This window comes from Lepidochelys kempii, chromosome 2 (assembly GCF_965140285.1).
Source record: "Lepidochelys kempii isolate rLepKem1 chromosome 2, rLepKem1.hap1, whole genome shotgun sequence".
NCBI classification, from domain to species: Eukaryota; Metazoa; Chordata; order Testudines; family Cheloniidae; genus Lepidochelys; species Lepidochelys kempii.
The window spans coordinates 139360608-139432696 of NC_136381.1; the positions used below are offsets into that span (position 1 = coordinate 139360608).

A 72089-nucleotide genomic window follows, 5' to 3' on the forward strand; every position below is an offset into this window, starting at 1 on the left:
TTCAGTCATAAATTTAGGTCACTTGCAAATTACATTATTTGCCTGAAAATTGTAGTTTTAAGAAGTTTCTCAGCCTGTTCCTTAAGTGTACATTTTACTAATAAATCTCCACCCTGTATTCTTTTAGCTCTTAATATCTCTGATTTTTGCCGAGTCCATTCTGCTATTTTTCAAGGGATTAACATCTATCTTTACATCTCCAGCTAGTGATTTAGCAATTATAAGATATCAGTCCTTTTCCTTATTCTTTTTTCCATCCTTGTGTGCTCCCTCTCCTTCAGATACAGATATTTCTGTTCTTTTTTTATTCTTTTTAATCTGAAGCCATTCCTCATTCCTTGCTGCTTCTTCCTTACTTTCAAACATAACTTCCAACCTCTTCCTCTATTTCCCACTCTATTCAGCCCGCCAAGCCACCGCTGAGTTCCGAGACCCAGCTTCAGCCTCTCCGAGCCTGCATAGCCTGGCCTGCTCAGCCAGTCCCCTTTTGCTTTAAATGTTCTGTCTTCCTAATCACCACCCTGCCCCTCCCCATCTGGACTTTATCTGTAATTAACGTGCAGCCAGATAGCATAACTGACCTCTCAGGCCCATAGTAACCCCTTCACCATCTGTTTAGGGGGTACTCCCCAACATCTTTGTGCTATCGATGAGTAGCCATTAATGCACTTTGCATGAAGGTAAACTTATTTTCTCTCTAACTATTTTTATTCAAAGTTTAATGCTTTGGTTCTAGCCAGCCTACCTCCTGGAAGTTTTGGAAGACATTAAAAACTGAAAAGTTTGCACTCAGCAATAATCATATCTTGGAATGTCTTGAGATGTAGCTTTGTTTGCTATGGAACTGAAAATGCCATTTTTCTGCTCCCGCATATCATTATATTTCAGCTGATATCACTTGAATCAAAGCCACATGCAGCTGATAAAGGTATATATGTCTCTTGTGAGAGATGGCAGGCACTATTGCCATTGTCTCTGATTCTGCTGCTTTCAGCTGGCTAAAGTTGGCTGCAGATCATAAGCTTATGACAAACAGTAAATGAAAAATAAATTAATATCATGAGTTATACTTTGGTGTCACTGATGAAGCATAGCAGAAGCATTCAAAGTGCTCATATTTCTTTTCTATTTTCCCCTTATGATTGAATATTTATGACCACAAAGGTCAAGAGATTAGCAATACTGGAAGGTAAAATCTTGTATTTGTTCACAAAACTCTGTGGGTATATGTGTGGTGCATTCAACAGCAAGTGATTTCAACCCATTGTGCAGATAATTTCAGCTTTTATCTGAAGAGACTTCTAGTAATAGCTGATCTCAGCAAAGTGTGTTTCTATATATTTGGGAGTAAGGGGAGTGGGTTTTTCTTCTGTGTTGTAGAGGACTGTACTAGATAGCTTGGCTTTAGAAGTCCAAATGAGTTTGATCTGTAGTAAATAACATGGAACTTTTTTACATACATGGCCTCACTGCACAGGTGAAAGGCCGGTGTTTGAAGTTCAGAAATAGCCAGTCATTTAAAGTCTATTGCTTTGTATTGAAAAGTTTCATCTTTTAAAGGTCAAAACCAACACCTTGAATTGTGTCCTGAAACAAATTGGAAGCCTTTGGAGACTAGCATGCATGTGTAATAAGTAGATCCATGGGGACAGCACTAACTGAAGTGATCATATGATCTTCAAATATAGTCCCCAGCAAAGTGGATTGCAGTGATCTAATTTGGAGTCTAAAAGGCACTGGTGACTAGGGAGTGGTCTGTATCTTTAAGGAATGCCACAAACTTCCAGCCACATGATGGGGGAGGGGAGGAAAACATTTTGGCTAATGCTACTTTCTTGACCATCCAGAAGCAGTTAAGGCTCTAACATGATTTCCAATGTTAACCTTAGTAACAAGAGGCAGCCAAACATTATACTGTTACTTCTGTTGTCTCCTCTAGTGCTTCCTCCAACTTGCAAGATATCACCTTATGTGTTTTATGGATTGAGCTTCACCCGGCTAACTATCTTCTCATCTGAAGTCTGGCAGACACTGAAGAAACTGACAGGTTATTTTATTTGAATGTATGTCTACAATGCAATCACAGGGTGTGACTGCAGCCTGTGTAGACCTACCAGAGGAGTGAAGCTGCAGCAGTGTGGCTACCTGAATGAAGTAATTACCCAGGATTCTGGCCAAGCTTGTATGGCCTATGCTGAAGCATGTGTTGCCATATCTTCACTGCTACCAGCAGTGAGCTAGCTAGATAAAAGCTAGCTGAATTACATCTCCACAAACTGCACAATTATACCCTCTGATTTACCGCATAGACATACCCTTAGTCTGAGATGCAGACAAAGCTCTGGTCCTGATTATTATATTTCACATGGACCCCAACACCTGTTACTAGCTCCCTTAATTGACTCACTATACATTGAACAGGAGGGGAGGAAGGACAATTTACTACAGTAAACCACAGAGCTCTTACAGCAGAAGCGAGATTGCCTAATAATACTGGTTATAGTGCCTAGAGACAGTCCATTGTAACTCCATCTGTCCTTGCTACAGTTTGCAGTCATGACAGAAAAACCCTGTGACCACCAGTATCAAGGGCAACTGAATAATCTAAAATAAGTTTTATCTTTGTCCGTTGCCAGAAAATCATATTCTTCTTGATCCCTAATAGTCTTGAGGAACTGAGAAGATTCTAGCTATTGCTACAGCTTCTCCCAGAAAAGAAAGTTCAGGGAGTGGATGCTGAAGTCTGTCAAGGGCAAGACTTGATTTTTTTTTTTAACAGGGGCTTAACAGCCAAAGCTGGGAGGCACCAACATTCTTAACCAATAACGGACTGAATGTTTCACTGTAAGCTTTTGTATATCAACAAAGTAATAGGTTCAAATAAAATGTTAAAGCCTGAAAATCCTTGAGCATCTATAGAGAGCCTCAATGAGCCCAATGTGTTGATTTTCAATCAGAGAAAACTCCATACTTATGTTCTCCCACCACAGCTTGGCTTACATTGAATGCATAGTAGAGAAAGAGAGCCTGGAGCACTAGGCCTGGTGCAAAATTTGAGGCCTGAACCAGAGGCTGTAAATTACAGTTAGGCCATGTATTAAAGTAAATGTTTACACGTTTTCTGTTTGGTATATGAACTTGGCAAAGTTGTTGCTCGTGTACTAGGCATTAAATATGTATGTAAAATGTTGGGGTCCTTTGCCTTAATATTTGGTGTGGCCTAAGGGATAGCAAAGACTTTTGCTGCAGACTGAGTCATTGGCAGCAGTAATAGCATTCTTCAGCACTTAACTACAGAATGGATCAGCCAAGTGTGAATCCAAGACATTTTCTCTACATTAGGAGTTGACCTTACTGGTAATATTGCATGCAGGATAAACTGTTGAGCATGCTATTTGAATTACCCCTTTAACAATCAGCAAAATCTAGGATAATAGTACTTTTCATTTAACTAGGTATTATATCTGGGTCAGTGGAACTGGAATCAGGGGGCCCATGTGCCTGGTGGGACTGTTGTTGATGGGTCATCAGTGGATCAGAAAATATGGGAAGTTAGGTTGGAAGAAATTCAGACACTTGGACCGAGCAGTCCTGTGAATTAAACAGATATCACTTTTCTTGTGGCAGATGCAAAGCCCTGTATACATTTTAACTTAATACTTGCAACATTCCAATAGGAAAGAGAACTATTATATCAATTGCATAAATAAGGCATAGACAGACAGGTTAATGGATAAAAGCTATAAAGTGAGTGAATGGAAGAAATAAACTTCAGGGGGTTAAACTTCAAGTGGCCTGTTTTAACTGATAAAGAACTTTGTGCAATGTCTTCCTTCCCTCTAGATGAGAATTCTGGATTTTCCAGTTTTCTTGGATAGTGGAATGAATCCTAATAGCTAATTTTTACCCTCAGCTACCTGTTGAAGCCAATCCTATAGCATTGGTGAGCTGAGGGCAAAATTGGAAGAGAAAGCAACAAACTATGTAGGATTATTTGACATAGATGACCATTATCTTCATCTGACTATGCCAAATGCTTAGGGATAACTGTGGAGTATTTTCCATATGACTCAGCTGTACTTTTTATTTCTTCTCATTTCCTGTTGAGCTGTTCTGTTAGGCATTTACAAGGCACCATAAAGCCAGTGTTCTATTATAAAGATTTCCCAGTAGATGCATCCATATGTTTTAAACTACTTTCTGCTTCCCTTACATCCCTTCTGATTTATCAGCTTCTATTGATGTAGAGCTCTCCTGTTGGCTTTCCTGACTTGTCACTTCTAGATTCAGTTCCTCAGAGTGCACTATGTGCTCCCAGAAATAACAGAGAAAAACTTTTCTTTTCAGTTGGTTTGAGTAACATGAACTACACCATCTGCTCTTACAGATATTAAGATCTCATTCAGTACTAACATGAAAACCAGCACGTACCGGCAGCAAACATTGTATCTTGCAGTTTTATACTTCAAAAGAGCAGATTATTACCGTGTTTTTAGAATGAAATTTGCAAACTTGCCTGAGGGATTTGGACACTCAATTCCAGTTAACATGAATGAGAACGTGACTTCCAGATCCCCCAAGGCTGAGATTTTCAAAGCTACCTAATGCTTTCAGCAGTGTTGGATGGATCTAGGCAAAAACATGCAAGAAAATATGGTTCAACTACTTAATTTTAAATTCAGTTTATTTAATGAGCTCTATAATATGCAGAAGTAATGGAGGGAAACTCTTGGTAGTTGTTTACCGTTTGTCTGGAACCTGTGTCAGGAAGACTGTGGGGAGTCAAACATTGGAGGCAACAAGACATAACTAAATCCTCCATGTGGCCCAGATCCTCCTCTTACTAGTATATATGCCATGTGCCTCAAGTGTCACATGTCCAGGATTCATCACTGAATTTGGTCCACTGGTTGGATCATTAGCTTTCCCAGCCTGGGCCAGGTACTGACGGGGAGTGTGACATGAATGCAGATCCTCAAAGTATTTAGATGCCTAACTTCCATTGAAAATAGGCACCTAAAAATGTTTTAAGATCTGGACCAAAGTGATCTGAAGAGGGTAGTGTTTAGATGAAGATCTAGAGTAGGACAGAGTTTGGGATTTGTATCTGGGGATGCGTCACAGCAAGGTCCACTTGAGTTGAAGTCTATTGAAGCTATCAGTGTCTTAGTCTTGCTTTTCAGATATTGCTGAGATGGGATCTTCAGCTGAAGCCACCTTTGGAAATATCCCAGCTGCTTGTTCATCCCACCTCTATTTGGTGAATTTCATATCACACAGCAAGGCTTTTTTGTTCAATTAGTTGTTTAAACTTTCTTGCTTTTTATTTCTGTTTTATGTTTTGGTTGCTTATCCTTGGATAAGTGAGCTTTTATCAAGGGCTGGGACTGTTTGAGTTTTAAACTCTGCATGTGTTTAATTATTGTACAGTATCTAGTTACAATGGTTCTGAGCAACATATAAGATAGTGAGCATAACTGTTGCAACCCAAGAATTTTTTTTTCTTTGACTCACTTTGAGCTAGTGAATATGGATGGTGAGGTTACTAGCCCATATAGGGAAGCCAAGGAGGATAGACAGATCTTATAATGAAATGTTACATGGGGAAGGAGCTCTTTCTCTGGATTGTGTACAGAAGGTATGAAGTGGTATGTTGACAATAACAGGAAGTTGGAAAAGGATGAAGGGTCAACTCTCTGGTCTGTGTATGCAAGTAAGAGGCAAGGTGTACATGTCTCTCACCTATAATTGGATGATGAACTGGAAGATGGTCTGTGCTCAGGTATGCATGCCATATATGGTGAGCGTTGTTCCTCAGGGTTATGACTAATATTGGATACGTTTATTTGGCAGGGTGCATTGGTGTAAGCAAGTTTCTGGTCTATGTATTGAGTACAGCTGGAGAATTATTGCAAAACGAGTGTTCACAAATATTTTAGTTCATTATGAATGAAGATCCAGATCAATTTTATCTTGTTCATGCCACTTTGTGTGTGTGTGTATGGTTATTGTGAGTTTGGGGGCTTTTTAGTTTTTTGCAGGGAAAAGTGTTTAGTTACCTAAATATTTGGCGAGTGGCTGTTTTTCATAGGATCACCATGTGAAAAAGAATACTTTTGGATGAATAAGAGTCTTTTATTTCTCTATTAGTTGTTTGCTCTTTGCCATTTGTTTGTCATTCTCCTGTTTTAATTTAAGAGTTTCACTCCAATCAGGAAACAAACAATATGAAATCTGCAAATAATGAGGCACATGTGGTCAACATTAGTGAACATCTCCCAGACTGAAACTTACTCCCAATAATTATTCAGTGAATAATTACACATATCAAGTACCTTGCAGAAATTGTGATTAGACTGTGAACTGCAAGCAGAATAAAGGTCTCTAATTCATAATTAATGGTTTGACCATGTCTAACATTGAGATTGAGCTGTGATAAAGGGTAGAAATGACTTTTTTTTAACTTAACTACAAATTCCTTCCAATGTCTGATCTTTTTTATAACTACACTATTCTCATCATGTTTCGATTTTTATGGCTGTTCATTTACTGACTTGCTTCTATCTTAAAGTTTTCTCTAAGAATTTATTTTTAAATATTGCTGAAACACTAGGGGGCTTGGGACTCTGTCAGAGGAAAACTTTCATTTTACTTTCAGTTTGAGTCAGAGCAGCTGTCACTCTGTCAGAATCAGCACCTCCCTTTGAAACTGCCACAGCTCAGGAGGAAACCAAGCTGCTTGAAGGAGAGAATTTCAAACATTAATTTTTTTCCTCCTGATTGGAACCAGCTTTTAAAGTCTTCAAAACTTTACTCCAAGCAGGGGGAAAAAATGTTGTCTGTTTGAAATTTTCTTTTATATTTATTTCTTCTCTAGCTATGCAACAACTTCAAAAGGGCACTGTTGCTGTGACTGACATCCAATGGAATTCAGATTAGAAATAAAATGGATGCTCCTATTGACTGGAGTCACTACAAGTTCTTTTACAGGATGATTCACAATTTAATGAGAGGGTGGAGGAAACAGCAAAAAATAAAAGCCTTAAGATTTTTCTTTTTACATAAGAACATAAGAACGGCCATATTGGGTCAGACCAAAGGTCCATCTAGCCCAGTATCCTGTCTTCCGACAATGGCCAATGCCAGGTAGTTCAGAGGGAATGAACTCAAGTGATCCATTCCCTGTTGCTCATTCCCAGCTTCTGGCAAACAGAGGCTCAGGACACCATCCCTGACCATCCTGGCTAATAGCCATTGGTGGACCTATCCTCCATGAATTTATCTAGTTCTTTTTTGAACCCTGTTATAGTCTTGGCCTTCACAATATACTCTGGCAAAGAGTTCCACAGGTTGACTGTGTGTTGTGTGAAGAAATACTTCCCTTTGTTTGTTTTAAACTTGCTGTCAATTAATTTCATTTGGTGACCCCAAGTTCTTGTGTTATGAGAAAGAGTGAATAATAACTATTTACTTTTTCCACTCCAGTAATTATTTTAAAGACCTCAATCATACCCCCACTTTGTCGTCTCTTTTCCAAGCTAAAAAGTCCCAGTCATATTAATCTCTCCTCATTTGGAAGCTGTTCCATACCCCTAATAATTTTTGTTGCCCTCTTCTGTACCTTTTCCAATTTCAGTATATGTATTTGTGATGGGATGACCAAATCTACACACAGTATTCAAGATGTGGGTGTACCATGGATTTAAATAGAGGCAATATGATATTTTCTCCCGTATTATCTATTCCTTTCCTAATGATTCCCAACATTCTGTTCGCTTTTTTGACTGCTGCTGCACATTGAGTGGATGTTTTCAGAGAACTAGCCACAATGACTTCAAGATCTCTTTCTTGAATGGTAACAGCTAATTTAGATCACATAATTTTACATGTTTAATTGGGATTATGTTTTCCAAGGGGCATTACTTTGCATTTATCAACACTAAATTTCATCTGCCATTTTGTTGCCCAGTCACCTGCTTTTGTGAGATCCCTTTGTAACTCTTTGATTTCTGCTTTGGACTTAACTATCTCAAGTAGTTTTGTATCATCTGCAAATTTTGCCACCTCACTATTCACCCCTTTCCCAGATCATTTATGAATATGTTGAACAGTACTGGTTCCAGTACAGACCCCTGGGGGACAGCACAATTTACTTCTCTTCATTCTGAAAATTGACCATTTATTCCTATCCATTGTTTCCTTTCTTTTAACCAGCTACTGATCCATGAGATGACCTTCCCTCTTATCCCATTACAGTTTACTTTGCTTAAGAGCCTTTGGTGAGGGACCTTGTCAAAGGCTTTCTGAAAATCTAAGTACAATATATCCACTGTATCACCTTTGTCCACATGCTTGTTGACACCCTCAAAGAATTCTAGTGGATTGGTGAGTCATGGTTTTCTTTTACAAAGGGATTTGTTGTAACTTTTCTTGAACCTCTTAGTTGAAAGAGTTAGATATAGCTAATGAGAACTGACAAATGAACTATTATGTATTAACTGCTTGATTTCTGTATGATCTAACTGGAATATGGGGGGAAATAGATGTTACTTCCCTGCTTACTAGCTAAGTCACTCCAAAGCAAAGCCATTCCAGTGGATCACCAACAGGTTCCCATTTAGCACAGCAGTTGCAGCCACAAAGATCAGTTCACTGGTTACTCCTGTGGGAATTCTGAGCTACTGTCCATGTGCAGAATTCATGTCCCCCAGAAATTTTCCCACCCCCACAGAATAATAGATTATGATGCAGAAGAAGAGGGAAGCCATGAAAGGTGTCACGTGCCCTTCCCCGACAGTGGTTCCAAATGGGCATGTCGGTTCCGCTGACAGAAGCAGTCTGATTAGACATAAATCACCATCCAAGGCTGTGGGGACAGAGCTGGGCATGTGTGCGAGACTCTGTCCCTTTTGTTCACTATTACAGTGTGCCTGGCCCTGGGGTGTTTCTGGAGTAGTTGTGAGGGAAGACCCGGCCCTTGCGTTGCGTCAGTTTTGGGTGCAGCCTCACCACCAAGACTGTGTCTGAGGTGGGAGGGCTGCAGGGTGATTCCTCATCTCTGTGCAGTCAGTGACCTGTGCTCCCCACTGTGCTAGGGTTTTTGGGGAGTGGGGCAGGCAAGGAAAGGGTAACTTGGCATAGGAGGGGGGCCAGGAGCCTGAAGGGGGAAGAGCTGAAGAAGGGTTGAGGGGTAGGAGCAGCTAAGTCAGTCTTGGGGTCCATTTGCCCTCAGAGAAGCAGGGCGCGCCCTCACCTTACCCTGGGAAGAGACTCAGGACAGACCCCAATAAGCTAATGCATTCTCTTCAACTGACTAATCTGCTCTCTGCCTTCTCCCCATCTCTCCTACGTTTGGGTAACATAGGCCTTAGTCCTGCAGTGAGGATCCATGTGGGTGCCGAGGTTTTTTTTAACTCTCTACTCCTGGGGGAATTTTTGTTGTTGTCTGTATTGTTACAGACATACTTGCTGATAGGTATTTTGAAATAAATTACCAAAATAATTGACACAGGCATGCTTATATTGTGTTATTTGATAAATAAAGTATGCAGAATTTTAAAATATTGCATGCAGAATTTTTAATTTTTTGGCACAGAATTCCCCCAGGTGTAACAGTTAGAAAATATGTACTTGGTTATAAGAATATTCAGGGTTTTCCTGTTTTATTGTATGTAGAGGAGAGCAAACATGGTGTGGAATTTTCCATGAATGTTAGTTTGAAATTTTAAATAACTTTGCCCTTACAGTTTGCTTTCCACAAATATTTTAGAGAATGAACTTATTGGTATCACTGTTTGGTAGAAAAGCAAATTTGAAGGATATTTGTGGAAAGTACATTTTTAGGCCTTAATCCTGCAATCAGATGTGTGTAGAGTAATCCTTGTGCACATGTAACGCCTCTTGGAGTTTCACTGGGTTGAGCACAGGTGCTAGAATCTCTCCACATAGATTCAGTTACAGGAGTAGAACCCTAACTTGTAATCAGGACTATTAACTTCAGAAATATGATTCTAGGGATTATGCTCATCTGAGGCTCATTCATGCAAGGTGCTGAGCACTCTGCCCCTGCTCCAACAAAGCATTTAAAACAAGTAATTAATTCCATTGAAATCAAGGGGGCTGGACAGGGGCCAGAATGCTCAGTAACTTGCAGGATTGACTCCAATGAGAACATGAACAGACAAGCTAGTTTAACAGATTCCCAGAAACATCGGGGAAGTTGTCAATTAAAAGTAAATGACTCAGAAAGCTTTTGATTATTATGGGAAAGGCATACATGGGTTTTGTTGATTTGGAGAAAGGCAATGCACTATCTTCCTCATCTTCCTCTGCAATCACTTGTAATTTTTTGTGTGGCGGTCCTTCCAACATTGCTCTTCCATTCTGGTTTGTGTCTCAGTGGGGTGGTGACATCTGGGTCTTCAGATCACCTGCATCAATCATCAATTTTGTTTCTACCCTTGACTCCACAGTTTGGTTTTTCATAAATGTATTTATTTTCCTATATTATGGCAGTAGTCATCCAGCATGCACAGCATCTGTCTGCAAACCAATGAGATTCAGAAGTCAACTCTCTTAACTTCCCTCAATATATTTACTACTCAGGTTTGAAACAGCTGCTTTTACAGCTAACAACTCATGCACAACTTCTAAAGCCTGTTACATGTAATTTCACTCTCTGTATTTGATTAAATTTCTCTTGCAGTTGACATTTCTAACTTACTGTTGCACAGTCATACATTTACTAAAAAAATGTACTCACTCCTAGAAAGGACAAATTTACACCAGGTTAGTTTATCTTTAAATTAGCCTGAAAAGCCTTAATACTTTGTTCTATGAACCACAAACTTAGGGTTGCCATCTCTCAAGCAAAGATAAGGACAGATTTGAAAAATTGAAGTGCAGAACATTACATTTGGTTAGATGTTTCTTATTGCTAGCAAACTTCAAGAAGTATATCCACTAATGTGATTAAACTGTTTCAAAGAACTGAACATTATGTATGCTCTGTTGAGGTGAATTTGATATTTTTAATTGTTTTCAATACACTCAATAAGTATCCAAACAAAAGTAATAAATGAAAACCATTAAATTTATAGTCTATAACTGACAACACAAATTTAAACACATGTTTAATGAAATGAGGTTTTTGCTTTTCTTGGAATTCAGGCTATACTTAATTTATATAGGCAAGAACCTCAGATTATCAAGAACCTCAGAACCTTAAACTGACTTTTGGACCCCTTTGACTATGAAATAATTTGCTTTTAGTATTAAGCTGTAGAAGTCACAACCAGCTGTGGGTTGGGGTCACTTTTACAGAGTTCTGAATTCAAAAATGTCATATATCTCCTCTTGCTCTAATCATGAATAATGTGTTTGACTAATCCCTAATACTACCTTTCCAGTTGCTTGTTGCAATGGATGGCACAAGTTCCCTCAGCATTTCTCCATCAATTCTCAGCTGGCTCTTTGGTAAATGTTGCAGAGGTGAAGATCAGTTCAAGTTGAGACCAATTTAGGCATAACAGCCTGAATGGATGAGGCAGGCCACTGAAGCTATCCTAAATAATCTATGAGCATAAAATGATGGGTGATATTTATCACTTCACAAGTAGAGATGCAATCAGTGAGGTCATCTTGTGCTGTGAGGCCAGTGTCTTAGGGTGGGATTACCCCTGGGAGAATTCTGCACCAAAAAATTAAAATTCTGTGAACAATATTTTAAAATTCTGCATATTTTATTTGTCATAATATAATCACACAAGTTTCAACTAATTTTGGTCATTTATTTCAAAATACCTGTCAGCAAGAATGTCTGTAACAATACAGACAACAAAAAGATTCAGGAATTTTTTTTGAGAAATAGATTCCTTACTGGGCATGTTACTACAGAACTATGAGTAATAATTCATTTAAACTACAATACAAAACCATATTTCCTGCATCACTCAGAAGCAGTGCAAAGACTTGGGGGAGTCAGGGGTAATGGAGGAGCTGAGGGAGAGGGAAATAAATTGCTGGGAAGGAGCCTGGGTGTGAAATTGGAGCATTGTTGATTATGGGTGAGAAAAGTATGGAACAGGGTTTTTGCGGGGCGGGGGGAGGAATTGTTAGGGAGCTTCCCCCATGCAGGCCCTGGCTGACCCCTAGCCTCTACCATTCAGCCAGGTACATCTGCCCCATCCCCATGTGTTCCTGCACCTCCTGGTGTCCTTGCACCCTCTGTCCACATGTGTCCCTCCACCCCGACTCAGACACCCACTCCCCCATCTCCATGTGGCCCAGCATCCCCTTCCCCTGTCCCTATGTGGCTCTGTACCCCCTCCCTATCCCCATCCCCATGTGGCTATGTGATCCCACCCAGCCACCCCGTCCCCATGTGTCTCTGTGCCCCCCCCTCAGCAACCCTCTGTCCCTAAGTAGTTCTGCATCCCTTCCCCCATCACCATGTAGCCCTGCACCTCCCTCCCTCTGTGGCCCTGTGCTTCCACTCCTATTCAGCCTCTGCCCTGGTCTGTGCTCCCCCACTGGCCCTAAAGAGCCCCTGTCTGACCCCCCAGCACCCCACACTGTCTGTCTTCTCATAGCCCCTGTCTCCTGACCTGGTCTGACAGTCACTGCAAAGAAGGCAGGCTCTTTCTCTTCTGTAGCTGGCTGGGAGCTGCTGCTGTGTTCTATTGCCACAGCGCCCTCTGGTGGGCAAAATGCGGAACTGCAGAAGTTATTTTGAGCTGGAGGTGCTGCTGTTCTTGCACCACAGCACCCTCTAGTGGGCAAAATGCAGAACTGCAGCAACATTTCGGCAGAAGCTTTTTTTTGCACAAAAGATTAAAAATATGCATGGCTCATTAATTATGCATGCATGCAATAACACAAAATTCTCCTAGGATGAGGTGGGATCCATGAAGAGGCTTAAGCATTTCAATGCTGAGTGTCACAGCACCTAGAAAATCACAGGAACAGTACTGCAATCCATAAAGCCCAAGTTAGGCATCTAGGCTCACTATATATTGTACAGGGAGAGACAGGCACCTTAGACTGGGATCCACCAAGTCAGCACACTAAGTGGGGAACTGCCTAAGATAGCCAATGGGAGATGCCAACCAGAGGGATGTGGACTAAGCCCCTCTCTTTTCTTAGATTTAGGCACCTATGTCTAGGCTACGAGAAGGCATGAACCAGGGTGCTCCGCTGCTTGAGATGCTTGCAGGACCTGAAACAAAATAGCTGGGGGGTGAGAGGTGGAGCAGGGCAGACTTGATCTAGGGCTCTCCCACATGCTGTGTGAGTACACTAACCACAGGGCTAAAGGTTACAAGGGAGGTTCTTCCCCTGCCCACCACCACCCCAGGTGGTGGTGTATGAATTTGGCTGAGAGCCCTGATCTAGTAGGTATGTTCAGAGGCTGCCTATCAGATTTGGCCCCTGCATGTGATTTAGGCAGCTGAAAATCCATCTTTCCCAGTTTGTAAATAGCTCTGGGGCTTAGGCAGGAGATAGGCATCCAGACACCTCGACTGAGGCTACACTGCATGTGCCCAAGGGGGAAAAACATAGAAACTTAGGTGCAGGTGAGTTTGGACACCCACAGAGCTAGGTGGCAGCTGAGCAGAGGTTTTATGGATCACAGTGGCATGGGTATCTAAAAACAGGACTTAGGTAGATCCCACCCTTAGTTCAGAATCCTCCTGAGAGGGGAGGAGACAGGAAAGGGAGACAATATGTTAGCTGGCCCAACTGGGAAAGCTTTATCAGGATGGGCTCAGCATGGACAGTAAGGTGGACAAGTAAAAAGGATGAAAACAGAGAGAGGTTGCACCTTTCTCCTTGCTGACCAGCTTCGCCATCTGACAGTGAAACTGCAGAAGAGACACTCTTTTTTCTGTGGCTGTCTGGTAAGGTGTCAGCTGAAAAGTTCTTGCTTTAGACAAAGGGAGTCATCAAATATAGGAACAGGGATTAAAGCCTTTGGCTCAAAGATCTTTGTCCTTCACCAGATACCATCTGATTGTCCATCTGTATGGGATAAAACTAGTTTTCTATTCCTGAGATACAGTCCTGGAGCCTTAAAACTTCACCAGTTCTATAGGAGATTTCTTGCCTTAAAGAATGGAGTTCACTGAATAACAAGGAGTTCCTGTACAGAGATCCTTCCTTCCTGCTGGGGAGATAAGGTTTTGAAAACTCCATTACTGATTAAGTATGTGAGTCTAACTGCATATACATTAATTCCAGATCACACCTCCCTCTAAGCCTCCTTTATTTATATTTTGGAAAGTGTATGCACTTTTGACCTCAATCTTCGGAGGGGAGTTGAGATTGTGAGAACTATATTGGAGGTTGCTCTCTAAAAGAAGTTTAAAACAGTTTTGTTACATGCCTGCAGCATGGTTTGTAACTTGCTCAATCTGAAACTGGTTATTTACATAGAGCCTGAATAGAAATGGTATCTTTGGAAGGCTGATTCAGTTCCTAAAAATGTTGTAAATTCTGAGAAACCCACAACATTTTAAAAGGCTTCTCTGTTTACTGTTCCTTAAGAGCATACAATCTCATGGAAAGAGTGGAATAGTGTCCTACTGACAACCATCTCTTCCAGTTATTTTGGACTGTTGGAATAGACATTACATCCATGTGGATTTTTTTCCCTCATACTAGAACTTCTACTTTTGTGCCAAAAACCTCACATTAAATAAGTTTATTCTCAGTGTATTCCTCAGAGAACTGTTAATAACACTAAGGAGGCGAAACACATTTTTGAATTGAAAAAATACACATTTCCACCTGCTTTCTGATGAAAATTTGTTGATTGCAAGGAGAAACTTAATAATGCAAAAAGGAAAAGTATGTTGCAGAGAGGAGGAAGAAAATTCAAGAGGTTTTTTTGTGGGTTTTTGGCGCTATTAATTTGCTTGGGTAGTATGTGTTTGGGCAGTTTTAAATTATTTAGCACTATATCCTGCCTTCATTCCATTTATGGAACTTCTGTGACAGTCACTGGGAGAGGATATGGCCTTTATGGTAACAAGATCAGTTCTTTTCATGGAATATTGCCTGAGAGATGAGAAGAAATAGTATTTCACTATAGGAGGAAAATCTTCTACAAAAGTTTTACTGACATTGAAGCAGTGTGGTTTATCTGGTTTAGTGATTAGAGTGGCGGGTTTTGTTCCCTACTTTCCCCACAAACTTTGCTGAATGACCTTGGCAAATTGTACTTCCTCTCGTTTGCCTCAGCTTCCTTATCTGTGAAGGAGTGATAGCGTTTACCCACATTCTGTAAAGTGCTAGTGTTACAAATGTATTGAAAACATCAGTACTAATAACTATGGAGGTAAGTGAATCAACCCAGAATTTGGCCCAAAGACAGAACTATGCAAATGTTTTCCTAAGTCCCTCCTCTTCACTTCATCCCACCAAATTTTTCCATGGCTCAGCGTCATCATTCATTTTATATTCTAATATAGGACCAGATTTTTTCCCATCCTTATTGAGAACCAGAGACACTTTACTCCTTAGGTGGTCTCATTCATGTAATTGGAACTACTCCTGGTGTAAGGGACTACTCAACAGGAGTAATGGTGATAGAATCCGGCAAACTCCTGGGGACAGGAAACTTTTCTTCTAGTAATTGCCTGTAATGCTACGGACACCTATGGCAATATATAAATAATGGTCAAAACTGGAGAGTAATGCACTGTGCATGTGGCCAGTGCTTATGAAGGCTGAGCCATGGCTCCAGCGCCTGTGGTTTGTTTTGCACTCCGTCGGCTACTATGAAGCTGAGCAGTTCCATTGCTCAAGAGGTTTCCTTCAGCCCTCTTGCACCTCATGTGCTCCGGCATAGTCTGGTCCCATGTGTTTGAATCAGTGTTATCTCATTTTACTTTTGCAAACTTTTATTTTGCAACAATGTGATTCATTGGAGTGCTCTGCAGTCCTCTTTTAAATGCCATCTTTCAGATTCAAACAGGAAAGATTATTTTTTCACACCATCCCTTTGCATTTATTATCTGGTTTTCTTTTTACTAATAGCCCATCATATTTCTTTGTTCCTGCAGTCCTGTTTTTACTTATTAACTGCTGAGGTGTGACTGCACTTCTCTTATCTGCTGTACTTAGAGTCCTGGAAGATGTCATACCCTATTAACCATTGCAGCTAGCTACACCTAATTTGTGTGTCAAGTCACTTTCTACTCCTTTAACCTTCCCTTCATTGTACCAGTTTTGGCTGATACAGAACTCTCCCCATTTACTTCTCTGTCACTGCCATTGCTATAGACTAGGCTCCCTTCCCATCAGTGTACTCTGCTACCAAAGATGACAGGCTGGAATGTAATTTGCATGAATTGCTTTCAAGATCTGCTAATAAACATGACAGTCTGCCTAGCTGCTGTCACAGGTACCATATTAATACTCTTCCCATTAACATCACAAACTGACAGTGAAACACACACACCAAAGAGGTGCGAAGGCCATTGTGGAAGAACTGCATTGCTCCTATTCTCCATCAATGCCTCTTGGCTAGACTGGGTTATTAGGAATTAAAATGAATTATTTCAGGAATTTTCTGGGCCTCTCTTTGTGGGTCAAAGTTGTTGATTCCCAAATGTGTTATCCTCCGAGAGGACAGAAAAATGGGACTTGTCAACATGGAGACTTAGTCCACAGCAAAGGTGTGAATCTACAGCATACCAGCCTGCCGCACACTAGCTGGCCATCTGGACCCTGCTACTAAAAGCTCTGTAGTGTGCTTTTGACATGCTGTTGTTGAAGTAACTTAATAAGAAAACAGGCCATTTAGGCCCTGAGTACATACAAATGTACCAATATTGTGTCAATTTGACCTCAACAGCGTTTTGAATAAGTTTAGTTAGCCCAAGTTTTCCCTTGTGTGGACATTCTTATTTCAGTTTAACAGTGGCTTATTTCATTTTAGTTTGGAATCTGTTTAAGCTAAATTTCAGTAAGCCTGGTTTAAACTGAAATGAGAATGTCCATGCAGGGCTAAGCACTGGTTTAACTGAATTTGTTTAAAATACAGTTGAAGACGAACATTCTCATGTAGGCAAGACGTAAGCGTTCACACAGATTTTTGTGGTGGTTTACTAAATCAATTTAAAATTACACCTCAAGTTAACCAGTGTATCCTATACATAGACATATTCTAAAGTCCCATCCTCACTAGGAGTGAGGTACTTGACTCTCTGAGTCCGTTGAGTTCCTAAGAAATCTTTTATAACCTTCTACTTCTAATACACCAGTGCAGAAGAGGGTGAAACCAGCAGTGTAAGGTGCTGTGGACAGGAATAGGGAGAAGATAGAGAAACACAATAGTTAAATTCAAGGATTTTAAAAAAAGAAAAAAATAAGTAACATTTTTCCTCCTCTTGCTCTCTTTTATTACTGTAAATCTTTCATGTGCAGACTCTACAGTATGTTTACACTCCCTCAGGCGTTTTACTGATGTCTCTTTTAAATGCAGAATTCTTTTTGTTGGAGTCTTCACCTTCAACTGCGCACCATTATGCCACTTTTAGCTGAGCCTTGAAGTCCTAGAATTTGTTATTCGTGGCCCTTGAGGCCCACTTATTGAAACATTTGAATGGGTAGAAGTCATGTGACCTAGTGGATGGAGTAGGAAACTGGGAGACTTTGTTTCAGCATCTGTCACTGATTTGTTGTATAGCCTCAATCGTGTCACATAACTGAGGCTCAGTGCCTCAGTTTGCCCATACATAAAAATGAGGATCAGCTAACTGAGCTCTCCTATTTTGTAACTGTTATATTAATGAGGAAGATGCCTTTCAACCCTCAGAGCATGGGATCTGACATTTCAGACCTACAAAGTGGCTGAAAGCTGCTGGGGGTAGTGGTGATACAAATTAAATGATTCCTGTGAAAAGTATGCTTTATAAAGTTCCATAACTCCATCCCAACCACCTCAATGGCAAATTTAAAATCACAAGAAAGAGTACATCCTACTCATCATGCAGCATTTGTCATCGCTGAAAGGAATAACTCAAGTTGGGAGTCATAGCTACAGTATCTGTAAGTATAGTGACCTGAATTTGTGGAGAGAAGCTTATAGCCTTCAGCAGTGGAGAGAAAACTGCAATACACAGTACAGGAGCAGGAAGTACATGAGAGCAGAAATGCAGATGGACAGGAGAAAGGAGAAATCATAAAACAATGTCAGCACCAAAGTACAACTGCAAGCAATCTTCCCTTGGATGTTCCATACAGTAAAGGGGGCAGTAAATCTTGTAGCTTTTCATGATGCAAACGAAAGTCTCCATCTAGAAATCCTGAATTTGTTCTGTATGCTAAGCAGTTTCCCTTGAAAAAATGATATTTTTAGGAAAACACTGGTAGAAAAGCCAGAATTACTTTCTGTCTCAGATGAGGTCATGCATAAGTTGATTCCAAATTATTCCTTATTTACATGTTGTTGTCCATTTTCTTATGTAAGCAAGAATAAACCTGTCAGACAAGAAGAAAATATATAACATTATTTTAGTGTGTTTCTCTTGAACGCACACTGTATCTTTAATTCCTTATGACATTCAAAATAGCCTGAGGAAAAACACAAATGGAGATAAATATTAACATTCAAAAGACAAATAACCAATTTGCCCTTCCTTCTCCTCTGCATTCCATATAGTAAGCATGCTGGCCTTGGTCATTAGTAGAAGTCCACTATATCCCAACCAGCTGAGCATTTACCCCTCTTTAACTCCATTTGTCTGTTTGATATATTCCTTGTACTCAATGAGGTGCTGAAGGTAGATTTTGGTGGCTCCCAGGAACCCCTTGTTTAAAATTTTCCATCAAACGGAAGGGATGATGAGTGACTCTTCTGCTTCTGTTAGAGTTCACCTCTTCTCTGGGTACTGCCTGTCTCCTTAATAACTTATCTCTGGGTCTCACCGAGGTTTTCAGTATATAGAAGAGCTACAGTTGCATCCCAGTTTTTGGCCGTTGGAATACATTTTTCACAGGGGTGATGTCCCTGGATCTCCAATTCATTGTATTCAAATTACACAAGATGAATACAGTGCTATACTGTCAATATTTTTTTCAGAAACAAAAATTAACAAACACTTTTAGCAAGTGGCCTTTCTTGTTATGGCATTAAATAATGGTTTCAATTTAAAGGAATAGCTTCCCAGTCCTTTATCCCTTCTCTCCAGGTATATAAAAAAAGTCTCAATTTGGGGAACATCAACACCAGTTTCTCAGAAAAACCCTTCTCTACTCCTGAAGATTCTGGAGTGCTTGTGTCATACATTCCCTATCTGAGGCTCCATTCAATAAGCGAGCTGTTGTGTACTGTACTAGCTTCAATCTGCAATTGGTTTTAAGGCTTGGCCCTGTGTAGAGCACATTGCAATAGTAACAAAAGCATGGCTAATGGTGGCAAGGGACACATCCAAAAGGAAAGGCCACAGGAATATTAGTGTAGAGGTGTATAGCTTGTTCAGGAAGGACAAGCAGGGGGGAAAAGGAGGAGGTGTTGCATTATACATCAAGAATATATACACTTGTTCCGGGGTCCAGAAGGAGGTGAGAGGCAGACCAGTTGAAGTCTCTGGGTAAAGATAAAAGGTGTAACAAATAGAGGTGATGTCATGGTAAGGGGTCTACTAAAGCTCACCAAATCAGGAAGATAAAATGGATGAGGCATTTTTATACCACATAACAGAAATATCCAGAACACAAGACCTGGTAGTAATGCGGGATTTTAATTACCCAGGAATCTGTTTGAAAAGTAATACAGCAAAACACAAAATTTCCAATACGCTCTTAGAATATTTTGAGGACAATATTTTGTTTTAGAAAGTAGAGGAAGGAACCAGGGAGGCAGCCATTTTAGACTTGGTTCTGATCAACAGGGAGGAATTGGTAGCAAATCTGAAGGTGGAAGGCAATTTGGGTGAAAGTGATTGTGATATGATAGATTTAATGATTCGAAGGAAAGGAAGGAGTGAGAGTAGCAGAGTAAGGATAATGGACTTAAAAAAAGCAGACTTTAACAAACTCAGAGAACTGGTAGGTAAGGTCCCTCTGGAAGAAAATCTAAGGGGAAAAGGAGTCTAGGAGAGCTGGCAGTTTCTTAAAGAGGCAATGTTAAATGCATAACATCAAACTATGCTGATGTGAAGGAAAGACAGGAAGAATAGTAAGAGGCCAATAGGTCTCCATCAGGAGCTCCTCAATTACCTTAAAATCAGAAAGGAATCCTACAGAAAGTGGAAATAAAAATAAGGACAAAAATATTAGTGGTGACCAGAAACTCAGTACAATTAATAATAACAAGGCAGAAGGAATGCAAGCCAAAATAGGGAAAGAATGGGTTAAAGAATATTTTGATAAGTTAGATGTATTCAAGTCAGCAGCGCCTGATGAAATTCATACTAGGGTACTTAATGAACTAGCTGAAGCAATCTTGGAACCATGAGTAATTATCTTTGAGAACTCATGGAGGATAGGTGAGGTCCCAGAGGACTGGAGAAGGGCAACAATCGTATCTGTCTTAAAGGGGAGCAAAGAGGAATGATTGGCATCAGCTTAACTTTGATACCTGAAAAGATATTGGAACAAATTATTAAACAATCATTTTGTAAGCACCTAGAGAATAATAGGGTTATAAGTAATAGCCAGCAGGGATTTGCCAAGAACAAACATGCCAAACCAGGGTTACTGGCCCAGTGGATGTGGGGTTATAGTAGATATAATATATCTTGATTTTAGTAAGGCTTTTCACACAGTCCCACATGAATCTTGACAAATTGGAGAATTGGTCTGAATTCAACCAGACAAAATTCAGCAAAGACAAGTGCAAAATACATCACTTAGGAAGGAAAAAATCCAATGCACAACTACAAAATGGGGAATAATGGGCTAGCTTGTAGTACAGCTGAAAAAATATCTGTGGCTTACAGTGGATCACAAATTGACTATGAGTCAACAAAGTGATGTCGTTGTGAAAAAGGCAAATATAATTCTGTGGTGTATGAACAAGAGTATTTTATATAAGACATGGGAGGTAATTGCCCAACTCTACTCAGCACTGGTGAGGCCTCAGCTGGAGTACTATGTCTAGTTCTGGGTGCCGCACTTTAGGAAAGATGTTGGCAAATTGGAAAGTCCAGAGGACAGCAACAAAAATGATAAAACCTGACCTATGAGGAAAGGTTAAATAAAACACTGGGCACATTTAGTCTTGAGAAAAGGTGACTGGGGTGGACTCTGAGAACAGTCCTCAAATGTGTTAAAAGCTGTTGTAAAGAAGACAGTGATCAATTATGCTTGTCCACAAAAGGTGGGACAAGACGCAAAGGGCTTAATCTTCATCCAGGAAGATTTAGGCTAGATATTAGGGAAACCTTTCTAACTAGAAGGGTAGTAAATTCTGAAATAGGCTTCCAAGACGGGGGGAGCGATAGCTCAGTAGTTTGAGCATTGGACTGCTAAACCCAGGGTTGCGAGTTCAATCCTGGAGGGGGCCATTTAGGGATCTGGGGCAAAAATTGGGGCTTGGTCCTGCTTTGAGCAGGGGGTTGGACTAGATGACCTCCTGAGGTCTCTTCCAAGCCTGACATTTTATGACAGGTTGTAGAATCCCCTGTTTTAAGAACAGGCTGGACAAACACCTGTTGGGGTGGTCTAAGTTTACTTAGTCCTGCATCGTGCAGAGAACTGGGTTTGATGACTTCTTGAGGTCCCTTCCAATCCTACATTCCTATGATTTGTAGCTAATCTGCAGTTTGGGAGTTAACTGTAATTTGGCAATGTAGTATGCAGTGGTCTGAGAGGATTCAGCCTCCAACAGTGAAGTTGTCATTGGAATGATGGCCCCAAGGAGCATACTAGAAACAAATACTTTTTATTTTTATTATCAATTTAATTAACCAAACAAAATCACAAACACTATGATATAGCAAAGGAGATAGAGATAACACAGACTTGCATTACTCACATCATCCCCTGCAGGGAACCCTGAAGGAGGCAAACAGATGATGGGTTAAGTATCTGTAGGTGACCATCCTCGTCCTGTATCCCAGCATGTCCCACTGCACTTAACCTTTAACATTTTTATTTGTAATAAAATTATAAACATATTTGCTATCTTACAGGTATCCATAAAATGTAATATTATATATATTCTCCTCCTGCATTAATGGTAATTCAAAGCACCACTAATACTTAAATATTCACCTAGCAATGTGGAGAAAGCCAGCAACTCACAGTGGACTAAATTCTGTCCTGACTTAAGCTCTTTGCAGCTCCGCTGCAGCAGCTGCTGGGTACATAAGACTAAGTCAGGAACAGGATACAGATCATTGTTCCAGTGCTGCAAGAAACTTGTGCTCTTAACAGAAGATTAAAGTCTATTAGCTAATGGATAACATTGACGCAAGGAAAGTCAGACTAAATTACTGCATATTTTTCTTATTGGGCAGCAGACCGAGAAGTGCACAGTAGTTATCCTTCTTGTTGCCTGTCAAGGTTTATCACTCTCAAAGCTTTCCTTCTAAATAATGTCTGCAGCTCAGTTACAATCCAATATCTGCATATATCCTTGTCTGGCTGAAGTTCTAACGTATGGCTATACCATAGTGCCATCTTTGCATTAGGTTTCATGATATTCTCAACATTTATTGGCTATTTTGTCATTTGAAATCTGGTAACGTGGTCACTACTAGAAATGATTTTTAAATAAGCATACAGAAGGATAAACAAGCAAACAAAATCTCACCAAGCCACCACCATCCCAAACTTTTTCTGTGAGTTTTTTTTTATGTTGAAGAACAATATACTAGGCCGTCGTATTGTCTGTTGTCCCGCCCACCAGTGTTAAACGGCTGACTTCAGTGGAGTTAATCCTGATTCTCATAGACGTAAGTGAGCATGGGGGCAAGACCTATCGGCCCACAGTACACACGCAATTCTTGGCATGTAGACCCCCCACCCCTTCCCTTTCTCTAACACCCACTTTTTATAAGAGTATAACTGAATGGCGCATGATTATCTTACTTACTATATTAATTGGTATAAAAGATGGGCTTGGGCTCACAAAGGTAGATCTAGAAACAAAGAAGGTCAAGTACAAAGGGTTGATGTATCTAACACCTGGGCAGTAGAGATTTGGGAAGTACTTTTGTCTGACTTTGACATTTTTTGATGGCTTTGAAACCAGGCAGGGATCAGTAGACAATCCCTGGCATTAGTGTTTATATAAAAAACATTTACAAGTCCCTGACATTATTCCTTTATTGAGGAAGAGATTTCTAACTCTTTTCTGGCTTTTTGATCTAGCAGAAAAAAAGCACAACAAAATCCAATGATTGGCAGCTGAAGCAACACAAATTTAGGCAACAAATAACTCTGAGAACAATTGTCCACTGGAACATTTTACTTAGAGACCTGATGGGCTGTCCATCATTTGTAGTCTTTAAAGACTGGATCTATTTCTGAAAGATATGCTATAGCTCAAGCAGAAGTTATTGGATTGATTCAGAGCTTAGAGAGGATCTTCTGAAATTCTGGCCTTAACAAATTGTATATGTTGGAAGTTTTTAACTGTATGTTACTACTAATTTGTAGGTGATGGATGCTGAAGAACATTACACAAATTTCCTCAAGCCTTATACTTTAAACTCTGACAATAAGCTATTTTGATGTGAATGCTAGTACTAATTTTTCAGCTTTCTTACTGGATAAATGGTCCATTCCAATGTCATGTTGCTGAGGTTCCAGTTTGGTAGAAATTTCAAAGGCAGACAGTGATTAGTGAGGTGCAATGCCATTTCTTTGCAAAGGACAACAATTAGAATCAAGTGAATGGTGGATCCAAATTCCAGTTATGAACATCTGCCAGTCTCCATAAACAAGGAGAGGCCGATGTATGCTTAGGTTTGGGAAAGGGAACACCTCATTGCATTCCACAATAACAGTCATTGGTCACATTGTTAGGCTCTAGAGAAGGAGTTGTATAGTCCTCCTGAATTGAAGGAAGTATCACCACAATGTATAAGAGGCAAAGTGGTAAATTTTAAGACCCCCTGCAAGAACAAAGGCTCTTGCTCACTAGGTTTGTGTGGTAAGATATGTTCTAATGTTAGCACTCAGTAGATAACTCCCAGAGATGAGTGGTATCTAACTAGTGATGGCAGAATTTCAAACATTTCAGAAGTTCAGATTGGAAAAGTCCCCAAAAGAACAGTACTTATCTTAGTGCACACTCCCTTTTCAGAATGATCCTGAGTCACTTGAACATGCAACATTGCAGTAGAAATCTCATGAAAGCAGAGTTACTTTTAAGGTTTCTGGTCGTTCATATCAAGCTAGAGCCTATGAACAAAGATCAGCAAAAACCATTAGGGGAAAAACTTGATCCATCTTTTTTCCAACATCAAAAAATACTTGGATCAGGACTGATTCAGATTTTGGGTGAAGGTTCATGTCAATATTTTATTTTTTAAAAAATATGTCACCAACCCCAATAAGCAAAAGTATTTAAGGAATGATTTACCTATAGAAGATCTCTATAGTTCATCACCTGTTTACAAGAATCACTACTTAGTTACAGCATCATTTGAAGGCATTGATGAGATGTCAGAAAGCACTGATGGACCAAAGTGAAAAAGATATATGATGGTATGAAATATATAATTCTATGAAAAATCTTAGCACAGCATCTTTTATCTAAGGATTTCATTGGGAGTTGGGACTCCTGGGTACTATTCCCTGCAGTCATCGACTTTCTGTGTGACATTGGGAAGACACTTAGCTTCCTAGTATGTTAGTTTAGCCATCTGGACTCTGCGTATAGTGATATTTAAAGTACCTGCCAAACAGGGCTCCTGTGAGATTAAATATTTGTAAAGCACAGTGATGGCCTATTTCAGTAGACAGGACAAAAAATATTACTCCTGAGAATCATGTCCAGTCACAGGGCAAGGCAGTGACAGATACACTGAGAGTGCCATAGTATTTGCAGATAAATGGTTATATAACACCCAGGTAGCTTACTTTTTTAAAAGGTGTCTGTATTCATCTTATTCTTGCAGGGAAGAGCCTGGGGAAACTGGCATCCACTTTTATGTTTGCCTGGAAAAAGAGCCAAGACTGAGAATACTGGATACTAAGGTATTTTTTCAGCTAACAGTATCTACGCATCAAGTCTTGTCATTGTTCCTCTTAGTGTCAAAGTATTAAACTTTCTTAAATGACTGTTGCAAGTTCTTTTGCAATTTATGTAGTTTAACTGATTATTGTTCAATTCCCTGATCTTCTTTATGCATTTCTTGCTACCACAGCTGGGAGAGAAAGGTGCTGGGGGGGGGGGGGCAGGGAGGTGGAGGAGAACCAGCATGTAATTAATTACAACATTCAATTTTTATTTTCCAAACAGGGTTTAGGAATGTTAGTACTATGGGGATTGAGCTGAAAGGTTATTCGTAATAGTTTACCATTCTGACCTTTATTTTTGACTGGAGTAAACAAGCTCACTGAAAGTATACAACCATTTGGATTTTTATCTCTTTTTTCCCTTCTCCCTTTTGCTAGTCTGTAACTGTGACCTGTCCATAAGAGATTTCATGGAGAATAGTCTCTCAGTACAATAAGAACTAATTAGCTTAGTCTGAACTGACTCTAGCATATGGTAGCAGACTTTTCCCCAAAACTGGTTTATATGGTGTAGTGCCATCTGCCTGGGCTAAGTCCAGCTAGCAACCTGGCAGGTTTGTTGTTCTAATTCCTCAATAATTAAAGGAAAGCTGGCATGATCTTCCAAGTATCTGAATCCCTCCCCCTAAATACTACTTTCCTGAACCAAAAGTTTCTCCTCAATTAATTGTCCTCATGAATACCAAATAGCACTTTGGTTTTCTACTCCAGTGAAGATTAACAAAGTTTTTAGACCCTTTTCCCTCTCATCAGTTTGCATTTCATGTAAACCAGCCTAGCTCTCTATTATGACAAAACGTTTGGTCCTCTGAGTGTTCTTAAAGTTTAGATGAACATTAGAAGAATGTGAAATACTTGAGTTCAAGGGCCTGATCTGACACATACTGAAGTCAGTGGAAGAACTCATTGGTTTCAGGTTTCAGAGTAGCAGCCATGTTAGTCTGTATTCGCAAAAAGAAAAGGAGTACTAGTAGCACCTTAGAGACGAACCAATTTATTTGAGCATGAGCTTTCGTGAGCTACAGCTCACTTCATCGGATGCATTCAGTGGTTTCAGTGGACTTTGGATCTGGTCTTAAGTCTTCATAATCTCACTTTCTTTACCCAAGTTGTGTAGCCTTTGATATTGACAGTAATTAGCCATTATATCTCTTAACGCAAACTTAGAGATCAAAAAAGCTGCCACACTGAGACAGTGTGAAATTGGATACTGAGAAATTGGAATCCTGTATTTGTTAACGGAAAAAGTGCAAACTTCATATCACTGCTCTACTAATTGGCCCCTTCCTTGCCCTCTGATGGTTGGTACTGAAAGCCATAATCTTATGTCATCCTTCAGTTTATATAACTCATCCTTTTTTGTCCTCATTTGCAAAATAAAATAAATAAGAAAACTTAGTTATGCTGCTTCAAGATGAAAGTAACAGTCTTTTATTTCTACAAACAACTTTGGACCAAAATTATTTCCAGATGTGATATTTTATGCAGTACATTTTGTGCTGAACTGAATAAGCAATCTAAATACATGTGCAGTTTAGCTTATTAGAAATAACCATTGGATAAAATACAAGTATTTGTGTAGTGACCATGTTAGAGTAGAGACTCCTTTCTAAGGACATGCAGAAATTCAGGATAATCTATTGTGAGAGTGACAGTTTGAGAATACTATTTTTCTTCAGATTAAAATAGTTTCAGGGTAACAAAATTAGGAGTATGCATATAGGTTCCTTGAAAGTCAATCAGAGAGCATGTATGTAAAAATACTTATTTACAGGAATAATCTTTAAATAATATCTGCTGTGACACCTCTTGGCCTCAGAAACTCTTGTTACACATCATTTTGACATAACATACTTCTTGAAGATTGGCTTTGATGGACTCTAGGTCCCCGAATCCATTGCTTTCCAGTCAGAAACTAATACACGTAACCTATTTACTTCGGGCTGTGATTTCCATTTGTTTTCAGGTAGCAGGGATCAGACCTTGTCAGGGCTTGGGTGCTGCTGCCTCATGTGGAAAAGTATTATAGAAGGGGTATCTGGGGCTGAAATTTAATTGCCTATGATTGTCTGGCTATGCCGAAAGAAGGACAGGAGACATCTGACATGGGTTTAATCAGGCGGCAATGTTATTATTAGATGTCTGGGACTACCCAGCAGATAACAGTGTACAATGCAGGTAACTCCATATTTATTCCAGAATTATCCGGGGGGCTTTCACCAGCTTCCCCTCTTTTTCCATCCAGATCCCGCCAGCAAATCCATTGCTGGGACCTTATCATACCCGGGGTAGGGGGCTTCCACCAGCTCCCCCTCTTTTTCACTCCAAGTCCTTCCAAAAATTTCATTGCTGGGACCCCTTGGTCTGTTTAAAAGGGAAGGCTTGAGGCACTGAGCTGCCCCTTTTTAAACCCTGCATTCCCAAAGAATGAGTCAGTGATCACAGTGCCCCTTTTTGCAGCAGTTTTCATCTTCCCCCTTTCCCCCAGCCATAAAGCACTGTTCTCTTCACTTGGACAGCCAGCCAAACACCCCCATCTTCTCCCCTGCCCACGCACTTAAAGGTGCAGGGCAGTCATATGCAGAAGATCAGACTAAATGATCCCTTTGTGGCCTACGCGCTCTGAAACTATGAATTTAAAAGCACTGAAACTGATAGTTTTATAGAAATTACTCTTAAAATCCTATCAGATTGAATAAAGAATAAGAGCTTTATGATATAAATTTTAAAACCATCTTTTTGAATTCTAGTGCAGGAATATAATTATCAGTTTATGCAGGAGAGCTTATTCTTTCGGTCATTCTGTAGGACTTTTCCATAAGCAGAAAATAGTGTTGGTGATTCTATAGATGGTGCCTTTCCCTTTGAGTCAATGTGGAGCCAGAGCCCCATGTTCTCTCATTGATGGAGCACAAAGCTCAAGTCCTGATTAGGGCTCTTATCATGCAAACACTTATGCCTAGAAATGTCTTCTCTCATGTCTGCAGACCCCTCTAAGTCAGTGTTTGCAGGATACAGCCCTGGAACTTGTGAAATGTGGCATTTTGCTTTGCTGGGCTTTGCATAAACTTGTTCAGTTTCAATCTGTGTGGGGTTTACACCTCTTATTGTTCATTTTTACTTTTGTATATAAATAACCTCCCAAATCTGCTAAAACCATTGGATTGTTCAAGGTTTCAATCAAAATGCATGAACTGGGATCCCATCCTCCCCAACTTTATCACTTGAACTCAGATTATGGGTATATAATAAAATATTCCACTCCCGCACATATATGCATATGCACACACACACACTGATAGTGAACATAAACCTTTTATCTGTTCTCACTTTTCCTGTAAACCAGCAGCAGTAAGAACTGGGAGGCAGGGTGGGAAGTGTGATATCTATGTATATCCCTCCAGTTCAAGGTCTGCCCATCTCCCCAAGAGATCCAAATTAGCTGTAGTTTAGATATGTGTACAGTATCATAGAATCATAGAATATCAGGGTTGGAAGGGACCTCAGGAGATCATCTAGTCCAACCCCCTGCTCAAAGCAGGACCAATCCCCAATTTTTGCCCCAGATCCCTAAATGGCCCCCTCAAGGATTGAACTCACAACCCTGGGTTTAGCAGGCCAATGCTCAAACCACTGAGCTATCCAGTTTTTAGGATTTTTAATTTATTTTATTTATTTCTCTGACCCTTCAAGGTTGGATCCGGCTTCCACTAAAATTAATGAACCAATGAACGACTGCAACAACAGCAGATTTAGCCCCTTAGTTATGATCCCTTTTGACTGCTTCCTTTCACAATACTGTAATATATTTTGGTCCCAATTCTAGAAGTATATTGCATGGCCAATTGCAGAATCAGGATAATAGGGTAGGTAAGAGTATCCAAACCCCCCCAAACCCTTCCAATATTAAAACACTTCCTGTGAATGTATCGACTCAAAAATCCACTCAGCTTGCAGCTTTCCTTATTAAAACACTTCAGACAGAGTACTAACAGGAAGTCAATGCAATAGCAGCATTGTACCAGTAATTTCATTTTTCAATATATACAAACATTTACGAACCCCAAAAAATAATTCTTGTTGTTTTTATATTTAACCCCCCCCATACTTTATTCAACTGCATCTAAGTGCAGTATAATAATTACTTATGAGAATGACAAATCCATCACTAATTGCACAATTATTTTCTTTTGTACAACTAGTAATATATTGAAGTCAAAAAAGACATAAAAATTAACAATTATTTCAATTAATAAATTTTGATTTCATTAATTTTTACTGAAACTAGAATATGCTAAAAAGCCAAATAATTTTTTATTAGTGCCACGTGATATAGTAATTGTGTAATTTATAGGAGTGATCATTTTTATGTACAAAATTTATTGCTTAATCCTTCTCTTTTACACTCTTGAGGAATCATGGTGGGGTACAAAGCAGAGATTGAATGTGGGCACTAAGGAGAGATGGAACAGCATTTTCCTTCTTTTACCTAGCCCCATAGCAATATATAAATTAATTAAAATGTAGCCACCCTGATTGTTAAATTGAGATTTTTTTTTTTTAATGGGAGAGGTGTTTTTGACTAAAATGACTTTGCTCAATTTTCCAAACTAAAACAAATAAAAATAAATCACCCTTGGTCTTAAACCAAGAATGGGTGGTGTCAACCCAAAAGATGAATATTTCAAGAAGAAATGTGTGGAAACAAAAGTTTAAAACAAACAGTTTTGTAACCTAAACTACAGGAGTTGTGCTATAAAACATGCATTTTTGTGGTACCTTCTTCCACATGTAGCATAAGAAAAATCAAGTAATGAGATTATTCACTTATAATTTCAGGTCATGAAAGTAAAACATTTGCAAAACACATTTCAAAATACTAGACTACCCCAGGTATTAGAATGAGTTTAGGGTTCAGCTGGTTCCAATTAACTATTAACCCTTAGCAACACCTGCTGAAGTGGGAATGGTCTGGGGCCTGTATAATATAGGCCCAGTTCACTCCAGGAATGAGGAGGAAGAAGAGAGGCAACACCAGAAAAAAGTGTGCGTGTCTTAAGAGTTGCTGTGGGGCAAACTGGTGCAGAGAGCAAAGCCCTGAAGTCATTGGCAGATTGACATCTGAGAAGAAGCAATGTCTTGGTAAAAAAGGTACGGAATTTGGAACAGGCCAGGCCCAGGCTGGAGGCTGCCTACCTATAAAAACTCTGGACTTCCCAGGCAGAAAAAAAATTGAACATAGTTTGGCTTCAGAGAGCTTATGGGGAAATGGGACTAAAATAAACAAGCGTAGATGCTGATAAAATAAATATCAATATACCTCTTTTAAAGAACTGACACATCTCTCAGTTCCTTTCCTTCAACTGCAGTCATCATGGCTCACCAGGGGTTTCCTGGTTACAAAATGAATATGAGTTATGTGTCCCGCTGTGTGAAGTGGTTCATGACTGTGAATGCCTGCCTCAGGGCAGACTGTCAAAAAAGGAAAGACATCCCAAACTGGTGGTATATTTTGTAATTTGATTTCACCAAGCCAGTAACAAATGTGAACTTCTGGATTACTATAATAGTCATACCTTGGAGTCACAGACAGTCCCCTTAGGCTCTCCAGTCTATCTGCACTATTTACATTTTGCAACCCAGGCAATGTGCACTTACTGATAAAGGGCCACTTACACCAAAAATCACAAAGTATTCAGGTTGCTTTCCAGTCCCAAGTGACCAGTCACTTACCCCAGATCAACTGGTACCCTAGTGCTTACACCAAAGACAATGCCTTTAGCCAGTCCTGTAATGAATGATCTAAAGGTTTATTAACTAGGAAAAATAAAGGAGAGAATTATTTACAGATTAAAGCAAACAAGAATGTACACACAAACGAGTTGCCATCTATGATGCCTAAAGATGATAGAGATGTAATGATCTGTAAATTCAAAAATGTCTTTCATGGTGGACTTGAGGGCTAACCTCTAGGGATCTCTGCCTTAGTTTAGTGTCTGTGTCCCTATGAGAGTTGAAACAGCAATGAGAGAAACATTTCTTTTTGTAAAAAGAAAAGGAGTACTTGTGGGACCTTAGAGATGAGCAAATTTATTTGAGCATAAGCTTTTGTGAGCTACAGCTTACTTCATTGGGATGCATGCAGTGGAAAATACAGTGGGGAGATTTTATATACACAGAAAACATGAAACAATGGGTGTTACCATACACACTGTAACGAGAGTGATCAGGTAAGGTGAGCTATTACCAGAAGGAGAGAAAAAAAACCTTTTGTAATGATAATCAAGGTGGGCCATTTCCAGCAGTTGACAAGACCGTGTAAGGAACGGGGGTGGGGGGGTAAGGAAATAAACATGGGGAAATAGTTTTACTTTGTGTAATGACACATCCACTCCCAGTCTTTATTCAAGCCTAAGTTAATTGTATCCAATTTGCAAATTAATTCCAATTCAAAGGTTTCTCGTTGGAGTCTGTTTTTGAAGTTTTTTTGTTGTGATATTGCGACTTCTAGGTCTGTAATCGAGTGACCAGAGAGATTGAAGTGTTCTCCGACTGGTTTTTGAATGTCACAATTCTTGATGTCTGATTTGTGTCCATTTATTCTTTTATGTAGAGACTCTCCGGTTTGGCCAATGTACATGGCAGAGGGGCATTGCTGGCACATATCACATTGGTACATGTGCAGGTGAACGAGCCTCTGATCGTGTGGCTGATGTGATTAGGCCCTATGATGGTGTCACCTGAATAGACATGTGGACACAGTTGGCAATGGGCTTTGTTGAAAGGATAGGTTCCTGGGTTAGTGTTTTTGTTCTGTGGTGTGTGGCTGGGGAACTGTCTGTAAGCAAGGACTGGTAATAGCTCACCTTACCTGATCACTCTCATTGCAGTGTGTATGGTAATACCCATTGTTTCATGTTCTTTGTGTATATAAAATCTCCCCACTGTATTTTCCACTGCATGCATCCGATGAAGTGAGCTGTAGCTCACGAAAGCTTATGCTCAAATAAATTTGTTACTCTCTAAGGTGCCACAAGTATTCCTTTTCTTTTTTATGGATACAGACTAACACGGCTGCTACTCTGAAACATTTCTTTTTGTGAGCATCTTTATACGATGTTCTCCCAGAGTTCCAACTGATGGAACTAGGGTTGCTGCTCGTAACTTCTTCATGGGTGGATAGGTCAATTAGCAAACTTTTTGTCCTAGATGGACCATTATGGCTTGATAGTCCTCCTTGATGGGCGAGAGGAACCACTCTTCCTGTCTGAGTTCACAAGTTCAGAACAAGAATTTTTACAATTATAAAACAAACATATTTTACCTTGTAGCACACAATACTGACATTACAAGTGAGACTAATGCATGCAGTACCTTACAAGCATTTCATAGCGTCTAAACACTAAAAACATTCTTCTATGACTAAAACCTATTTTGAACAAAACTAACATAAAGGTGAACTGATTTGGTTACCAGCTATGGGATTGTCAGTTCTTAGTTAGCGCCTAAGGCCTTGGCCAGAGCTGGCACCTGGTTTACCAGTGTGACACTATGTATTTACAAACACAATCTATTGCACTTTGGGTTGTTTGAACACAATGTACCAGACCTGCCCTGCTTCTCTCTCTCACAACGCAGTCTGTGTTTCCTGACTTGGCTCATTGTAGGCTGGGGATCCTGTAAATGGGGCTGTTGTTAGCTATGCTGTCCCCCAGCACTGTTGTTTCCAGCTCTTCATCAGAAGACGGGTTGGTTCTCGGCACACTAATTCCAGTTCCACCCCTCCCCTTTTTATAATACAGGGTTGGAGGGGCAGAATGGAGGAACCTTTCTCTTAACACAAGCAATTTTTAGAGGCTTCCTAGCTACTGGGGATTGAACTAGGAACATTGGCAGCACAGATAGGAAGGTTTGGGAGACTGCCCTGGAACCTGCTCTCGGCTGTTTATGTTTAACATAGACAAGGTGGGTGAGGTAATATCTTCTGTTGGACCAACTTCTGTTGGTGAGAAAGACAAGCTGTCGAGATAGACAGAGCCGTTCTTCAAGTCTGGGAAAGGTACTCAGAGTGTCACAGCTAAATACAGGATCAAACAGATAGTTTAGCATAAGTAGTTGGCACATATTCTAAGGGACCATTCAAGGTGAAGTGGTCCATTAACACCCCTGTAGTTATCGGACAAAAAGGGGAGTTAGTGGGTTACAGACTGTTGTAATAAATCATCCATCCAATATCTTCACTGAGACCATGATTTTTAGTGTCTAGCAAAGTTATGAATTTAAGCTCTCAGGCTCATCTTTCAAAAGTGTTGAGCAAGTTTCCATTGAGGATGAGGACTCATAGGTCAGATATAAAGTGATCACTTTGTGAAAATTTTCACCCACAGGTGATGTGGTGTTTTTGTCTTATCATTTTCCTGTGCGAGTTTATTCGAGAGCATAGTGATTGTCTGGTGCCTCCTACATAGGAGGGGCATGTTGTTGTTGGGGCATTTAGTGCACTAGATGAGGTACACCACGTGTTGTGATAGGCATGTGCATGGATCTTGAAAGGTGTGTTGTGGGGGGTATTGATCACTGTAGCAGTGGAGATATCTCTGCAGGTTTTGCATCTGTTCTGTCAGGGTCTGGTGGTGCTTTGAATTGGTGTGTCCTGATCTTTGGGGAGCTTATGTTTAACATAGAAAGTTAGGAACATGACTGTAATGTTGAGAGAATATTAATAAAAATCTTGATGCTTAAGAAAGAAATGAAAGGATGACGTATTCAGAGTTCAAATCACTGCTATCTCAGTGTTGTGATTGTGGGAGGGCAAAAGGTATCAATTAGAGCTGGGCAAATAGTTGGATTTTTTAGTTTGCTGGCAATTCTGAAAAATCAAAACACAAGATTTGTTTCGGGTTGAGCCAAAAATGAAAGTTTTGAAATTTTTCAGTGACTCGCTATCCAAAAAAACCAAACAGGTTGGGTCGCAACTAAATGGATGAGGCCAAAACAGAATGCTTTCTTACATGTTGGAATTGAATTTCAATTTTGGGTATTTTGACTAAAGACAAAGAAGATTTGGTTAATAAAATGCTGATTCATAAAATTCACTTACTGTGAATTGCTATTATGAATGACAATGAATAATAATTGGGCCAGGAAAAAGCCTGAGAATGACGTGATTGCCTGCTGGTCAGGGTCGGCTCACAGGATGTGGGAGACCCAGATCCAATCCCTGCTCCAATGACTATTAAATTATTTAGACATCCATGGAACAGCTTCAACAGAAGAGATTGAGAGAGGTCTACGGTGGATTATCCCATGCCTGGCTGGTTAAGGTACTCCTCTGCAAAGAAGGGAGACCCAAGTTCAAATCCTTTCTCTAAATCTGGAAGAAGGGGAATTGAACCTGCGTTTCTCACACCCCAAGTGAGTACCCTAACAATTTGGCTAAAGAGTATAAGCAAGTTCCTCTCCTTTGCTTTGTAAAAATGCCCGAAATCAGAATGAAAAATTTGGAGTTGAAATGAAACATTTAGTTTCAAAATTAACAAAGCGCTTTGTGTTTTTTTGTGTTTAGATGAAACTTTTGGGAAAACTGAACACTGATTCGAAAATAGTTTTAAACTATTAGACTTTTTTTTCCTCCCAACTCTAGTCTGGATCCAGCAGTGTTTTCTGCATTGGTTCTGTCGCAAAAAAAAAAGAAAAGAAAGACAGACAAAAATAAATCAGATAAACAGAAGCAGACCATTGCCATTAAAAGCCAAGAGCACACACATTGCTAAAAGGTCCTCTATTACACTCCACTCAAGAGGACCAGAGCAGCAGCTGAAGTTGTATGAGTGTATCATGGTATGTGTTGTCCCCACAGTTACTTATTAGATTCTGCCATGAAGCTTTTAACCCAGTTAGTAAGAGAATTCACAGCGACTGTGCAAAGTATAAGAGCAGTGTGTTGGCTTTCCATTGAAGCTATGGGCCTTGGAAAAGAATAAGCAATTTTTAATTGCTAGTGAATTGTCAAGTGAAAGGAAATGTCACAGTTCAATGATTTTCAAAAAGATAATGAACAATGTGGAGGTTACCTGGATTTCTCTGATCATGGAGATGAAAAATGAAGATACAATTTCTATAAAGATTTCATCAAAACTGGGAGAGATATTCACAACAGGGTAATACAGCTGCATGTGCTCCTGACAGGACATCACTAAACTACAGAATGCAGCAACATTCCATCTTCATCATTGTGAAAGCCCAGCCATTGTATGAATATGTCTATATTGTGCAGCACATGACAAGTTCTCACCTATGATGATGAAGGTTTAACTGTCAAATGTTTCAGTAGATTTCATACCTCAACAAAGAGAGTTCAAGAACTGAGGGAGCACTTACACTCTTCAGAACATGCCTTCAGTAGCCTCTTGCATCATCGTATTCCAATTCGAGGGGCTGTCACTTCTTCCAGCCATTGACTTCGTTCTGAACAACTGGAAAGTTGTCCTGTCTGACTTTGGGTCACAACACAACACAACACAAAGAAACAATGCAGCCTTGTGTCTGGAAATTTATCTCTGACCAGGAATAAGGACTTGCTGATAACTGCTTTTCTCTTCCTAAGTCTGTAATTTTTTGTATTGTTTTGAGCCTAGTAACCATATCAAAGTGATTGAAAGCAAAGCCACTCACACTACTGAAGGGTATGATGAGGGTATAACTAATGCTCCTGTGGAGAGTTTGTTAAATCATGAAGAATGAGTGGGCTGCTGAGAGAACATTAAGTGGGTGGAGCAAAATTGAGGAAAAAATCAGAATAGCATTCCTACTTTTTCTTCCCTTCTAAACCACAGTAATCAAGAAAAGAATTCAAATAGCCCCATCTTCTTTCAGGGCCTGATACAGCTCCCATTAAAGTTGATGGAAAGATTTGACTTCCTTAAGATATGGATTGATCTCTATGGCACTGATTGAGCAAAGAAAATCCTTAAATACACTATTAACTTTATACACATGAATAGTTTCATGAGCCTCACCGTTTATAAATACTATTACATAGGGGAGAGAATTTTCACATTACATTCCCTGGCTGTGCAGCTTTCCCATCTTCCTCCCTCATTTAGAGGTGTAGCTCAGAGTCAGACTACTGAAGCTAATGGTGTACCTGAGTGATACACACCAGTGGAAAATCAGGGCCTGTCTAAGTGTGAGTGTACACAGAAACTTAGCTCTGTTGATGGAAGTTGAAGGCACTTGTCTGCAAAATTAGGCCCTTATTGATCATTGCAAACTGTTTCAGGATGTTCATCTGATGAAAAGTGGATGATACTTCTGTATAGTGTGAAGGAAGAAAAAACTTTTCTTAGAAAAGAGGTAAGATCAGTGAGCAGAAAATGTTGGTTCTTAACAGAGTGGGGAAAGTGAAAGTGGAGGAAAATTATAATGATAGGGACTGCAGCTCTTAGTTTATGAAATAAACTTCTAGTGATCTATGTGTGCACTGGGTGCAATGACACTAATAATTTTCTTCTAAATATTTTACGGGACGCCAATAAAGGTGAAGGTGAAGTGGTGTCAAAAGCATAGGATGTGTGCACAGTAATCCTCCATGCATCATTAGTTTAATCAGTGCCACTGTCTGAAAGACAAACTAATTGATGCCACAGAAATGGTATTGGGAAATTTCTCACTCACACACACGCACACACATTGTGTTACCCTATTATGGGGAGAGTAGTATAAAGTTGGTTGGAATCTCATAGAATTCAATACCAGAGTTGTACAAACAATTCCAAGAGAAAAGACATTTCATGAATTAGCTGTATTGTGTTGCTTCATATATGCCATATGCTCTTGTTCCAGCTTGACACACTCAGGTAGTTGTGTTTAGTAGGTTTGTTTCATGATGCTGCACCAAAGAAGAGACCATGTATCTAGCATTTCTCTGCATCACACGCATTAGGCATGAGCTCCTAGAACTTGGCTTTTTCTGTGCTGCAGTCAGAGTTTCGCAAAATGCTGATCCAGAAAGTGACCTAGTGAAAATTGTCTTTTGTAGATAAAACTTTCACAAAATTGGAGGACTTTAGTGAGGTCTCAAGAAAACTGTGAGCTCTCTAGTTCTGAACAATTTCAAATGACAGGCAAGTCACCTGTAAAGGTTCATGGGGCTTGACTTTCAGAAGTGCTGAAAACACATGATTGCAATTAAAGTCAATGGCAGCTGTGGGAGCTTCCTATCTCTGAAAAATAGGCCAGTGGTGGGGGGGTGTTTTTAAGTGAGTTTGGAGTGATGGAGGTAACAGAGATTATGAAGGAAAGTTCAGGTTTGCAAAGGCATCTGACCCAAATATAGAATCAGAGGCCACATCTTTTTGATTTTAACACTAGTTTTAGTTATCCCTGTTACTGTTTCTGAAATCTGCTTGGTATATTTTGATAAACAGCATTACATAATTGTTTTCAGTAGCGCAGATTTGTAATGCATGGCTAATAAATTAGGAAAAAAAATTTATAAGTCAATACATATAAATTAAATGTGACTTTATCACTTTATATTTTGATTTGCCCCTAGCAATAATTTGTCTGCTTTACAATGACATGTATTACAGTACATATCTCTCTCACCAACAGAAGTTGGTCCAATAAAAGACATTATCTCACCCCCCTTTTCTCTCCAATGTATTACAATATGACATTTAGTCACCAAGTCATGGTTTTTATGGCCACTGTAAATTAGCTCTTACAGACTTAGTTAATTGTACACATTTATAACTTTATCTTCTAACTGGCAATGTTGCTGCTTTTAAAAATAATATTCTATCACTGTGTACAGTTTCAATGGGTAACATAGGTATGGCTTTTCATTTTCTATTTCCAGTTGATATTTGTATACATACAGTCTTCTACAAGATGATTTCGCATGGAGAAGCATAAAAAAAGTCTGATACAAATGGAAACTTAGGCCTTGTCTACATGTGAAAGTTGTACCAATGTAACTAAAATATCATAGAAACTGATGTATCTGAATATTTGCCAGCCCCTGGGGTGCCTTATATCAATATAATTAATAGCTTAACTAGTTAAATTGAGATAAGGCACTTTTTAAACTGATTTTTAAGAGAATCCTGATACAGGGCTTTATTTTTTAAAACTAGATCAGTTTTTAAAACTGATGTAACTAAGTTGCTACAACTTTGTCATGGAGACAAGATGTTAGAAAATTAAGCAAATAAAAATGGCCAAAGAACTGGTTTTGGAAGCAGGCAAACATATTTATTACTTAAAAATAAAAAGATCCAGGCTTAAGTTTTCAACGGTAAATACAGATTGTGTGTCTAAGTTGACGCTTTGATTGGACCTGATTTTCAAAAAGTGATGAGCAACCCTTCTCTAAAAATTAAGTCTCTTTCACATGTTGCAAGTTTGCTATCCAAAAATCACTGGTCACTTTTGGATAACTTATACCATTGTGACAATTCACTGCACACTGTATCTTTTCTACTTGCACACTGCAGCCTGAAGCCATGCACAGTTCATACACTTAAATTAATTTTTCATTTTATTTTAAATTTGCATGATTAAAAATCATCCCATGTAATTTATATCTACATCTCCTTTTGAGGATCTAAATTGCCTAATGGTCTTTTTTTAGGTTATTGTTTATAACCAGAAGTGTAGGTGTGATAAAACTTCAGCCTCCCAAACTTTTGGTATGACATGATATTGATGCCTCTCCCAATGCTCTGTTAAACTAGAGAGAACATGTTTGTCTCAAGCTTCGACGAGGTGATGAGTCCAGCTTCCTCTGTGGTGACAGAGTTGATGATTTGGAGTCAAGTGAAAAGAGGGACACCAATGATTAACAAATTCTCCCAGATGTTTTCATCTTCCTTTTCTCTGCCTCATGTCTCACCTGCTTAGGTCACTGTGGTCCCCAGCACCCGCTATGAGAGTCAGATGTGCTGATGTTCTCATCCTGACTAACCAGTATTGCCAGTTGTGGAGCTTGATAAATAAAGTCTGCTTATCTCCAGATTTTCAGTGGAGTAAGCCTGCTGTGTACCACACCCTGAGTCCATTCTCCAGATAAGAATCTTCTAGAGCATGCTTCCCTTTTTTCTATTTTACTCAGTAAACAAGCTTGCTTGTTAACAAGCATGGTCTTCTCTTCCATGTGGCTCTTCCCTACATACCAGCTCTGCCACAGGGCTGGACTCAATTCATGCTTCTCTGCTCCCCAGAATTCATGGGCAGCTCCTGGACAGTGCCTCTGCAGCTGTTAGCCAAAATGGGTGGGGAAGAGGGTGGATATAGCCCTGCCTTTTGTCTACAATGGACTACAGAGAGTCCACCCTGGATCCTCCTATAATGCATTTCAGAGCTCACGCTAGGGTCCAATCTTAGTGTTACAGTCTACTCCACAATGTAAATGTGGGTTCTCCTGGAGAAGTACCTTTTTGTGCCAGTTTGCAAAAAAAGGCTAATGCTATTATCTTCAGGAAGAGGAATATGAAATTAAATCCTCTCACAGATCCAACAGGAAGACACATTTCCTAAATTACATTTTACAACCAGATAGAATTTAGATGTATGGCAGATAATGAATCTTGGTGTCTTCAAAGCAAAATGAATAAAATCTTCCTTTTCTTTTTTGCTATAGCCTTCCCCCAAAAGAACCCACCAAACAACCCCATATTAAAATCAAACAAAGCCCTATTTCTCTAGGTACTTTTCCAACTCCTATCACTATATTATCTAAGTATCTTAACAGCATCTATGAATTTATTCTCACAATGCCCTAGTTATGTAGGGGAAAGTATTAGAGCTTGTCTACCACAGTGGGTCCTTGAGAGGGTGGAGGGGGCATCTTCTGTTTTGTATTTATTGGCCAGTTGAGTTACTTTGTTTGCTGTATGTTGCTGTTTTTCATATGTGATTGCAAGCCTAATTAATTGTTAGGAAGCCCTGAGGGTTTTTTGATACACAGTTTCTATTGTTTAAATCTTCAGAAGTCATAGATGGAGACCTAAAACTGAGGCAGAGAGAGATTAAGGCTTTAATCTTACACTGAGATCCATGACAGTGGGCCTCCACTGAAGTCACTAGGGTTCCAGTTGAGTTCAGGAGTTTCATCCATCTTGTTCTCCATGCAGCACAGGGCCTAAATGACTTGCCCAAAGTCTCACAGGGATCTCCTAATTCCCAGCCCTGTGCCTCATCCAGCAGCCCAACCTCACTCAAAGGAAGAGCCCTACAAAATGGATATTTTCCAATTTTTGTTGAGGAGCCTTTTTTGGAAGGTATTCAGTTACCATGGTGATGGGTTCCTTATACAAAATGTAAATAGTGCAGATATTTAAGCGGTTAATATATTGCATATTCTTATTTTTAAAGAACATTCTTCTGCAGTAACTGTTTCCATTTACTTGCATAGCTGGAGACATCAGCTCTTTTTCACATAAAAGTTCTCAGATAGATAGATCTTCTCAGTTAAAGGGAAGCACTGTCTGACTCAGTGAAAGTAATAAAATTAAGCGTGAAAGAACTCAGCTTAATTGATTTTTGGAGGCAAATGAACCTGAACATAAAACAATTTTCTTCTTATTCTCATGAGCACAATTCCTACATAAGATTAGGCTGCTGTCTGTTTTCACAATGTTGCATATAAGTTTAAAATAGCAAAATGGAATCTATTCAAACTTCTAATAGTGTTTTGATTAAACTCCAAATTAAAGGCCAAGCATTAAAAATCAGAATTTCTAGAAGATATACCTTTAGTGTAATACCTTGTTAAAGAAGACTTCTAACTTTATAGGATAACTGAGGCTTGAAATATTTTTGGATAGAACACTTTTAATGCCTCTTCAATTTATCATGGTATATTTTAAAAGGTTTCATTAGGGTAATTGAGTTCATAGGCAAAGAAGCTAAAAAAAATTAAGGAAAGTCTTGAGGTGTATCTGAAAAGTAGTAGTTCTGGAGTAATTAATTACATAGTTTATTGGGGAATCTTAAATTCTGGAAACAATTTTTCTTTAGACTTGCTTCCTGACTAAATCTGATAAGCAAGAATCAAATAAAGAATAAAAATCAAGGGATAAAACTTATAAAAAGTATATTAAAATAAGGATGAATGACTTTTTGCATGCTAAATAAGGCAATCAGAAAATATTAGAAATGAGGACAGTGTAGGTGAGATTATAAATTTACTATTTATACCATCTAAATAATTTATGTATATATTAAGCTCCTTAGTCTTTTTGCTCATGTGTATAGTATCAAGCACAATGGAGCCCACATTGGGGCATCTAGGTACTACTGGAATACAAATAATAATACTGCATCTCAATTTTGTAAATAAGAATAACTTTACAGTTACTGCTGCCTTTCATCCATATGATCCTCAAAACGTTTACAACTACTCTGTGTCACAGTTGCAGGGTGAATTTTGCTTTTAGTTCCTCTCATGTGCACCCTTCAGGTGACAGGCTTTCCTTCTTTCTTTGTGTCAAGTAGGGAACCATGTGGTCCAACTTTTTTTTCTTTTACTTGATATCTGGATGGCAAGCTCCCTGTTTACCAACCACATTGACACAACAGGCCCAAAAGCATTTGGAACCCGTAAGCCCTTTTCCTCTAGGCATCTGTAACCAACTTCTGGTTACAGTGACTCAAAGACAGTTTCTTCAAAACAAAACATTATTTATTCACCGAAATTACATAGCAAGCAGGCAAAAGGGACAAAACAACAAAAAGTCTGTATGCCTGGTTCCTACTTACACTTTATTCTTTCTTTGCAAGTGCTGAGTAAGTTCCATTTAGCCTAGCCATTCCTACTCTTGGGGTGGGAGACAGAGACAGCATATTATATATTTCTCTGTCAGAGGCTTATGTCTAGCCACTACTGCCCACTCAATGCCCCTTCTTTTCTAGGCCTCAGGTCCTTTAATGGTTTAGTATTCGCTTTGATTCTAGATTTGGGTCTGGGAAGACTAAACCTAGCTAGATTGGTTAGAGCTAGGCAGGGACAGTTCCTAATTAATAGCTTTCTTCATTGTTCCTTTAAGGTACCTTATCTCTGTTGCTTAATTTCCTGTTTGCTTCTCCGATGAAGTGAGCTGTAGCTCACGAAAGCTTATGCTCAAATAAATTGGTTAGTCTCTAAGGTGCCACTAGTACTCCTTTTCTTTTTGCGAATAGAGACTAACACGGCTGCTACTCTGAAACTTCTCCCAGATAGTCTCTTTTGATTGGATAAGCACATCTTTTATACAGCTTTTCCTATTTGACCCACGCATGTCTGGGACCACATTTGATCTGGTTTCAGTCCCTGCCCATGTGTGGCATTCTGACTAACTATAGTTAAACTTCTGACCTCACTTGCATCAATTAATATCCCAATAGTTTTGATCTGTCAGTGCAGTTACCTTCATGATTAGCTTATTGCTAAAGTACCCTAAGATGTTACCATATGTATGTTTGTGGTTTACTTGTTTATCACACAATGAATGACTAAAGTATCACAAGATATATAATGCTAAATTTTATAACCTTAGGTCAAGCATATAATACTCATGCTAGCTTATCTTAACTTCTACTGGGACTCTTTCTAAGCCCTTTACACTTAATGCATAAGACATATAGCTAAGCCTATTTTTAATACATATATTTTGGTTCTTCTACTTGCTATTACAGCTTCAATAACTTTGATTATTATTTCCATAAACACACTTATTTTACTCCAAAACCAAAAGAAATCAATATTGTCTTTGATGGATTTAGAAAGTTACGAACTACATAGATAATTGTGTAAATCCTATTCATCTATAATATTAACCTCTTCGATCACCTAGGATTTTTACACTCACAAGATAAGTGTGTGTTTAGATCTATATAAAATCTCCTAACAACACTTCCTTTGTGTTGTTTCCCAGTCCGTTTCTATAGATGAGAGTTGGATGGTGTCCTCAGTCCCTGCTATCCTGATTGGGAGAGTATTTCACATATCTCAGCAACAGATCGAGGTAAACTATTTGGTGACTAATTTATCCAATGCATATTTCCATTCCTAAATTATCTATGAACAGACTTTTTTTATTAATAGTTTCATTATTTGCAACTGTTAGACAAATACTTACAGAATTATTTCAATCAACAGGTAGCTTTGTAATCTATTTGTTTCAGCTACGTTTTGGACTCTTATCTACTCATTATGTGTGAAGTCAGAGGTGACATGAGTCATGTAGTATTGGTTCCGTTCCATGATTGGATGACTTAGCCGTATCTAAACAGGAGGGAAAACATGAGAAGATGGCCACATGAACCTTTTGTTTAATACATATATATGTTCGTATAGGTAACTTCCAGATTGTTACCTTCCCTGAACTGTTACCCCCTAAGACAGACCCAGGGTACCCCACACAATAGCTCATCTATTGCCCCTTCCTGGACTTAGCAGAGATTCCCTTTACCTGACTCACTTATCTGTTTTTGTAAGATGAAAGGGGCAGAAATTTAGGTTGTGACCATTAATCGCCACCCTTTCAACCTGCAAAGCTGTGCTTACAGCTACAACCATTTCATGACAAGGGCAGTGGCAGACTGCCTTCTACTGATCCTTACACAGGCTATGGTTGTCCGTTTGACTACAACTGTTTCTGGTTGTTTGTTTTTTCCTGTTAACTCCTGTTTCCCCAGGATAGAATCTGCCTTCCTTTGGGGCCCTGTAGTGAGGTTGAGACTTACTGCTGCAGCGCCTCCTGCTGGTCCTCTTGGGAATTAGCTCTTCACCAGCTTCAGAGTGCCCTCTGCCAGCTGGTGTCTCACCTGCCACTGGCCCCATGTCCCTCCCAGACCCCAGTGCCCTTTAACTTAGGGTTCTGCCCAGCAGTACCCCCTCACTTTGGGTTTCCCCTCCTAGGGTAACCCCTAACCCTCTAAACTCACTTTGCCTCAGTGGCTACTGCCAGTCATCATCTAACCCCCGCTCACTGGGTAGACTACAGTGTAATAGCCACTCATCATTGGCAATGGGTTAGGACCTGCTGCCTTTGCCTGTCCTCAGGCTGCCCCAGTACCTCTGTAGGCCTTCACCAAGGCCTGCAGCCTGGGAATTTATCAGGCTGGAGATCCCCAGCTCCCTTTGCCCTTCCCTAGCACTGCTCTGCTTCAGGTACCTTGCTCCAGGCAGCTAGCCCTTCCTACTCCAGGGCTAGAGTAAGATTCCTCCAGCTCCTGACTCCCAGCCCTCTTATAATGGCCAGCTGGACCCTGATTGAGCTGGCCACAGCTGGGGCCAACTACCTGGCCAGCCTCCTTCAGCTGCTCTTCAGCCTTTTATATCAGGAGCGGGGTAATCACCCTGTTACAGGCCCAGACCTGTTTCACTGAAAACAGCTTGCTTCCTCAGGACAGAATCTGCCTCCCTTGGTCTCCACCCTCTGTGCCCAATTCTGTTTCCCTGAAAACAGTGGGACCTAGCGCAGTTGTTCGATCACTTATGATAAGCCCCCTCTGACCACTATACCACTCCTGACCCTAAGACTGCGTCCACTGATCCACACTAAAGGACACAGATACAGCCTTCCACTCAAAGGATTGACACCCAGGCAGTACTTTTCCAAAACAAAGTATTTTCTTTGGTGTGAACATTTTTTCCTAATACAATTAATCTAAACATAAATTAAAACATAAACATAAATCCCTTAGCATAAGTATCCAAATTAAAGTACCCAAGACCTTAATGTCATGCAGTTGGAATGGCTTAAGTGATTATGTTCTGCACACGGTGATCAGTCATATGCAGGACACTGACAGCAATCTTGACCCAACACTCTCACAAATCTTGGGAGACAGGCCAGTCCTTGCCTACAGACAGCCCCACAGCTTGAAGCAAATACTCACCATCAACCACACACCACACAACAGAACCACTAACCCAGGAACCTATCCTTGCAATAAAGTCAGTTGCCAACTGTGTCCACATATCTATTCAGGGGACACCATCATAGGGCCTAATCACATCAGCCACACGATCAGAGGCTCGTTCACCTGCACATTTACCAATGTGATATATGCCATCATGTGCCAGCAATGCCCCTCTGCCATGTACATTGGGCAAACTGGACAGTCTCTACGTAAAAGAATAAATGGACACAAATCAGATGTCAAGAATTATAACATTCATAAACCAGTCGGAGAACACTTCAATCTCTCTGGTCACTCGATTTCTGCTCTAAAAGTGACTATCCTTCAACAAAAAAACTTCGAAAACTGACTCCAACGAGAGACTGCTGAATTGGAATTAATTTGCAAATTGGATACAATGAACTTAGGCTTGAATAGAGACTGGGAGTGGTTGAGTCATTATACAAAGTAAAACTATTTCCCCTTGTTTATTCCTCCCCCCCCCCCCACTGTTCCTCAGACGTTCTTGTTAACTCCTGGAAATGGCCCACCTTGATTATCACTTCAAAAGGTTTTCTCTTCCCCCACCCCACTCTCCTGCTGGTAATAGCTCATCTTAAGTGATCACTCTCCTTACAGTGTGTATGGTAAACATCCATTTTTGCATGGTCTGTGTGTATATAAATCTCCTCACTGTATTTTCCATTGTATGCATCCGATGAAGTGAGCTGTAGCTCAGGAAAGCTTATGCTCAAATAAATTGGTTGGTCTCTAAGGTGCCACAAGTCCTCCTTTTCTTTTTAATAAACTCTAAACTTTATACATAGTAACATACACATACACACCATAGACACCCATCTTTATTAACCCAGACATACACATTAATTAACCCTATTTCTATCCTATACTATGGCTAGTGGGCTTACTCTCCGTAGGCTTCTTTCCCTTTGCTCTGTCTAAGGATCCTTCTGGTCTGTCTCAGTGGTGCTGCTGCTATTACCCTGTAGTTGCTTCTTTGCTGTTCTTCACAATGTAGGCCGGAAAGCCTAACCTTGAACATTGTTTTAAGCGATAATTATTCTAAGTATTAAGATCTGTATTCATTTTGTTAGTATATGATATGATGTGTTGTGAATTAGCAAGAAGAAATGGTTTTGGGTTTTATTGCATTTTTAGTAGTAGTAAGAAGGAATTGTTTTATTAAGGATAGGATGGTTCAGCTCTGCTTTGCATTGTAAGAAACCTTTGCTCTGTGAGAAGCCCTTTTTAAAAAAAAGTACTGTTCTGTGTGAGTGAGGAATGTATGGTATGCTAACAGATAAGAGACAGGAGGCGCCAGTACCAGATGAGCCGGATGGTCAAGAGCGGAGTGAAGGAATCAAGAGGTGCCACCCTAATGATCAGAAGGGCTGAAGAAGGGCAGATTGACGACCCTAAAGCAGAGGCATGCATCCCCAAGGATGAGCTAAAGCGTGGAGCCAGAGAGAGGAGATAGAAACAGCTGTGGAAAACAACCCAAAATAATGCTGATTTGGAGCAGCCTTGACTACTTTGTGATTAATGACTCCAGTATGACATAACACAGCCCATAGACTCCCAGGGGAACTTATTGCTATAAAAGAAGGGTGTATTGTTATGGGACTTTGGGTTCATTTTGCATCAACACCAGAGCTTCTAGTGCATTGGACAGAGACTCCAGCTCCCCCTCCCTCCCTCCCTTGTGTGTAGTTTCAGCTGGCTACTGAAACTGACCGAGCAATGCTAAGGACTGGTAACTATAAGATCCAGCTGCAGAACCTTTGGAGTGTGTGTGTGAGAGTGAGAGAGAGAGAAAAGAAGTATATGCTGATTTTAATGATTAAATTGTACTCTCAATAAATGCAGTGTATTACCTTATCCCATTGAAAAAGATTCCGTGTGCTTCTTATAAGCATAACAAGTCATTTAGGTTTGTCTTCTGGTCTAATCTTCTCCTTGCTCCCTGTCTTGACTGACTTTTGCCTGTTAACCCTCTGTCCTTTTATACAGTTTTTAACCTGTTCTGACTGGCTTGTTTCCCAAACCTGACATTAGCATACATAGCCTCCAATCACCTTTATACCCTCTTTGGTGGTCCATACTTACAGGACAATCACAATTACTAAATCTAACTGTCAATCAGAGCTGTTTTAGTATTATGGCTGTTTACTATTATGTGAAAAGCTCCTTGCACAGTTTGGGCTGGGGTGAGGGAGTAAGGAGGAAGCTCCTGAGTCCCAACCACAGCAGCAACCACATAACACAGCATAACAAACAGCAACTTCTCAAAACAGCAACCCTTGTGCTGCTCCCTGGAGAATTAAAAATAGTGATTTCACCAAGAGAAAATTGCTTTGATCCTCACCCATCCAGAATACCAGCACGAGACCTGGGCACCACTTGGGTCCCCACTAAATTCTTTAAAGAGGATTTAATTGGGACTTAAATGGAGTATAGGTGTGTGGTGCTGGCTTCTGTCGGGAGTGATTTTCACCTGCGGTGAGTATCATGAGCCATCCATAGGCTGACAATTGATTATGTGAAAATAAATTGCCAAATATTGCGAAAGAATGAAGGAATTCATAAACGTTTGAGTTTTGACTATTGTTTGGGGTCTACCACACTGAGGTCAATGGGACCCTTAATACAGACATAAATACAAGATTGGGTTCTTGGTGCATTCTGTTCTCAGTTGAAATCTGTCTAAGCTAAGGACTGATTCTGTTCTTTTTACCATTAATTTCAATGGCGCTGAATGGAGCTTTCTGTATTCTGATTTGCTTCGGCAGAAACTGTGGTTTTCTTTCTCTTTCGTACGGTGTCCAGCACACTGGCATCTCTCAAAAGAAGTTCCATTGCTGATTTGGCACCACTTAGCAGTATGTGCGTTATCTTTTCTGGGGCACTTGAGCTTCTGCTTCCATGCATGATTCTTTTCTCTGAAAGATGGAAGCACCCCACTGTTGATTGAGTTGCTGTGAATGATGCATGGAATTGGGACCAATGTCAGTTTATTGCTTAGATTTTTTTGGTTTTTGAGTGGGACAGTGATTCAGGGGCTCTCATAATAGCTGTGTAATTGCTTCTTCTCTCTTTAAAAGAGTGTCCATTCCATTGGGCTGTCTGTGGGGAAAGAGATTATTATTCTTGTTAATGATTTGTTAGTTACTCTAGGTACATCTACACTGCACACCTCTTTTGATGGCATGTAGAGTAGCTATGTGCACAGCCTCCCTAGCACAAGTATAACAGTGTAGCCAATGAAGCATGGCTTAGTCAAGTAGAGTAAAGACACATCTGAAGGGCATGGGTATGTGAGTACATAGCCTACATGCTGTCTACTCTCCCAAGCTGTGTCTCGTGTCTACACTACTATTTTTAGCAGAGTAGTGTCCTGCTGCCTCCCCACTGCTGGAGACTGTCCCCTCTTCAGGAAAAAACTCCCCCTCAGGGGAAAGGCTCTGGCAGGGGGGTGCAGCAGGGAAAGGGCTAGTCAGCTCCCCACTACTGACTGAGGCATTCCCCACCACAGGGAAAGACTCCAGGAGTGAGGAGGCAGTGGGGAGAGGCTCTGCCAGCTCCCTGCTTCTCCTCCACAGGAAAAGGGTTAGGGAGGGGTAAGGCACTGGGGAAAGGCTCAGCCTTTCTCTGCCAGCTCCCTACCAAAGCTTTCCCTCACCTCAATCGAAGACTCAAAGCAGTGAGGATCTGCAGATGCTCTTCCCTGCTGTGTCCCCCCTCCAGAGCCTTTCACTGACACATGTAGCCACACACCAGAGTACAGAACTTGCTTTTCACTGTGGTGTGTAGCTACACATACCCTACACAACCCAAAAGTAGTGTGTAGCATAGACATAGCCTATACAGTCAGTATAAATGAAGATTCAGATCAATTTGGATCAGGTCTGAATAAGAATCATAATGGTTTTACCATCAGTAATTCTCTGTATGGCTTGTTTATTTGTTTGTTTGTTTGTTTTTAAAGGCAGAGGGCAAATAGAATCTGCATGGATTTGAAGATGTAGGGAGGAGCAATGGTGAAAAAGACAGTTCTTCTGTCCCCAGCTATGATGCCAAACCTTTGTCTGGGGAAGCGGGAAAAATTATCACATTTATGGAGCGTAAGATTAACCTCTCCCAAGACGCATCTGCACCGATATATTGAGAGACAGTACCATAACCATTTGTTCTACTAATGAAGAGGAATTAATGTTCCCTAGTTATGCTCCTACAGACAAATTGAAGAAAAGAAAGGAAATGTATTTAAAACAAACCATACTACAAGCACGAGGAAGAAAGATATTCTTTTTGTGCTCATGGTTAAATATTATTGGTGAGTGCTCAAAAAGCTTCTGGAGAGAAAGGTTAAAAAATAAAGTTGGCATTTATTTACAGTACACAATGCAGAGAACAAAAATGTGTATGACATTTTATATGAGCAGGTTTTTTATCAGCATTTGTGTTCTTTTGGAAGGACAGAAGGTAGGACTTTAAAACAACAGTATCTTAATTGCTTGTTGCAGTCTTCCCCAATGAAGGAAATTCCAGCTTAATTCTCAGTTGTGTAAATTTCTTCTATTCTTAAAGACTAATAGTATTGCTCTCTTGAAGGAAAATTGATGGGAGCAACAAGTGGTATTGATAGACTTAAGCAGAACTATAAATTTCACTTAAACATAAAATATGCAGGAGTGCTTTCTTACGTAACTGTGTAGTTGAATAGACATGTCACTCTGTGTACTGCACCTTTAAATTTGGAGGCGTGTCCTTGATTGAGGTAGGAAAAGTTGTGAGTTGCCATTTTGTGTTTTGGTTCAGGTGCACAATGTTAGGGTGATATTAAAGTCCTGATCCTGCAACGGGACTTGGTAAGAATCTGATGGCAGGATCAAGGCTTATGTTCTCTCTTTTCAGGTATTTTGATGTACAGCTGATTAAGACAGACAAGTTGGGTAAGCTCTGGTACATCAACACACCAAATACCCATTCAAAATGGACAGATTTTGATGTGGTTAGAGGGATATTGGCAGGATATGGAGAAAGGGTTTCAGAAGTGTCTGGAATGGTAGGAATTGGTTTATAGAATTTTAATGCCAGAAGGAACCCATTAAATCATCTAATTTGACCTTCTGTACACATAGACTATAGAATTTCACACAGTTACACCTTTATTGAACCCAATAACTAGTCTGACTAAAGCATACCTTCCAGAAAGACATTGAATCTTGATCTGAAGACATAAAGACATGGAGAATCCACTATATTCTTGGTAGTTTGGTCCAATGGTTAATCATTCTTGATGTTAAAAATGTGTACCTTATATCCAATTTGAAGTTGAGGTGGCTTTAACTTTGAGCCATTGGATCTTCTTATGCCTTTCTCTGATAGGTTAGACATCCCTTTAATACCGGCCATTTTTTCCTCTGGGTTGGAAAGAGTCCACAAAAGAAATGGGGTAGATGTGGTTTTGCAACAGAATGATGTCCCTTCCCCTGCAAACCCCCCACTCCTCAAAAAAGTTCTATTTTAACAGCTAATATAAGCCTGAAAAAGTCAGTTTGGTTTGAGAAACCATCTTTGCTAAATTTATTCACTGTAATCAACTGATATTTAATTTGACAGTAAATGCAGTGGCTATTCAAAGACTTTAACATTGAAGGAAGGAAACCTTTTCACATACAAATAATTTTTATTCATAAGTGATTCTAAGATGAATATCATTATGCATCTATTGTCTATTTTGATAGTTTTTTATATTACATGTATCAGTGATAAAAAACATTTCTCTCAGTGTAATGATTTAATGCCCCCTTTTTATAGTCTGGTAAGTTTCTTTACTTTAAAAAGGCTTGCTCTTATTTTAATGGTATGCTGTGTTGGTGGTTTTGTTTTAAATAATTTTCTTTTCCTCCTCATGACTCTGCTTGATTTTTTTTTTCCAAGTAATCTTTGCCAGGCTGATTTCCCAGCTCTGTCTTACATTTCTTTCTTTTAAATGTTCTCTGTCTTTTCTTGTCTTAGGTATAGTATATTTTTGTTTTCCTCTTCTTGTGACTTTACCTTTTGAATCCTTCTCCATCTCGCTCCCCTTTCTTTCTCACATCTGTGGCCTCATTTCATTTCTTTACATTCTTTACCTCACTATTGTTGCCTCCCTCACTTCAGAGGATAATTCCCTGAAGAGCCATTCAGTTTACCCGCTTCTCTGAAAAACAATACTGTGTTTGAAAAACCAAACAAACTTTGTATTGTGGCTGCTCCTAGGAGGAGAGGAGTTGAAGCACATGGATATCATCAGAATTAGTGCAATGGGGTTAAGGAGAAATATGACTTCTGAATTAGGTAGGAAAAACAGGATTAGTAAATTTATACTTCAAATTCCCATATGGTTCCATTCTTTTTTTATTAGCTAAATAAACAGCCATGAAAATGGTTGTTAACAGATCTAGCACAAAAGTGTGCCATTGTGCAGAGGATGGCTTATGTATAAAGAAATAAAGATTGTAGAGTGGAAAAGAATACAGTTGACCGAAAGAGAGAGAGAGAAGTAAGTCTTAGTACGCTCTAAGGCTGTAAATTGCCAAACAAGATGTTCATGTTAATGCCAACATGATATTGTCAGAGCTGTATTATAATGGCAGGAAGGCTGGTTCCACTTTAGTCCTAACAACCATGTAATCAAGCCAAGAGCAGATTTACTTAGGAAGGTTGGGGGAAATGTTAAAGGACACCATCAGGTTGTCTTTTTTCTTTAAGTTTTTGAATTCTTTCCCCCCTCCTTATTATCCATAATCCCATCTTGGGGACCTAAACATATTTTTCTGCATGCATCAGTTTTTTTGTTTTGTTTTGTTTTTTTTTTAAATTTGGCAGCCTTTGAAACCTTTCTTCCATGTTAATAATAAAATAGAAATTTCCATCATACTTTTGTTTACAATAACTGGAAAGCTAAGGGGTTCAGGATCCAACCTGTGGTCCAGCTAGTCCAGCACCTTCTCTTTGACAGTGGTCAGAACCAAATACTCCAGGAGAGGTGTAAGAACCACTCAGTATGGAGTTGTGGGATAATTAGTCTCCCACACTAGGTCTCATCCTGGTCTCTAAGAGTAAGATATTGGTTCAGGTCCTGCAGCAAAAGGCTTAATATCCTTTACAAAAACTTGTTTCATATCCCCTCCTATTGACCTCCTACCACTGAAAATCCTATTCATTCCCCCAGTTATTCACTATTTGTGCCCCTATGAGGAACTTTCACCAGCCCCTTTTGGGCAAGCCGTTGGAAAGGTAAAAGACATCAAAGTCTGTAGTTTTGCAAACAAATTTTAAACAGAGATGTGGATGCAAACACAGCTACCAGTATAAAGGTTTCCAAGGAAATTTTACTGAATCAAATTCACACTACTATGTCAATTAGGAGCCAGTTATGTGGTGAAATTTAGTTTTTGGGAGACTAAAGTGTGTTCAAGCACACATGGAAAATAGGCAGGAAATCAGTTTTCTGAGACAGACCAGATGACCTTAACAGAAAACCCCTGTTCAGTGCTGCCAAGGAAGGCAAAAAACTTCAGTCTCTGCTAAATTGATCTGGAGGAAAATTCCTTCCTGACCCAAAATGTGGCAATTGGTTTAACCTTGAGCACAAGAGCAATAATGAAGCAGCTAAGCATCTAGGATCAGAGGATTTGCTTTACTGAGTCAGACCACTGGTCTCATCTAGCTTGATGCCCTGCCTGAGGTCAATATCTGATGCTTCAGAAGAAGATGGAGGGGAAAAACATAATTCATCTGGCTAATTTTGTACTAAGGGATGAGCAAGGAGGAAGGAGAAAAGTTGGAAAGGGACACTGATGAGAAGAGAGAGATTTCACTCACATCCAAATCCTGGATCCGGTCGCACATGAACTCTGTGGTGTTTGTAAACTGGCTTTGAAATTTGCTGTCTTGCCCAAATCTGTGGGACTAATGACATATAATTCAGTGAACCCTCAGTGTAACCTTTCTGTACTACACCTTTCTTAAAACATTCAAGAAACTCATTGGATTTACCTATGGGGGTGGAAATTGCTTATTTGCTGTGGGTTTCCTTTTGTGTTATGTAACAGTATTACCATATTAGCTACTAGAGATTGGTGTGAATGAACACCCCAGCTCCCAGCATCACTGAATTATAGGAAAAGGGGTGAGATTCAGATCTGGTCCAAATTCTTTGTTTTGGGCCCATCTAATAGTGATAAGGCCTGGCTGGTAGAGCCCTGGCAGAGTTAGGGAAGCAGGCAGTTAGCTGTCTCTCTCCCTGCCTCCCTCGGACACTGTGAGGCAGAGATGGGTCCGGACAGAATATATTGGGAAGATGAGGTCATCAGCACTATGACACCCTATTGATGACGCCACCCTCTCTGAACTGCTGCTGGCCAATCAAGTTGCTGTATTTTGACTAATCTCACAATGAAACCCCAGCCGTACTCTTTGCACCTGACCAGCTGACATCTCAATGGGGCACCTTCTGACCTTGTTGCTCAAGCTCTTCTGGTTTCTTCAAAGGGTATTCAGATGCTTTATCTGATCACTAATTCATAAAGAAGGTGCAAGAGCTAAAGGATTTGAGCCCTTTTGTTCCTGTGTTGAGCCATGGAGAACAGAAGCTTCCAATTCACCTCTCTATGCTATTTATTTTATATATTTTATGTCCTGCCTTATTTGTCTCCTCAGTCTTTTCAATTTCTCTTCATATGAGAACTTTTCTATGTCTTTAGTTGTGCTCATCACCCTTCTCTGACCTTCTAAATCTGCTATATCCTTTTCGAGATGGGGGTGACCCACAGGGTACACAATATTGCAGATGAGGCTGCATCATTAGTTTATATAGTGATGTTAAAATATTTCCTGTATTATTCTTCATTCCATTCCTTATAAATCCCAACATATCGTTTGCTTTCTTTTTTTTTTTTACCACAGCTGCACAGTGAGTAGAGATCACTTTTAAGCTGTCTACGGTGACACCAAGGCTGCTTTCCCATGTTAAAACCAGGCCTGCCAGTGGGGGGAGGGGGCAATTGCAAGTGCAGGGTGGTACTGGTGGTGTTGAAGGTAGCTGGGCAGGCATGTGGAAGCCCTGGCGATGGCGGAAGAGCGCGCTCAGCAGCGCAGCCAGCAGCTCCCTGGGCACCAGCAGTGCAGCCGGTAGCAGCTTGGCCCATTGACTGTTCTGCCCTGGGGCCCGGAATTGCTGTTGGCGGGCCTGGTTAAAACAGTTGTTTTAGACCCCTGTAAATTGTAGTCATAATTTACATTTTTCCTCCTGCGTGCATTTCTTTGCATTTATCAACAAAATGAATGTTTTCCATAACGTTGACTGCTCTTGATTAGGTCTCTCTGAAGTTCTTCATATTCATTTCTGGTGGACTAACTTAAATAATGTTGCCACCTGCAAATTTGACTAGCTCACTGCTGAGCCCCTATCCATCTCATTAATAAATATGTAATAAACCAGAAACCTAGTACAGAGTCTGTTAAGAGCCTTTTGCTATGATGAAAATGGATCACTGAATTTTACTCTTCTTGTTTTCTGTTTCCTTGCCTGTTTTTGATTCATGATGATAATTTGCCTCTCATCCTCATCACCATTCAGCTTCTTTAATGGCATCCTGTGAGTATCTTCTGCTTCAATTAAAATATTATGATACTAAAAAGCTTTTAAAGCTCCTAAAACTGTATGGAATAACATCAGGAAGGGCCCAGTTCTGCCCCCTATACTCTAGCTGAAATTCACCCACGTGGGGAGAACCAGCATAAAGCTCTTTGCACCACTTAATCCCAGCCTAAGGGCTTCTCTGGTGAAATGGTCACACAAACATGCTTGTGCACCCTATACATGCTGTCTGATGGTCTTTGTGCTGCATCTACATAGGCCACGATGGCGAGGCATCAAGATTAATGTTTATATAGATCCAGTGGCTCCAGTACTCTGCAGAACTAGCATCAAGGAGCTATGCCTGTTGTTCAAGCCTAAAGTGCTGGAATAGCAGCTTTGGCCAGGCTACACAGGAGCCCTGATACTGGGTTGGGGTCACATACAGCCTGAATACAAGTATTTTTGATAAATATTCTCTAGTAACAGATCTGACCAGTTCTATAAGCCACCCCAGATTTATTAAAGGTCCTTCAAAGGGAAGCCCATGTCTGTGAAGCCCTAAAGTAGGGAGGACATTTGCATCTTTAAAGGCATATGAAAAGTTTATTTGCAGCTGGTTTGCACATTTATTTCTCTTGTCAATTATTTTTGCTAAGATTGGGCAACTGCTTGTACTAAATTTTTTAGCTTACTTTTCTTACTGTAGTATACTATACGCATCAGTGCTCTGTGATCCCTGGGGAAGCTAGAGACCAAGAGGGAGGCCTCGCTTCTAGGGCCTGATCTAGCTTCTATTCAAGTCAATGGGATTCTTCTGATTGGTTTCATTGGCAGCTGGATTGAGTCCCTAATGAGGGTGGGATGGGAGTATCAAAGGTGCTGATCCTCTAAAAATGCATAAAGTAATGGGAAGAAAAAATAAATTTCCCTTACAGCTAGTTCGGAGGGAATTTCTCCCAAGAATCATAGAATACTTTGTGTTTATGCTCTTTCTTTAGAGGGTAGAAAATCAGCTCTGTTTTTTGACAAAGGTCATGAAACAGTTTGTGAGGAAAATTACAGCTACATCTTAAATCAGCTTGAGTTAGTACTGACAGAGCTTCTATACTGTTTTGTTATATGCTCTAGGCCAGTTTATAGTTTAAGACCTAAAATCACTACCTTAACAGAAAATTCTGGAAGACAGTTTTTCAAGTTGTGTGGTTTTTATTTTTCAAAGACTAGTATTCACTTTCCTTTCAGTATTACTTTTCCCAAAAAACTTTTAAAGAAGTCTGAAAAGTAAAAAGTTAAGCACACAGAATGTACCTAAGACCTTGCCTGTAGGTCAGGTTAAAGAAAGTAACAAGAGTGATAGGAGGAGTTCATTGTCCTGCTGGAATTAGGAATAGAAAATAAAAGTTTCATATAGCTATTTATATAGATATCTATACATTGAGAAGTAAGACCGTTAAAGCCCATCTCTTCTCAAAATAGACCTTGAATTGTCTATTTTCCTTAATTTTTCTTTGATTTGCAAATATAACTTGCCATGTTAAAATACCCATTCAATTATAAAAAAGGGTTGTAGAAACAAGGCTATTATGTGCCTTGTTTCTGGAACATGCATGGAGACTGAAGGTCAAAACAAATGGACATGGTTTATAGCTCTGACCTACCTTATAGCTTAATGTCTTGGGTGGTGCGGTAGCTCCCCAGCTCTTTTCACTATATCAAGGGACTGGATTACTCCTTCTGTTGAACCTAAAAGAAAGCCTTGGCACACCCCTGCACTTTAACAAGGTCTATGCTTAGTCTTTTGAGCCAGTATTCTATCAATGGCAGCCATTAATATCTTTCACCATAACAATATTTTCCTTGAGTTCAAGTGATGTATTCCTCTGCTTTTGAAGCAGAAAGATATGAGTTTTATGCTTACTGTCCGCGAGAATTCATGAGTAGCGACAGTCACATCGACCTCACTGGAGGCTTTGAAGTTCAGAAATGTTGGCCTAAATCTGTTTTTTGCCTAATAAATCTGGAGGATAGAGTTCCTTACAGCCTAAAGTTGTTTTCTGCCCTGATTTATTTTCAAGATATTTTGTTTTCTTTACCGTACTGCATTCTCTTCAGTGAAAGAACAATACACATTTTTAGAACATTCGGGCTCAGTTATGAGTTTCTGCTTGTAGGGTCTTTCCAACTTAAGTACAATCTAATTTTATTCTCAAAATTACTAAAACAAAGTAGAGAGAAACAAGAAATAGTAGGGGCTAAATCTTAACAATTGTCTCTCAGTGACAATTCGGGAATGTGCCCCATTCCTCCACCCACCACTATTTTAATCACATGTCATTCTTACCATGCCTTAATTGATTAAAGATGGTGACTAGGGACAAGCAAAATATTCACAATTAACAACAATGAATAAAGACTGCATAATAATAATTTTTAAAAAAACCATAATACAAGCAAGCAGTAAACAATGGTTACTGCAATCATAATCTTTTCTGTATTTTTCTTTGTGGAGAGCTTACAAAGATTAGACTTTCTGAGGGTGAGTCTCTCCTGGTGGGGACATGTTTCTATATTATTCCCTAAAATCAGTAGTAAATCTCTTTCACCTAGCATGTGTGGCCTCTAGAGCCCCCTGCTGACCCAACGTGGTTCTGCAGTGCCCTACCTCAAGTTTTGTTTCTTGCAGGGCCCCTGAAGAATTCCACATAGTCCAAAGATAATGACAAATTCTCTTGCTAGGGTTCAACTTTATTAGATTCATATTAACTTGAAATAAAGTCTTTGTCCTGTAATCTCTCACCTTGGCTTCAGGAAATTGCACAGCCCTCCTCCTTGGAGCCTGCGTTTGTGGGCTCTCTTCAGCTCCTCTAGCAACTTCTCCAGCTGCTTGCTTCAGAAACCCTTTCAGCAGCTATATCATTCTTTCCCATACCTCACTGGGCTGAGAGAAATCTATAAGTAGCAATCCTTCTCTTGCTCTGAAAGAAGTGACAGAGTATATACAGCTTTCTTCCCAGCGCTGTGATTGGCTGAAAGAGCAGGGAACCCGGCCCTGACCACTCTGCAAGGCTCCTGGTGTGAGATCCTTTAGGAGAGAGTAGCCTGGGTTTTCCTTGAGCATTAACTGTTCTCCTGGGACCATCTTCCTCTCTCTTAACACCGAGCTCTGCCTTTCTTAGGTCTTCATCTGCTCTAAAAGTCCCAGGTCTTTAAGAAACGCACCACAGAACAGATTTGACTGACCACTGTTCCTCACTATCCTGTTACAGTCGTGTCTTAGTGTATCATAGGCAACTAAAACAGATTCTATATGGGCAAAAGTGGGTTATTTAACTAAGTCCTATAAAGCTGAAGAAAGTATTTAAGCCAGTTCAAAGAAGTATTTTAAGAATTACCCATTTAAAATAACAGTGTTTCTTATAAACCCACCAACTTGCTTTAATGAGTGGTCTTGAGACAGGCAAATTAATGAGACTTAAAAATCTTAAATTCAAATCAAATTCTGCTATTTCTCTGTGTTTACCAAGATTAGCTAATGTCTCTTCTCCTGCAGTACATAGTTTAAACACTGTGGCATTTAGCAAGTAAAGCTGTTAATGTCTTAAATTGCAATAGCATTTTCATATCCCATTAAAATCATGACAAGACAACTCAGTCTCACCAACAATGAGATGTTGTCATGTTGCAAAATCAGTGGAGTGCTGGAAGGCTGCTTTCTTTTGATACTGTCTTGTGATTTCCTTTGTTCTTCTCAGCTGTCTGGTTGACGTATTTGCTTGTTTGGATGAGATAAGAGTGCTGAAAGCATTTAAGAGTCTCTCTGTCTCTCCGAGGAATCTGTACTCTTGATTTTTCGATAGTCTTATGGAAGGAGGAAGCCCTGTTTCTTTCAGGGGCTTGGCTTGATTTTAATGTCACCTGCTGTTACCTCTTATTTACTCCTCACCCTCAAGAGTTGGTATTGGTAGCATCTTCAGTTCATTAATTTGTTATAGTGCATATGTAGCAGAGTTATAATTCTTCAATTTATGGTTGTACTGCCTTTCTGGAAACAAATGATCATAAATGATAAAAGATTTTTAGCTTTATTTTATTCAGTCCATTTTCTGGAATGTCCTTTTAGTTTCATCATGATTGAATAGGATTTGAAGTAATTTCAAATGACTTCAAACGCTCTTCTTTCAGCACTTAAAACCATTTTTTAAACTTGAATGATTCTTAAAGAGACCTTGAAATTTAAAGGGTCATCAAATAAGGTATTGTCATAGGAGTGTCTTATCTTCTTAATAATCTTTGCAAAGGTGGTTCTTGTTTTCTGGAGTTTGGTAAAGAAGATACTTAGGCATTGCCAGAGAACCGATTCCTCAATCAATATACATGCATTATGTTCAAATGACTTTTAGATTAGTAACCATCTATAGTAGGGTCCAGATTTTGTATAAAACATGATTATTAACATAGCAATGATATAAAAAAGCTACTATATTATATGTTTGCAATTAGAACATAAGAACATCCATGCTGGATCAGACCAAAGGTCCCTCTAGCACAGTATCCTGTCTTCCGACAATGGCCAATGCCAGATGCTTCAGAGGGAATGAACAGAACAGGTAATCATCAAGTGATCCATAGATACAAAACACTTGCAAATGAAAATCACAAGCGAAGCTTTTACCATCTTAAGTATTTACAAATAAACGAGTTCTTCAAGTATTTGTACACATGGATTCCACTCTTGGTGTTCAGGTACCTCATGAGCACAATATCAGATTCTTTTTGACACGCAGTGTCCATTGGGTCCTCACCAGCACCCTGCATGAAATTCAGTAAAGGCATGTGCAAAGTACTGTGCTGAGGAAGGAAAAATCAAACACACAAATACAAAACAGTGAATAGCTTGCTAGGTGATAATACTGCTGAAAAGCATCCGGGTGTTATAGTGGATCACAAATTGAACATAAGCCAACAATATGTGCAGTTGAAAAAAAGGCTAATATTACTCTAGGGTGTATTAACAAGAGTGTTGTATGTAAGACACAGGATGTAATTGTCCCACTCTACTTGGAGCATTGTGCCTAGTTTTGGGTGCCACACTTTAAGAAAGATGTGGACAAATTAGAGTCCAGAGTAAATCAGTAAAAATGATAAAGTTTAGAAAATCTGACCTAAGAGGAAAGGCTAAAACATTGGTCTTGTTTAGTCTTGGGAAAAGAAGATTGAGGGGGAAACTTCAGGTGTGTTGGGGCTGTTATGAAGAGGACAGTGATCAATTGTTCTCCATGTCCATTGAATCTAGGACAAGAAATAATTGGCTTAATCTTACAGCAAGAGAGATTTATGTTACATATTATGAAAAACTTTTTAACCGTAAGGATAATAGTTAAGCACTGGAATGGGCTTCTTAAAAACCTCCAGTGATAGGTATTCCTTAGAACAGGTTAGGCAAACACCTGTCAGGGTTGGTCTAGGTTTACTCAGTCCTACTTCAGTACAGGGAGCTGGACTGGATGACCTCTTGAGGTCCTTTTTCCCCCCTACATTTCTGTGACTGTATGTCCTCACACTTCCGTATGAGGGCATAAAGGGCTGATCAGGCCCAACCACCCCTTAGTTCCTTTTTATGGCTGTGGCAATAAGAAAGAACCCCTGTTATATAATGCCTGATTTCCTAGCAAAACAAAAAACAAACAAAAAAAAACCTGGTTGGTTGATGATGTAGGTAATTAGTTTTATTTTGCCTGGTTTACATAAGCCACATTACTTATGTCCCTCTTACTTAGTCCCTCTCTTAAGGGCTCTAAATTTTACTCTGTAAGTTTCAGGTGTAATTTGAAATTGTTTCAGAACCAAATCCTTAAATTTACCATAGTCAGAAGCATCCTCAATAGGCATCTTGTTGAATATGTCCAGAGTTCTTCCAGTCAATTTTGCTACCAGTGTGGTCACCTTGTGACTTTCAGGAATTGCATGGAAGGTGCACAGTCTCTCAAAGGTGATGAAATATTCAGCAATATCATTGGATTCATCATACTGTGGACATAGTCGCTCCCATTTGTGGATTTTTGGGGAAGTGGAGCCAGCTGCTGAAGGGTTCTGTCTTTTCAACTCCATAACAGCCAGTTCATGCTTTTGGGCCTCAATCTGGACGTGTATTTCTTTATCTTTTAACTCCAGGGCTCTTTAAAAGGCAGCCTCCTCCCTGGCTGTTTCTGCCTCCAATTCCAAGCACTTTAAGGCCATTTGTCTTTCATGTTCTTTCTGTCTCTCTTCAGCTTCCAATCTGGCTAATTCTAGTTTCTTTTGGACCTCACTTTCCATCATCCTAGCCTTCCTGCACTTAGCCTAGCCTAACCCGAGAGCTAGAAAGAAAGAAAAAAACAGCTTGTGAAATCCCTTTCAGGAATTTAACTACTCTGCCTCCAGGCAAAGAAAACAAACAAAAAAAAAAAGCAAAAAACAAAAAAAAACCCAAAACTTCAGCTGCTCTCAGATAAAAAAAGAGGTCCTTTTTTAAAAAAAAACCAAAAACCTCCCTGGTTTTCAATCCGCCAAAAGAAAAATGTTTTTAAAATCCTGAGGTCTGTACTTCTGGTTCAAAATTATTCAGAATGATCCCACTGTGCTGTCACCATGTCAAGCTTCCCTCCCCACTCTGGGGTATAGATGTGGGGACGCACATGAAAACCACCCTAAGCTTATATTTTACCAGCTTAGGTTAAAAACTTCCCCAAGGCACAAATTCCTTTCCTTGTCCTTGGACGGTATTGCTGCCACCACCAAGTGATTTAAACAAACATTTAGGGAGGAGCCACTTGGAGCCCTATCCCCCCAAACCCTTTCATCCCCTTTCCTGGGGAGGCTTGAGAATAATATACCAACCAAATAGGTTAGCAAGGTGAGCACAGACCAGGCCCTTGGGTTTTTAGGACACTAAAAACCCATCAGGTTCTTAAAGAACTTTATTATAAAAAAAAGTAAAAGAAGCACCTCTGTAAAATTAGGATGGAAGGTAATTTTACAGGGTAATAAGATTTAAAACACAGATGATTCCCCCCTGGGCTTAACTTTAAAGTTACAAAACAGGAATAAACCTCCCTCTTGGCATAGGAAAAATTCAAAAGCTAAAACAAAAAATAATCTAACACATTTCCTTGCTATTACTTACAATTTCTGTAATTTTAGATGTACCATTTCAGTAGAAGCTGGACTACCTGCTTGGTCTCTCTCTTTGTCTCAGGAGGGAACACAAAGGGAGCACAAACAAAATGTTCCCTCCCCCACACCAGATTTGAAAGTATCTTCTTCCCCCATTGCTCCTTCTGGTCAGGTGCCAACTAGGTTAATGGAACTGATTAACCCCTTACAGGTAAGTGATTCTGTACCACTAGCCAGGAGGGAGTTGATGTTACTGCATACATAAAGGTTGCTACCCTTTCCTTTATATTTATTATGGCTATATTGGTCAGGAATGTAAATAAGCCACATCCCAACTCACATAGCTATGCTGACTTAACCCCCAGTTTTGACACAACTATGTTAATGAAGGAAGCTTCTGTCAACATACCTAACTTTGTTCATGGAAGTGGTATTTCTACACCAATGGAAAAGCCCTTCTGCATAGCTATGCTGACATAGATATGCCAGTATAGTCTCCATTGTGTAGACATAGCCCTATTCCTCTGGCCAGTTCCTTTTAACGAGTGCCCCCATGAGCTATGATTCTACACCAAGGTCCAGGGCAACATCATCTAAGAGACCACAGTCATCAGCTTTGATCTCAGTGACAACAGCTGCAGGGAGGCTTACCCTCCAGAATCAAGCTAAGATGTCGATCTCAGTTGGCACCTTTCTGGTGCCTGTGAGACAAGCCACCCGGATCTGACTCTTTTCAGATTTAGCAGTTGAAGGGCAGCCATTGGTCTGATAGAGGTCCCTCTAGTGCCTCAGTACTGACTGCTAAGCATGTGCCTATGGTACCAACTGTATCCATGGACTGGTCTTCCACTGGCTCCAGTCTTCTTGATACTTTTCTTACTTACCTGGCACATCAGTACTGTCCCTGTCAGCACATACTGGTTTAGCTGTGGATCCAGTACTGGAATCATCCTTACTGTATAGGTTGAAGTTGGTGCTGGATAGACTGCTAATCACCAAGACCTTGGTACCACAGACTTGATAGATATCAACAGTACCAACTCCATCCCCTACTTGAGTAGGTGGGAGAATGCACAAGTACACATGAAAGGGTAGCCCCACCTTTGGAAGAAGTGTACTCCTCATCCTCGCTGTTGATACACATCTCTGACTCACCCTCCCTCTCCTCCCACCCCCATTGGGGATCCCGATGGGGGTCCAAGAGGGACTCCAGGGACTGCTTTCTCAGAAGGAAAAGTCATGCTTCTCACAGAACACAGCCCCCTGGTATCCTCCTCTGTGTCCACCAGTCCAGTATCCATAGCCCTATCAATATTGACTCTACTGGGCACTCTGGAGTATCCAATCCCATATGTTCAAGCCAGTAACTACTTCCCCACTCCCCCCTTCAAGGCTAGATCCCCTTCTCCCAGTGGGCACTATAGACCTTCCTAGTCAGGTCAATTGGTGAAACCTCGGATACTAGAGAGACAGGAAGAAGACAATGACAATGATCAGGCAGATATACGAGAATAATCCTGGCTGCAATTTCTTCATCTTCCCCTGATGAGGTAATGAACCCCTTCTATAGTCAATGATTTTAAGATGTTCCAAGATCTTATTGAATGCCTGGTAGAGGCTCTCAACATACTATTGGAGGAGGTGCAAGAGAAATTACATAAACTGCTGGACATAGTCACTCTTCCATGCCTGGTAGGCTTGCTAGGCCTATAAACAGGGGACCATATGAGTTTTCAGAAGACCTGTGATTAGAACAATCAAAATGATTTGACCACAAAAAAAAAATTCTTTGCAAAATGCAGATTCAGTGACACTGAAGCATTTTGTAAATTCATGTCAGTTTCACCAAATTGTTTCAGCCAAAACACTCCCCTCAAAAAAAATCTGAAATCAAAATGTTTTGGTTTGATATTTTCAAGATAAATTTTTTCAATTTCAAATGCCCTTTCATTTTCTTTTAAAAATATCGAATTACATTAAAATGTTTGAAATGTAAACAATGTTTCATTTGATCCCAAATGAATTTTTTTCAACTTTTTGATTTACCCATTTTTTTTTAAAATGGACCCGAAATGATTTTTTTCAATTTTTTTGGAATTGCCAGTGAAACAAAATATCCATTATTCACAAAGTTCTACATGAGACAGACCAACTCCAATTCCAGACACATCTGTGTGTGCACACACAACGCACCAAGTGCCTACAGAAGTATTTCAGTACTTTTATTCTCTCCCAGTGCTAGGAGCTCTTGTTGTAGCAGCTGTCCAGAAGTCCAAATATGAAAAGACTCCCAAATCAGTACCTGAGAGAATGATCCTAAAAAGTTTGAACCTACTTGGACATACAATTGACTTGTCAGCCATCCTCCTGATGTAAGTATTTAATTACCAAGCACTTCTTGCAAAATATCATTATTTAAACTGCAACAAGCTGTCTTGATTTATGGACGGTCCTCATCTGGCACATAAAGAACAGGTAAAATCTATAGTGAATGGAGCGGCAACTGATAGCCTATACTTCCCTACAAGCAGCACTAGATGGATTGGATATACCAGAATTTGCCGTGGTCACATCTGTGGCAATGAGGCGATCATCCCGGCTCTAAGCATCAGGGATATGCAGTGAGGTCCAAATCACGATCTAGATCTTTTCCTTTGAGGGTAATGAACTTTTTAACAGACTGAGTCCCTACACTCAATAAAGGAATCCAAGGCTACTCTGTGTTCCCTTGGGTTATGGCTCAGCCCCAAGAAGGAAGCAAGCAAGACCTCAGAGAACCTTCAGAGAGTGTCCCTCTTCAGTACTACTGCAACCCACTGAGGACTTTGGAACCACACAGGAAGAAGCAGAGGTGCCAGTGCAGATGACCACAGCTGTAGCTCATTTGGCGTCTTCCTCCCAGTGGCAAATTTGACGCTGGCATCAAAAACCTGGCAGAACCTACTGAAGATCTTTTTCTGTTTCCCTTCCCCCCTCCCCAGTTCCTTTGGCAGCTTGCTTTTTTTGGAAGCCTGGAATGGGATCACCATGGACAAGTGGGTCCTAGAAATTGTCAGCTCGGGGTATTGCATTCTTTTCCTATTTCCTACCTTCCTTCGCTGACCCTTGTCGGGGATTCCTCTTAGAAGATATTGTTGAAACGAGAGTTGGAATCCCTTCTAAAACTTGGAATAGTGAGGAAGATAGCCTTAGGATGCATTATGTCAACAGACAGGGAGGAGCAAGGTCACTTCCACTGTTTCAGGAATCCATTTGTCTTCAGACTGGTGTATTCATCACCAGGTCACATTTTTGGCCCTGCATCTTCCAGGAATTCAAAACTCACTAGCACACACCTCAGCAAGCAGTTCTCATGGGTTGTCTATCAAGGATTCAGGACTTCTGAGAACATCTTTTGTAAGTAGAGATATCCACTTTGCTTCAGAGGGAGCTCCACTGTCAGATCCCATTCTTATTTCCTGGACACTGGGGCAGAGATATGACTTCCTGCTGATCCCCATGACACTAAGAGTCCTGAGGAAGTGAAGACAAGATGCAGGTGTGACAGATGTGGAGATATTCTGTAATAACCTGTTTTTTGGGTGACTACTGCATGCATATATTGGTTTAGTTTAATAAGGGGCTGTAAATAAACAAGTAGGAAGGAAACAATTGCTCAAGATTAAGCCACCCTCCCCCTTGGGAGCTCAGTACAGTATTAACTGATTTGATGGGTCCTCCCTTTGAGCCCTAAGCAAACTGTTCTCTGTAACACCTGTTGATGAAGACTGCCTTCTTAGTAGCCTTTTACCTCAGCTTGAAAAGTTGGAGCCCTCATGGCAGGTTTTCCTTACATAGTGATTCATAAGGACAGTATCATTCTTAGGCATCATCCTAAATTTCTGCCTAAAAGCTATTTCAGAATCCCATATGAACCATTTCATTAATCTCCTATCTTTCTTCCCTAAGCCTCACTCATCCCTAGAAGAAGTTAAACTTCACACACTTGTTGCAGTAAAGACATTATTAATTACTTTAACAGGGCAAAAATCATTCAAGAACCAAGTACATACTCATGGCTTCTGAGAATAGGGTTAAAGGTCAGGTAATATTCTCACAGAGATTACCAAAATGAGGCTCCAGTTGTTTGTTAGCAAACATAGTCTGAGTTACTCCAGTTAGATCCACTGGCCACATTTGAGCTCATTTTGCTATGGCTCAGGAAGCCTGTATTGCCTGTTTGAAGAATGTCCCTAGCTCAGAAATTTGTAGGGCAACTATGTGGAGCTTGAACCTTACTTTTGCAAGACACTATTCCTTAGCGGAGGCTTCCAGAATGGATACCTGTTTTATAGGGCTAGCCCACAGGCATTGTTTGAGTAGCACTCTAGTACCCACCACCAAATAAACAGATAACTACTTGTTCGTCACCAAGAGTGGGGTCCATGTGGATAAATACTCCAAAAAAGAGAATTATTACTTATTCTTTCAGTAACTGTTGTTCTTCAAGATGTGTTGTCCACATAGATTCCATAAAACACCTTCCTCTCCCCCGATATAAAATCCTACTCCTATGGGATTCTTCATTGATGAAGGAACTGAGGGACAATTAAGCTTGCTCCATCCTTTATGTGTGTGTAGGAAGGTGTGAGAACATCTAGGGAGAAGGTGCAAAACAAATGCATGCTGCTGGTCAAAATAATCCAGTCTCACGTAGAGGGGGAATGTGCATATCATATGAATTGAATCCATGTGAAGAGTTGAATCCATGTGAAGAACAGATCTCAAAGAATCATGGTGACTGTAGGGTATGTATTCTTATTCACTTTTAAGTAGAACCATGAGGTAGGAAGTAATATAAAACATTTTCCAACTGAATGTGTTTTCCTTAAAATTAAAGGAACTAAGACTTTGGTGTTTTAGAAAGAAATCATTTTCAGTAAGAGTAGGGGTTCTCAAGCTTCATTGTATCATGACCCCCTTCTGACAACAAAAATTACTACATGACCCCAGGAGGGGCGGGGGACCAGATCCAGAGCATGCTCAAGCCCTGCGTACCAGGTGTGGGGGTCAAAGCCCGAGACCCACTGCCCTGCACGGCGGGGGACCAAAACCGAAGCTGAATGGCTTCACCCCCAGGCAAGGGGCCTGTAACCTGATCTCTGCTACCTAGAGCTTCAGTGAAGCTTGGGCTTCAGCTTCGGCCCTGGGCTCCAGTAAGTCTAAGCCAGCCCTGGCGAGTGGCAACCCCATTAAAACAGGGTCGCAACCCACTTTGGGGTCCTGACCTACAGTTTGAGAACCGCTGAATAAGAGCGTTTCTAGAATTCTTTGTGGGAGTTTTCTCTTTTCAAACAAGATGGATAAAGAGACCTACTTTTATTATTTAGTATAGCTCTGATATCACATCCTAAGCATTGCTCCTCTTTAAATAATAACATTCATACATTCTTTTACACAGCTGAATTTCTGTATGTATGCAGATGTCTCAGAATGTTAGTTCTTTTGAGTTACACGTCATGTCTATATTAGACTGGTGTCTTGAACAAGGAGGAGGTGTCAATTCTTTGAGAAGGCAGCTTGTTGGTTGTTTGTCTTTTGACCACATGGTTCCTAGATTTACATCCTATCATTTGTAATACACTCCACAATTTGAAATTAAAGACAACCTATCAAATATTCTGTACATGGTACAAATCACAATAATATTTGTCTTTCAAACATGCTATAAGATAAAACATAGCACATCAAAGCAAAATAGAAGTTATTAAGCTGCATTCCAGATTCAGTGAAAGTATACTTAGAGGTGATGAATTTGGTTTTGTGGTTAAGAAGGCATCTCTTTGACACTTTTGGTGTCCGTCACATTGATAAACAGAGATTTCCTAGGGATTTCTTTAATTAGCTTGAACTTCTCATTTCATTAAGTAACTGGGAGGGAATGATTCTGAGAGTGAATGAACAAGACTGTACTGTTCACATCCCACTTCTCACTCAATCCAGTCAATAAAAAATATAGAAAGAGGTTTTTAATGGCAGAACTTAAGCTGTTTCCTGTCAGTTGATTCCTAGCAAAAGAAAATCCCAAAATATTGTTGTTGCTTTTTAATTTACTTAATTATTACCAAATCCTCTTAAAATTTTATAAAATAAAAATAACTATACTAAACAGTGAAAGATATTATGTTTCTGCTCCTTCCCCTCCATCCTCAAAGAAAATAAATAAAAAACCTCCAAATACGTAACCAAGAACAATAGTAGTTTAAAAATAATACTTATAAAAGCTATTATCTCTCCACCATCAGAACTTACTCCATGGGGGAAGAATTTCTCAATAATTGAAGATTATAGTAACTATTAATAAATCAAACCAAAGGTATGTCCACAGAAAAAGGAGAATCACAATTATCAGTGTCAATGAAAGATGAAAGAAAGGTACAAAGCCATAAATAAGGTACTGATCCTTAGGTACTTATATAGCCCCCATTAATGCAGTGTCTGAGCACTTCACAGTTGTTAATGTATTGATCCTCACAGCACCCTATGAGGTAGGGCACACTATCCACCCCATTTTACAGATATGGAACTGAGGCACAGAGATACCATACATTTTTCAAAAGCACCTACATGATTATGGGCCAGATTTTCAAAGGTATTTAGGTATCTAAAGATGCAGATAGGTGCCTATCTGGATTTACAGAAGCACCTAGACAGGTTAACTCCCATTGAACTCAATGGGATATAAAGCATCTTATTTACTAAAGTAACTTTTTTGTAAATCCCACTTAGGCTCCCATGTGCATCTTTAGACACCTAAATACCTTTGAAAATCTGGCTCTTAGGAAACCATTAACCTTCAATGATACTTAGGGTACTACATTATTTTGAAAATGGGACTTCAGCTCCTAGCCACCTTGGCACTTTTGAAAGCTTTACTCTTAATGACTTGCCCTAGGTCACACAGGAAGTCTGTGGCAAAGTGGGGAATTGGAACCCATAATAGTCCCTAATCACTGGACCATCTTTCCTGCACATCTTTCCTTGTGCCCTCACTGCATACCACTGACTTCAGTGACTTCCCTTTGTGGGACTGGGGTCTAGTTCTACGTGATCATGCAATTAAGAAAAAGGAAAATGTATAAAGGTTTGGCAGCAGCAATGAGATCATCTGAGCACAAGATTTCTCCAAGTGTTCACTTTCTTAACCCTGGGGATGGAACACCTCCAGTAAACTCCCAAAACAGAGGCACATTTACCACTGTTGGTTTTTCCCACTCCTATAAGTTGTATTCCTGATCCAGTAAACATATCAAAACTTCTCTCCTTCCTGGCTGCTTGAACAACTGCTATTATTCACTGAGCATTTGACATGTTAGGAGCCAGTTTTGGTTCAAGCATTTTATTAGAATTTCTTTAGAAACACAGGGTTCCTCCTTCATTCTTTCCGAGCACCTTCATTTCACTCATGTTTTCCCATTCCCTTCAGAAAAATCAATGTGATCATTTACATATAAAATAATATAGAACAGAAACTACAGAATGGAAAAAAAAACACAAAAAACTCTTTAGTCGAAACAGGCAAAACCTGCTGTGTCTTATTCATTTTCTACAGAATACAGTGCCTTGAATATCCATTTTTCAAAGTTGCAATGTTGCAGCACTCTATTTATTATTTTTTCCAATAAAATGCTTTCAGATATCTGACCCATAAATGTTGCATTCACGGTGTATTCATGCAAAAAAACATGTCAATTAAATGCTACAGCAACAAGCCATGGTTCCCAGTTGTCTGAGACCTTTTCTATCCTCAGTCATGATTACAAAAATAATCTTTCTTCCTGCAGATCTACTCTTTATTACCAATAGCAAACCTTTCAAGTTTCTTTAATTAAATAAAGATATTTCAATAAACTTTCATTTATTTGAATTTTTCCATAGTCATTATTGTCATTGTTTTATACAGAATTAATTCCTCTAAAGCATCTGTCATGTATTTGCCTCAGAGTTAATAAATATCCATTCATTTAGAAGGCTGGCTATGCTCTCGCCTTTGCTATTCTTCTGGCATTTTTCCCCTCTAGTGGCAGTGAGCTTTGCTTCAGGGACAGAAATGAAAGCACACTTGACTTGACAGTGATTCTTGTGCTTTCTTGAATTATAAGGAAGCAAAGTGAATGGCATACTGGAGACCGAATGTCATGCTGTGAGTTTGTTTTGCATACAGTATTAGTGGGTTTGGAAAGTTAAGGTAATATATTACAAAATTAGAGCAGAGATGGTCTACCAGTACCAGGTATATGGAAGAAAATAAATGGTTATCCTTCATTCTAATTTATTTAATATTTTCTGAATTCTCAGCTCAGAATTCTGCAGCTTAGTAAAAAGGAAAATACTGAATGTAGTACATACAAAAAATTATTGATGAATGTGTCACCACATTTCAGGATGGTGTGGGGGAGCACATAAGTACGTAGCTCAATGGAGCCAATGGTAATTTACATTAATGAGACTTTTCTGTGCTGGGATGTGTTCTCCATGCAGAAAATTCTGAATAGGAGTTTTATAAAACAGATATACAGAGACAGATTCTGGCTTACTCTACATTCAAATTACGTTGGCAAGCTACGTTAGTCAGAGGTGTGCAAAAACCACACCCCTGACTGACATAGCTATGCCATCAAAACCCCTAGTGTAGATACACCTATGTTGGTGGAAGAGGGTTTCTGGTGATGTAACTAGCATCTTTTGGGGAGCTGGTGTTTCTATGCTGACAGAAAAATTTCCGTTTGTGTAGGCTGTACCCACACTAGGGGACCTTACTGGCTTACCTATGCCAACATACACTCTGAAACTGATCTTTTTGTTTGTATTTACTGTAGTATAGAGATGTGACGGGTTCAACCCCAACTCCTGGGGTGCCACCTGATGTGCTGGGGTCCCACTGAGCCCACCCTTTCCACCAGCCTGGGTGTGGTCTTACCTGTATGTGTGTGCTGGAGAAGGCTTGAGAGCCTAGCACAGCAAGAACAGAGTGAGGAAACCCAGGCTGGTGGAAAGCGTGGGCTCAGTGGGACCCCCAGCACATCAGGTGGCACTCCAGGAGGGGGGTGCAACTCATCACAAGAGAGACCCCAACCTAAATCTGGGTTGAATGGGCTAGGTGCTGTACAAACACATAGTGCTTTCATTTTCTGTAGCTTCAGCTATATTTTGCTTAGGAAGTGTGTTATTTCAAATGTTCTTGTAACCTTTTCTATTTGCTGTAAACACTATCTACTCCCCTGATTTTGCTCACTTTCTCCTCCCCCCTCAAAAGTGAAGAGTTCCCTATTTCCTTGTCTCCTTATTCTATCCGTTTTGCTACTTGTTGGATGCTCATTTATGATTCTGTTATGATATTTATTTGCTAATAATGCAGAGACCAATTTCTACAACTGTAGAAATCTACAAATTTAAATTGTATCTTGCAGTATAATGCATATTTGCCTTCTTTTTTAGAAATAAGTGAAAGCAGAGGGTATGTATGTATTTAACTGCTAGTTTTCTATTTCAAAACAATTCACTTTTCATTAGTAGATCTCAAAACACATTACAAAGGAGGTCAGTATCATTATCCCCATTTTACAGACAGGGAAACTGAAGCACAAAGAGGGGAAGAGACAAAAATGTTAATGGGGATTAAAATAAAGAAACTTTATATAAGCTATGTCACACCATGTTAGATTAAATTTAGTCAGTGAAAGGGGGAGAAATCTTTATATTAGAGGTACATCAGTATTCAGGTTAGGGCTGTCAATTAATTCCAGTTAACTCCCGTGATTAACTCAGAAAAAGTAATCGTGATTTTAAAAAATTAATCACTATTAATCACAGTTTTAATTGCATTGTTAAATAATAAAATCCCAATTGAAATGTGTTAAATATTTTTAGATGTTTTCTATATTTTCAAATATATTGATTTCAGTTACAACACAGAATGCAAAGTGTACAGTGCTCACTTTATTATTTTGTATTTCAAATATTTGAACTGTAAAAATGATAAACAAAAAATTGTATTTTTCAATTCACCTCATACAAGTACTATGGTGCAATCTCTTTATCACAAAAGTGCAACTTACAAATGTAGATTTTTTTGTTATATAACTGAACTCAAAACCAAAACAGTGTAAAACTTTACAGCCTACCAGTCCACTCAGACCTACTTCTTGTTCAGCCAGCT

General features: G+C 39.8%; 1 long non-coding RNA gene across 1 annotated transcript; it reads left to right on the forward strand.

The window, feature by feature from the left end:
- Positions 1-25077: 25077 nt before the first annotated feature.
- On the forward strand, positions 25078-46481 carry LOC140905975 (uncharacterized). Its single transcript, XR_012157010.1, has 3 exons — positions 25078-25158; positions 43119-43208; positions 46409-46481. It is a non-coding gene; the product is annotated as an uncharacterized LOC140905975 (long non-coding RNA).
- Positions 46482-72089: the final 25608 nt, after the last annotated feature.